This window comes from Oryctolagus cuniculus, chromosome 1, assembly GCF_964237555.1.
Source record: "Oryctolagus cuniculus chromosome 1, mOryCun1.1, whole genome shotgun sequence".
In the NCBI taxonomy this organism is placed as follows: domain Eukaryota; kingdom Metazoa; phylum Chordata; class Mammalia; order Lagomorpha; family Leporidae; genus Oryctolagus; species Oryctolagus cuniculus.
This window is the reverse complement of record NC_091432.1, coordinates 116,650,153-116,706,238: the sequence shown is the minus strand read 5'-3', so window position 1 is coordinate 116,706,238 and position 56,086 is coordinate 116,650,153. Positions and strand designations below refer to the sequence as shown.

Genomic DNA, 56,086 nt, shown 5'->3' with positions numbered 1-56,086 from the left:
ACTGTATCAAATTCCTTTTCATCTTAAATTTCTCCCTCACTGGTTTATGGGAAGAAATTAACTCTTGTTCCCTGTTTCATCTCCATTAGCTGGCACAACATCATAGTCTCTGATTTACAGCAAGCATTTAATTCATATTACATTTATATTTATAATGTGTTTCTATTCACTTTATTATGTGAAAACTCACAACCGACATTTGCTGCATTACTTAATTTGCCACTTGAGGTGCCTCCAATCATTTTAGAGTCCCTTGGTTTGAGTCCAGGCTCTGTTTCTGATACATGGCTTGTTAAAATGCACCCCAGGAGGTGGCAAGCTCAAATACTTGGGTCCCTGACACCTATGTGGGGCACCTGAACTGAGTTCTTGAATCTTGAATTTATCTCGGCCCAGCCCAAATTGTTTCAGGTATTTCAGGAGTTAACATGTAGGTCTCTCTCTCTCTCTCTGTCCCTCTCCCTCTCCCCCTCTCCCTCTCTGACTTCTTAAAAAATTAAATAAAAATAATTTTAAAAGTTATTACAAAACTCAGTTTCAGTTAAATTTTTATTTAATGCAAAGGAATATGTTGTATGATACAGGTGTATTCAATGTGGCTTTTCAAAAATGGTGATCACTTTGGAATTTATAGAGCAAATAGAGGGTTCTCCTTTGTTTTATTTTGCTTACCTCCTTTAAGGATGTGCTTTGTTCATGGTTACATTAGATCTGACTTTCTTTTCTTAGAATTCTCTTATTCTTCTTATCTGTCTTCTCCTTTAATGTTAATACCTTAAATATCAGCTAAAAATAAATCTCTAACTCATTTTACAAGACGTAGATGCTTCTGTCACCAGCTAACTTCGAGTATCTTTTTTCTGACTCACTTCTATTTCAAGATCCTAAAAATCTTCTTATGCTCTCTGCTATGGCCTGGGAAAGCAGTAGAAGATTGCTCAAGTCCTTGGGCTTCTGCACCCTCATGGGAGACCCAGAAGAAGCTCCTGGCTCCTGGCTTTGGATCAGCACAGCTCCGGCCATTGTGGCCATCTGGGGAGTGAACCATCAGATGGAAGACGTCTCTCTCTCTCTCTCTCTCTCTCTCTCTCTCTGCCTCTCCTCTCTCTGTGTAATCCTTTCAAATAAATAAATCTTTAAAAAAATGAAATCCTGTTTTTTGCAGCTAAATTGATGCAGCTGGAAACCATTATACTTAGTGAAATAAGCCAGTCCCCAAAAGACAGATACCATATGTTTCCCCTGATGTGAGGTAATGAATAGAGTACCTAAAGTATAATATATTACGATGAAACGGATTTTGTGAGATTCAATGATTGCTTGCTGCCTTTATCTCTGCTGTTTTTTTCTTCATTCTATTTGTTGGACTCTTTTACTTAATATAGAGGTAAACTCATGATCATTAAGTAAACTGAAAGTAGATCTTTGTAAAAATTGAGTGAGAATGGGAGAGGGAGAAGGAAGAAGGGTTGAAGGATGTGTAGTTGGGAGGATAGGGTGGGAGGTATCACTATGTTCCTAAATCTGTATCAATGAAATTCATGAAACTTGTATAATTTAAATAAAATTCAAAAAAGGAATTGACTTTTTTGTCTTCAATTATTCCAACTTATTAGTGATTTTTTTTATATTCTTCCCAGTGCACCACAGAGCAGTGTCTACTAGCAAGGACTGATTAAATGAATACACAGAAAATAATATGAGGATCCCTCAAAAATTTAAAAAATAGAGCCACCATATGATCCAGAAATTCCACTTTTTGAAAGTATTTCCAACAGAGTTGAAACCTGAATCACAAAGAGATGTGAAGGATCTTCAAAAAGCTCATAGAAAATGTGCACTATGGAAAACTATATAAAGACTGTAATTTTTTGCACCAAAATGAACTTAATTTTAAATTTATGATTGTGTTTCAATTTTTATTGCAGCACTATTCACAATAATCAAAGGTAAGGGCACCTGTGGAGAAAGGAAAAAAAAAAGAATGTGGCATATTCAGACAAACAGTCGTTTGTTTAAAAAAATGGTTTATTTATTTATTCAAAAGGCAGAGTCACAGAGAAGCAAAGGCAGAGAGAGAAAGAGAGAGAGAAGACTTCCATCTGCTGGTTCACTCCCCAGATGACCACAATGGCCAAAGCTGTGCCAATCCAAAGCCAAGTACCAGAAGTTTCTACTAGGACTCCCACGCAGGTGCAGGGCCCCAAGGACTTGGGCCATCTTCAGCTGTTTTCCCAGGCCATAGCAGAGAGCTGGATGAGAAGTGGAGCTGCTGAGACTTGAACTGGCACCCATATGGGATGCCTGCACTGCAGACAGCGCCTTTATCTGCTATGCCAAAGCGCAAGCCCCAAATTCAGCCTCTATTTTTTTTTAAGATTTATTTATTTGTTTGAAAGTCAGAGTTACACAGAGGGAGGAGAGGCAGAGAGAGAGAGAGGTCTTCCATCTGATGGTTCACTCCCCAATTGGCCTTAATGGCCAGAGCTGCACCAATCCGAAGGCAGGAGCCAGGGGCTTCTTTCAGGTCACCCATGTAGGTTCAGGGGCCCAAGGACTTGGGCCATCTTGAACTGCTTTTCCAGGCCATAGCAGAGAGCTGGAGCAGAAATGGAGCATGGGGACTAGAACCCGTGCCCATATGGGATATTGGGTCTTCAGGCCAGGGTGTTAATCTGCTGTGCCACAGCGCTGGCCTTTAAAAAGAAGGTAATGCTACTATTTGGGATATAGATAAATCTGGAAGATATTATGCTAAATGAAGTAGGCAGCTACAAATAGACAAATATTGCATTGTTTCTCATGTATGATACATTTAAAATAGTTAAACTCAGGGAAGTGGTCAATAGAACGGTGGTTAGCAGAAGAAAAAAGTAAGAAGATAGGGGAGTTTTTGATGGGTATAAACTTAGAATAAGTTCCAGATATCTGCTCTACAACATATTGCCTTTTGTTAAGAATATGATATTAGGCAATGCAAAATTAATAGGGTAGACCTTATTCATAGTAAGTGCTATTAACAAAAAGAAAACCCAAAGAGGTCTAAGAAAACTTTTGGATATGATGTATATGTTTATTACCTTGATCGTGGTGAGGGTAAAACAAATTTATACATTCTGGGACTAGGTAATCTGAAATCAGGAGCCTAAAACTCAATCCAGGGGCTCCCACAGGGATGGCAGGGCCCAAGTTCTTTTCTTTTCTTCCTTTTTTTATTTTTAAAGATTTATTTATTTATTTCAAAATCAGAGCTACATACAGAGAAGGATAGGAAGAGAGACAGAGAGATCTTCCATCTGCTGGTTGATTCCCCAATTGACTGCAACGGCCAGAGCTGTGCCGATCTGAATCAGGAGCCATGAGCTTCTTCCGGGTCTTCCCGTGTGGGTGCAGGGGTCCAAGGACTAGGCCATCTTCTAGTGCTCTCTCAGGCCATGGCAAAGAGTTTGATCAGAAGTGGAGCAGCCAGGACTTGAACCTATGACCATATGGGATGCCTGCACTGCAGGCGGTGGCTTTACCTATTATGCCACAGGGCAGGCCACAGGGCAGGCCCCAGGGGCTCAAGTTCTTGAGCCATCCATTACCTGCTACCACCTATGATATGCATTAGCAGGAATTGGACTCAGAATTGGACATGAGACTTGAACTCAGGCAGACTTATATGGAATGTGAGCATCCTAAGTGGTATCTTAACTGCTGCTCCAAATACACTCCTATGGGTAATTTTTGAACCACAACTTCAATAAAGCTGGAAAAAATGAGACGAGAATAATAAAGTCCTCTTTGTATTATCTTATAAGTAGATATAATATTCAACATAGTAATCTTTTTTTTTTAAAGATTGATTTTATTTATTTGAAAGAGCTACATAGAGAGGTAGAGACAGAGAGAGAAGTCTTCTATCCACTGATTCACTCCGCAGATGGCCGCAATGGATGGAGCTGTGCTGATTCAAAGCCAGGAGCCAGGGATTCTTTCAGGTCTCCCACGTGGGTGCAGAGGCCCAAGGACTTGAGCTATCTCCCACTGCTATCCTAGGCCATAGCAGAGAGCTGGATGGGAAGAGGAGCAGCCGGGACTAGAACAGGCACCCATATGAGATGCAGTGCTTCAGGCCAGGGCTTTAACCCACTGCGCCACAGCACCAGCCCCAACATAGAAATCTTTTATAAAAATTAATTTGTAGAAAGATAAATATATCCATTTATATCTATATCTATTTATATATATATATATTTATCTATCTAGATATCTATCTATATATCTTATCTGTTGTATGATTCACAAGTGCCCACATTGGTATGTATGGGTGGAGTATAGCCAGGGCTAACTGGGGCTAAAGCCAGGATCTGGGAACTCATCCACAACTGCAATCTAGGTAGCAAGAACCTCATTATGGAAGTTGTCACTGCTGTCTCCCAGGGCTTGCATCAGCTGGAATCAGGAGTTGGAGTGGTAAATTGCACCCAATCTCTCTGATGTGGGATGGAGCATTCTAACAAAGTCAATCACAAAGCCAAATGCCCATTTCCATTGCCATTTCTTTAACATTTAGAAATATTATTGTAATTCCTACTACTCTAATAGTGGAGGAAGTTTAGTAACTGGTTTCACAAATGGGGTGATGGTTGGAAATTTGAAACGACAATTTGTAAAAATATGGGAGACAGAAAATATTTCAATCCAATAAAATCAGCAGAGGATCCATCCTTGTAGCATCTAGCTATGGGATGATGATAAGGGGCAGCCCAGGATCAGACTGGGCCTGATCTGCACGTGGTCATGTTTAGGAAACTACAGTTCCCACACTCTTGGTCTCACAGCTTTTCACTTTGTTCTTAAGAACTTGAGATCACCTTTGAGTACACGACTAGTGCTGGGGGAGAAGGATGTTGTTTAACCTCCTAGTTGGGGAGCGCCTAGGGAGTCAGGACCCAGAAGGATACACACTCCCTGGAATCACAGAAAAGGAAATCTCTAGTGTAGAGGTACAATTTGAGAAGAATGTGGAGTCTCTAAGGGGAGATGTGAACACTTTATCAGATGTAAATAAAGAGATGTCCCAGTTTCCTGTGAGAGGCTCTGTCCCTGGGTACTTACCAGTCACCAAAGCTCTCCACACACAAAATAAACCCTTTGTGCTGTATCACTAGGTTGTTCATCTGATACTAAAGATGATATTTTACTCTGTTGCAAATAGAGTGGACTCCTTGGCAGAAAGCAAATGAAATGGAAGCTTGTACCTTCTCTCTGGAGGTGACCCAGCACTGTTTGGAGGTGGAAGTCTGTGCTGTGATGCCCTCCACAATTGAGACAGCTAAGGAGTCATGAGAGGACTCTTCACACCCATTTTCTGGGAACTATGTTTACCCAAAACACGTGCAGAAGAGAGAAATTAAGGACCTGAGTTGGTTTCTAAAGAAGAAAAATCTGTGAGTATCACAATCTAACAGTTCTTTGAAGAATTCTGTCACCCTCTAATCTCTTAGCAAATGCAGGCAAGGAGTCTCTGAGCACCATCACTCTCTCCTCTGAGTCTGGAGGTCTTCTGCTTGCAGGATATGGAAGAGGAGGGGAAGATAGACTACTTATAGAGAGAATGCTAGCCATCCTACAGTGAAATAGGTCCTTGGTCTCCTGAAGCTTTGGTGAAAGCACTAAACACCAGGGCCTTCTTGCTGTTTGATCTTGGGCAAAGTCTAATGCTCATGCTAAAATGTTACCCAGATATTTCTAAAATGGGGACAACATTCACTTCTGTGAAGTTCAGACAGGTAAGGGAAGAGCACAGGCAATGATGCTAAGGGCAGAGATAGGAATCACACATGAGTGATATCCAAGAAGGAAGTTTTTGAGTTATCTTTTACTCTGTGACTACCATCATATGTGTACTGAGTGCCTGCTGTGTTGTCAAGTCACAATGATACACCCTAAAAAGGCAGAGCAGATCATGGTCTTCATGAATAAAACTATAGTCAACAAGCTGAGAAGACATTAACTAATTAATTACATAAATATCACTCCATCCCTGACTCTTATTTCATCAATTAGTGTTATCCCATCTCTAACTTCACTCAGAAATCTCAGCCAATCACAGACACCTTATCCAATCCTAACCTCTACCCAAGTTATAACTCTGAATTCCATGAATTTCTCTTTATCCCTCTCGTTAAACTTGACACTCCCTATCCTTAGTTTATTTCCTTAATTTTTCCTCATCCTTCATTGTACCCCTGATTGTAATCCCACGTCTAATATTTACTACGTTCTAATTTCTAATGCTGACTTACCCCTGTGAGTCTTCCTTTTATTGCACCCTAGTTATTCTTAGTTCTCTCAACACTTCCCACTCCACCTGTGAACATTATCCCTTCCCTTGTGCCTTACACACTACTTGAATTTCACTACATCCCTCACTCCATTAGCCTGATTTTAACATGGTACCCTCTATATTTTTGAGTATAATTCTATCAACAACCACATTCACCAGACTTACGCCATCCTTGGATCTCACTTCCTTCCTCACTTCTCTTGTGTCTCTCTCACAATACAGACCTTGACTCATCCTGGGAATCTGATCCATAGTATCTGATGTCTACCCATGCCTCTGAGTGAAATCTAGGATTTGGTTGAGGGTCAGAGACATGTGACACAAGGTAGGGTTTTTAAAAAGTTAACATTTGGTATTTTAGCAACATGAAATAGCTGTGCATATCGAAAGAGTAAACCTATTTGAAATGTTCTGGGACAGGTCATTTGGCCAAGCAGTTAAGATGCTGTTTGTTATGCCTGCAACCCACATCAGAGTGCTTTGGTTCAAGTCCTGTCTCTGCTTTGAGTCCCAACTCCCTGCAAATGCATATCCTGAGAGACAGCAGATGATGGCTCAAGTGCCTGGGTCCCTGTCACCACGTAAAAGACCTGTACTGAGTCTGGTGCCATGGCTCAATAAGCTAACCCTCCAACTGCGGCGCCAGCACACCAGGTTCTAGTCCCGGTCGGGGCGCCGTATTCTGTCCCAGTTGCTCCTCTTCCAGTCCAGCCCTCTGTTGTGGCCTGGGAGAGTAGTGGAAGATGGCCCAAGTCCTTGGGCCCTGCACCCACATGGGAGACCAGGAGAAGCACCTGGCTCCTGGCTTCGGGTCAGAGTGGTGCTCTGGCCACAGCATGCCGCTGGAGCGGCCACTGCGGGGAGAACCTTTCTCTCTGTCTTCTCTCTCATTGTCCAATCTGCCTGTAAAAAAAAAAAAAAAAAAAAGAAGAAGAAGAAGAAAAAAAAGAAAGGAAGGAAGAAAGACCTGTATTAAATTCCTGGATCCTGACTTCAGTTTATTCAGCTTAGATCAGCTTCAGCCATTATGAGCATTTGGAGAGTGAGCTAGCAGATATACTCTCAATCTCTGTTTCTGTTTTTCCATTAAATAAAAACTAAGCAAATACATTAAAAATGTTTTGTCAAATTATCATGTACTTCATGTTTCCTTCCCTCTTGTATCTCAAAGCCAAAGATGAGCAACTCTGTGTAGGCCCCCCTTGCTCCAGTGTTTAGGCTGCCCAGAAAACCCCCTTGTCCCTGGAGAGTTTATCAGTCAGAAGATGTGGATGCACATCCTGGGGTCTGAAAGGGCTCTCCCAACTGTCCAAAGAATGCCTTTTCATGGGAGAGAAGTGAAACAGACAAGATCAGTTTTTCTCTAATTGGCTCTTCCTTCATCTCCATAGATCATTTTCTGTAGAAGAATGGAAGATGGAAATTACTCCTTGGTGACAGAGTTTATCCTGGAGGGTTTAACTGATAAACCAGAACTCCAACTACCCCTCTTCTTCCTGTTCCTTGGCATTTATTAGGTTACTGTGGTGGCCAATCTGGGCTTGGTTACATTAATTTCACTAAACTCACACCTTCACACTCCTATGTATTATTTTCTCTTCAATCTATCTTTCATAGATATCTGTTACTCTTCTGTATTTACTCCCAAAATGCTGATGAACTTTGTACTGGAGAAAAATGCTATCACTTACACAGGCTGCCTAACTCAGCTTTATTTCTTCTGCTTTTTTGTCATTTGCTGAATGTTATGTACTGACAGCAATGGCATACGATTGCTATGTTGCCATTTGCAAACCACTGCTCTATAATGTAATATTATCCCCTCGGACCTGTTCTCTGTTTGTGTGGGAGACCCAGAAGAAATTCCTGGTTCCTGGCTTCTGGCTTCCAATCAACTCAGCTCCAGCCATTGCAGCCATCTGGGGAGTGAACCAGTGGATGGAAGACCTCTCTCTTTCCTTGTCTCTATCTCTCTCTGTAACTCTCGTTCAAATAAATAAAATAAATGTTAAAAAAAGAAACTAATATTTCTAAACTAAGACTATGGTCATGCACGAAGGGGACACTTACCTGCTGATCCTGAGATCTCGTTCCATGTGAAGAAGCACTAATGCAATCAGCTGGCCATTCTGCAGCCCCTACCTGACTGGTGATAACTTCTTTTCCTCCCTTTTCTTTTAGAAAGCCAGGAAGCATGTGCCTTTCCACTAGGTTGGTGACCAGTCAGTAACTGTTTAATTATGAATAGAAGGCTGAAATGCTTCAAGATATGTTAGCCTCTTCACATTCAAGTTCATGTATTTGTACCAAATACGTCTAATTTCTCGCAAGTTCACCACTCAGAAGTGAAAATTGGTGTTATATGTTACATTCTTGAATTTCTACCAGAAATAAAATAACTAAAGGCATAAAAGAAGATAATAAAACATTAAAATACAAACATGTTGTAAAAGGTGACATAAATTTGAAATGTAACCACATGGAATTTACATAAAGAAATATATAATCAATGAAATTAAAAAGTGGCTAGGTGATTTTTTGACTTCTGTGTAGAAAACTCCTCTGGAGTCATGTGCAGGAGGTGGGTTGATAACTGCATGATTTAGCATTCCTGGATTGTGTCAGTGATGTGCATGAGTATATCAAAGAAGTCTCATTCAGATAGGCAGATTTGTGAAGTTGTGATTTAAGAATTGATTTAATGAATAACAGAATTATGATTCACAAAGACTTCTAGAGGCTTGAATCATAAACATATTTCATGAGATTAAAATGGAAATAATGGATATAGCAGTCTGTACTTCTACAAAAATGAAGAGAAGGGAAATTCAATGATGAATTGAATTGAGAAGGGAAATTCAATGATTCATCAATTAGAGGGAATTGATGAATAGAAAACTGATCTAGCTAAATAACATAGTATGTGGCACAGGATTAAAAATACACAATGTGAAATAAACCTAAATGATCCAGAATATAGGTGTTTGATATAAGTCCAGAAAGAGATCCAGAAAATAATTGAGGAGTTGTACTCTCAGAATACTAGCTATTGAGAATTACTTAGAATTTTAAAAACATGAATTCTTATACATAGAATAAAAAACCTAAATGAACAGCTATAAAACAGTAAAATTTTAATATTAGCTATCTACATAAAAAGATATGTAATTAATAGAAAATTCTTCAATAGCAAAAAGAGAATGAAGTATTGGCATATTCCATTTCCAGTGCTGTGGGGGAAAATTATAAATATTAATCTATAATTCTGTATTCAACTAAGCTTTCATTTGTGAATGATGGTTAAATAAGAACTGGGACTAGAACCCAGGGTGCCGGCACCGCAGGCGGAGGATTAGCCTATTGAGCCATGGCACCAGCCTACAAAAATATATTTTATACTTGATTATGGCTGACCCTTTTTGGAGATTATCAAATAGCATGATTTTCTTTGGAAATATATTTGAGAAAAAGGTACTGACAGAAGGAGGACAAACATATAGCACAATTTATATTGAACAAATAAATTTTGAGAATGCTTGAGGACTAACATGTGAATTAAGGGCTGTCATTGAGATGGGATGATGCTAATTGGAAAATCAAAATTCCTGGAGGGCAGGATGAGGAGTGTCTTTAAATTTTTGACAGAAGGGGATGTTTTTGTCTAAATTCCAAATCCTGAGATATTGAGGATATTGAGATGGGGTTGTTAGGGATGTATTATAGTGAAGAACAAATCATAAGAGGGTAGAACAGTGGAAAGAGGAGAGTAGAGAAAGAAAGAAAGGAAGAGTGAGACCATTAGGTTTAAGTGGTGGGTTAAGATGGCAAAAACATAGGCTAATCTTATCAACAACTTACACACGTTCAGTTAAGATCACTAATAACCTCCCTGGAGTCTTGTATTCCCTACCTTTGGAGACCATTAATTAGCTGTGATTATACATTAAAAAGCCTGGCAAAATGTAGCTTCAATCTGGGGAGATGAATTCATTTTTATTTTGTATTAGAATAATTAATTTTAAATTTATTTATTTTGAAAGAGCTACAAAGAGACAGACACAGAGAGAGAGAGAGAGAGAGAGAGATCTTCTAACTGCTGGTTCACTCTCCAGATGGCTGTACCAGCCAGGCTGGGGTCAGGTTGAAGCTAGCAGTCAGTCATATGGGTTTCCCATGTGGGTGGCAGGGGCCATCTTCCGCCATTCTTCTCCAGCTTATAGCAGGAAATTGGATCAGAAGTGGAGTATCCAGGACATGACCTGGTGCCCAGATTAGATACTGGTATTGCAGGTGGCGATTTTACTGACTACACCACTATGCTGGCCCCTTAGAATAATAATTTTTAAAATATCAAGGTGTTTTTTTTTTCTCTCAGGAGTCTATATTACCTTTCTACTTCCTACAAAGATCCTGGTTCTCGAACACCCTGTGATTTGCCTCGATCCACCATTTTCCTGTGGTGGAACAGAAATGATCTATTTCCACCACGCTGGCACGTCATTTCAGGCAACAGATCACACAACTTCTGTGTAGAAAACTCCTCTGGAGTCATGTGCAGGAGGTGGGTTGATAACTGCATGATTTAGCATTCCTGGATTGTGTCAGTGATGTGCATGAGTATATCAAAGAAGTCTCATTCAGATAGGCAGATTTGTGAAGTTGTGATTTAAGAATTGATTTAATGAATAACAGAATTATGATTCACAAAGACTTCTAGAGGCTTGAATCATAAACATATTTCATGAGATTAAAATGGAAATAATGGATATAGCAGTCTGTACTTCTACAAAAATGAAGAGAAGGGAAATTCAATGATGAACTGCAGAGAATTAAGGGCTTTTGATGACAATGAAGTCAAAAATACATAAACAATATAACTACTAAAAACAGTCACATTTTCATGTCTGCATTAGAAACAGTTTAGTATTTAGAATAAGAATTATTCTAGCCATCATTTCCACTATAACAATTGGACCATTCTACTTGAATGTAGTTTATTTTGTGAATATCACTTTCCAATAGGTCATTGGCATTTTATTTATAGGTCATTGGCATATATTCTGAGGAGGGCAGTCATGAAAAGGAAGGGACTTGAAATCTTACATCTATTGATTTGTTCATTCATTTGATCCTTCTTTTAACAAATATTTTTCAAATCTCCAGTACATGCCTAGAAACGTTTCTCATTTTGGTTGATTAACAGAGGAGCAAAAATCACAAAGTCCTTGCCCTCATTCGATTTAGGTTTTAATCTCAAAGACAGACAATAAACACATACATATACAATCTAAGAAACATTTTCAAATGAAAATAAAGCAAGAGAAGAGAATAGAGACTGGTCATAGATATTGGAGGACGAGTAGCTTACACATGGAAGAGCTGGGGTTAATTATTGAAGTTGTAGTAGTCTTTGCTAAAGGCACAAATAAGTTGGGTGGGAGAAAGCTCCACAATGGCACATCTTTCCTCCAATAAGGAGCACTCTTCCGAAAATCAGAACCATCCAAGTAACAACCAAAATCTTAGCTAGTTTGTGAGCTATTCAGCAAGAAGGATTTGGGTAGAGACTAAATTGTCTATCTGTGACGTTTCTGAGGAACTTACATACTGACTGGGATTTGGCCAAGTTAATCCATTTGCTCAGTTCCAACGCTGAGGCTTTTGTGATCCATTCTGTCTCTCGTAGTCATCACTACTGATCCTTTTTGCTCCCTTCCTCTTAAGCGCTGTCTTAGGCCTCCCCTCCTTTCCCACAGCACTCACTCTCTTTCATTCCTTTCTTCTTTCTTCTTAGACTTCCAAGGCCCTGTAAGTGTAATTGCTTCTATTATTTTCCTCTTTATTGTCTTTAGCTGATAATAAGGAATATTTTTAAATAAGTTTTTTTTGAATATGAATGTTATTGAGGCCTTAGTTGAGTGCAATGTATAATAGTTATTTAAAGGTTTGTTTTTTTTGTTGTTGTTGTTTTTTTTTTTTTTTTTTTTTTTTTGGCCAGGCAGAGTTAGACAGTGAGAGAGATAGAGACAGATAGATTTGAGAGTAATAAACAGTAAGAGATACAGAGAGAAAGGTCTTCCTTCCGTTGGTTCACCCCCCAAATGGCTGCTATGGCCAGTGCTGCACTGATCCGAAGCCAGCAGCCGGGTACTTCTTCCTGGTCTCCCATGTGGGTGCAGGGACCCAAGCGCTTGGGCCATCGTCCGCTGCCCTCCCAGGCCACAGCAGAGAGCTGGACTGGAAGAGGAGCAACCTGGACTAGTACCCAGCGCCTTAGCTGGCACTAGAACCCGGTGTGCTGGCACCGCAGGCAGAGGATTAGCCAAGTGAACCATGGTGCCGGCCAGTTATTTAAAGGTTTAAGCAACAGTAGTTTATGTCCAGTATAATGAAGTATAAATGTTTGTGTTTTGACATTCTTATCATTCACTTTACTAAAATAACCAAAAGTTTAGATCATCTGTATCAAATAGTACAATTTGCATTATGTCCTGTGTGCCTTAAAAGAGTTTTACTTTATTTTATTTGAAATATTTATTTATTTATTTGAAAGGCAGAATTACAGATTGAGGGAGAGACATCAATCTTCCATCTGCAGGGTCACTCCCTGTATGGCCAGGACTGTCACTGGGCCAAGCCGAAGCAGACAGCCTAGAACTCCAGCTCAGTCTCCCATGTTGGTGGCAGAGACCCAAATGCCCAAACAGCATCATTTTCTGCTTTCCCAGGTGTACTAGCAGGGAGCTGGATAGGAAGTGGAACAGCTTAATGTGCTGAACCACAATGCCAACCCCTGCCTTCATAATTTTAGTTAACCAGGTTACGGTCAATACTCTTCTCCAAGATGCTCCTCATTATTCAGATCAGCATTGCTGATAAGCATTTCCTTCGCACAAGTTATGACCAACTCTGTATCCTGTGATAATCTAATTTAGGAGATGTTTTCATTGAGCACTTCATGTGCTATATTATGAGCTGGTTACATTGTATTTATTTATATATAATCTTTATAACAAATGCCTGTAATTTGGCTCCTTTATCTTCAGATCACTAATGAAAACATTGTCCTCAGAGTTTAAAGGGACTGCTCAAGTTCACATAGTTTGCAAGAGCCAGGACTTGAACTCAAATCTAGGGCAGCTTGATTCCAAATCCCTGCCTTTTCCATTGCATCAGCCTCCTGGCTTGTTAGGCTTACAAACTAACTACTTTTGCCTTGAGAAAGGAGAACCCTGGTATTTAATTAACAATGGTTTATTAATGAGATATTGAGTCTCCTCTGAGTAATTTAAATCCAATGAAACTGTCTGTATCATTTCTTTCACTTTATAATCTCTACACAAAATTCCTGATTTGAACACTTACTGAGGTTCAAAATGTAGCTTTTTATAAACTTAAGACATCATTTTTAAAAGGATTTATTTGAAAGTCAAAGTTACAGAGAGAGAGAGAGAGAGAGAGAGAGAGAGAGCAGGGGCTGCACTGGGCAGAAGCCAGGAGTCAGGAGCTTCTTCCTGAGCTCCCATGTGGAAGTTTGGGCCCAAGCACTTGGGCCATTTTCTGCTGCTTGAACCAGCACCCACATGGGATGCTTGTTTTGCAGGTGGAGGCTTTACCTGCTATGCCACAATGCTGATCCCAAGACAACATCATGTCAAAGAAGAAAAAGAAATTTGATTTTAATACAGCAATAAATATTTATGTTCCACATAATTCATTCATATTTGAAAAGTTTTTGTACATATAAAATAAACTTGTAATGTCATGTTATTTGGCATATGGATATTAATGTTACCTTCACTGAATTATTTCTTTTACATAATAATATTCCTTTCTTCTCTTATTTTATATTTGTAATGAGTTACACATTGTGTGATGTCAATACAGCCATCCTTGCTCTAAAAATAGTATATATGTATAAGTCTGTAATTTTGTGTGTGTGTGTGTGTGTATTAAGCAAATAAGGCAAAATGTTAGAAACTGTTAAATTTATGCAAGAGCACAGCAGGTTAAACCACCACTTGCAACACCTTCATCCCATGTGAGAGTGACAGTTTACGACTCGGCCCCTCTTCTGATCCTGTTTCTTTCTTTTTTTTTTTTTTTTTAAGATTTACTTATGTATTTGAAAAGCAGAGTTACAGAAAGAGAGATAGAGATAGAGAGAGAGAGAGAGAGAGAGAGAGATAGAAAGAGAGAGAATCTTCCATCCCTGGTTTGTGGGGAGCAACTCGGACTAGACTAAGTTACTGGAATTAAGACTTATTCTATGCATCTGCTCTCCCACAATATGGCGCTGGGAGAGGAGTAAACAACTTTTACGCAGCTGCCTCCAGTTCGACCTGCAGGAGCTGATCCTGCTCCTGATTGGAGGAGAGCAGCGTACTCGGCGTGTGGGTAGCAGAGTTGGGATTGGTGGAAGAGGACTATAAAGGAGGAGAGAGACAACATGCACCAGGAACATCTAAGGGGAACATCCGTATAACATCTGAACAGCCCCCGGGAGAGCCGGCCGGCGGTGTGCCGCTCCCCCGTGGAAGTGGGGAAAGTGGCAGGGGGCACCGCCCTTCCACGGAGGTGGAAGGATCGGTAGCCAACCCGGGAAGGACCAGCAGCAAACCCGGGAAGGGCCGAGCAGACAAAAGAACAGCGCAGGGTCCTGTGTCGTTCCTCTGCGAAGAGGGGGAGCGACACTGGTTCACTTCCCAGATGGCTGCAATGGCCAAAGCTGGGCCTGGCTGAAGCTAGGAGCCTGTAACTAACTCCATCTGGGTCTTCCATGTGGCTGTCAGGGTCCAAGCACATGGGTCACCCTCTATTGCTTTCCCAGTCTCATTAGTAATGGAACTAGATCAAAAGTGGGGCAGTTAGTATTTTTACAAGCACTCATATGGGATGCTGGCATCTCAGGCAGCAGCTTAACCCACTGTACAACAATGCTGGTCCCTCCGATACGGTTTTTTGCTGTTGCATCCTGAGAGGCAGCAGATGATACTTCAAGTGCTTGGGCCCCTGCCACCCACCAGGGAGATGAAGATGAGTTCCGTGCTCCCAGTTTTTCCTGAACCAGTCTTGGCTATGCAGGCATTTGAGGAAGTGAATCGTCTTTGTCTCTTGTCTCTGTCTCTGTCTGTGTCCCTCTCTGTCTCTCTGTGAGTGTATGTGTGTGTGTCTGTCTCTCCTATCACTGTGCCCTTCAAGTATACCCTTCAAATGTTGTTAAATTTGTTCCATTATCATTTAAGTCTTCATTGTTTTTTCCTGTATTTTTTGAAATATTTATGATAAAAATTATATAATTATATATTTTATAATAAAAATTACCAAATCTTGATCCACTAAAAGGTTTTCCAGAATCCTCTCTCTTTTCCAGAGGGGATATTACATTGCATGGTAAGTCATAAAAATGTATGTTTTATGACAGTTATAATGAAATAAAATTGAACATCAAATTAATTCTGTGAGATTGGAAAGATATTTTCACCAGTATATTCTACCCTCTTTGGGGATAAGTTGATTATTTATGGTATCTTTGTCACTTATGGACCCAGGAGCCTCGATAACATTTTCATCTCAGAGGTGTAAGTGCTGAAGACTTGAATCTGCCATTCTTGGATTTATATGTGAATATATGTTGATATTAATAAGAATTGAGTTTGGTGATGAGAATTTCAAGTTCAGTGAATCCTTAAATCCATAATTTATTAGCATAAGTACTTGAATAGAAGAACTTCAATATGAGAAAATGAAACCATGGCTTGTAATGTTGACTCTGTACAGTAATAGGCTCTCTCTGAGACATGTGCAACTTACAGAATCAAAGATGTCTGCAAAAGACATCTTTATCATTGGCAGTAGCATACATGTTAAAATGTGATAATATTATATAGAAAAGGTTTACCAATGATGGTATTTTAAAAATTGAAAATGAAGAAGTAGAACCGAATCACAAAGTCTTCTAATAAAAAGTCTTAGTGTTTGGGTATGGTGTTGACAGAGAGATGATGAAGGACAGGTTGGCAATGAATTAGTACTTACATTTGTAAAGGTGTGAGTGCAGCACGGGTGAGAATATCGCACCCAAGTACAGCACGGCATAGATAATCCAGAAGCAATTGAAAAACAGGGGCTGAGCGCAAAGAATGTTTGCTGAGAGATGAAAGTGAGAGTTTGGGTCTGCTCTGTTGCATCTATTTTGACAGCTTCTTTAGCACTCTGCAGAAAAACCTGGACATGAATTTAGAAATAATGGAATATGCAGTATAGACTATTTGTTAGAAACCTCTAAGATATGCCATGTGAACCACTGAAAATGAACCATCCTGATCTGGCGTAACTAGTTAGCTCTGTGCTTAGAGAAAGAGGCAGAGAGGAAAAAAATAGGAGAGCCAGAAGCGTGGCAGCTTTTTTTAATACAAGATCATGAACAGCGAGGGGGAGAGAATACCATTTTTGTTCGCTGATTTCAAGGGAAAATGCCTTTGCTCACTTGTAAAGATTAGCACTGAGTAGCCTCTGATCAAGGGTCAGTTCCTTGTCACTTGGAAGAAAGTAGATGAGTAAAGCTGTGGAGAGAGAAGCTAAATGCCCCATCTCCACGCACCCCTGCTCACTCCCGTGCTGCGTTCTCGTCCGGTGGGTTACAAGCACAGTCTGTGAAACAGGCTTGGCTGACACTGGCGCTGGAGGCAAAGGGCAGGCTGTCCCAGTCTGTAGTTCCTGACAGTCTTCCTTAGCTATTGGCCACTACTCTGTGGATGTTCTTGTGATCAAAAAGACAATTTATCCGGTGTGCACAGAAATTTTCAAAACATGAAAAAAATGATAATAATTTAAAGTCTTTTTTACGTAAGCTGAAAAAGTCACCTCATATTCTATTTTCCATTCATGCTACACCCAAACACATTATGTAGCATCAAGCAACAGAAATTGTACAATGAGTCCCAAACTTTAACATTTAGTTACAAAGGACTTATTATGCAAGACATACTAAATAATCCACCAAATTTGAAAAGTTTAAATGGAAAATTTCCATTAAGAATTAAAATTATTAATTATGGAGAGAGGAACTGAATAAATATAGCCCCAGTAGTTTCAAGGGGAAATTCTGCAAATCGTTCATGGAAAAAAATAGTGCTAAGGCTTAAAAAATTTTGAGAATAAAAATAAGGAAAAGGTTTCAATCCTCTTACAATAATATACTAGGATAACTAAACCTGATAAAAGTAACACAAAAAAAAAAGTTGAATAACATCACCACTAAGAATATCAAATCAAAAATGCTAAACACAGTGTTGATCAATGAATTCAGCACTGAACTAATATAAGGCACCCATATTGAAAAGGACTTATCATTTGAATACAAGGCTTTTCAATATTAAGATACTATAATATAATATTAATAAATTTAAAGATAAAAGAAAAATCTAAAAATGTCTACAAGCGATGAAGAAGCCATTGACAAAAATCATATTTTATTCCTTCTCACTAATGTGCTCTATCAAATAGAAGATAGATAACACTATAAAGATGCCTCCTTAACTATATGCATGTGTGTGTGTGTGTAGAGAGAGAATGAGTGTATACATTATATTTTTGTATATATAGTATATTATAGTATATATTATATATACAGATAAGGAACAGAGTGGTTATTTCCTCCTCTACTTCTTATTTTGAACAACTTAAAACTTACAGAACTGTTTCAAAAATGAAACAATGATCATTCACATATTATTCAACTGAATTTACCAGTTATTACACTTTGCCACCTTGGTTTCAGCATTTTTGCTTATACTACACCAGATGCATGCACACATACACATGCTATATATATATGCTGTACCACGTGGGAGATGTCTATACATCGTGACACTTCATCTCTAAGATTTTCAACACCATCTAAGAGTGCAGATATTTTCCTTCAAAGCCACAATACAACTACCACACTTAGTAAGTTTAACATTGATTCAAATGTATTATTGAACATATAATCCACATTTAAATGTCATCAATGATCCCAATAATGTAGGTCATAGGTTCTTTTTCTTTTCTTCTTTTTTATTATTTTAAAGAATTTATTAATACATTGGATTCAGAGTCACAGTAAATGCATAATTACTACAGCACAGTTCTCATCAGTTCTAAAGTTAATGTGTTACTAATACAAAGAGACTAGATTCGGTGCAGTTCATAGACACAATTCTAAGACTATAATGATACTTTCATTCCTCTCTCCTTCTTTCCTCTCCTTCCATAATCCCTCTCCTTCCTTCTTTTCTTCCTCCCTCCCCCCTCTTCCACCCCTCATTTTTATTTACATCTAACTATCTGGACAATGACTATCAATTTTCTTTAGTATGCATTAACCTAGAATTTTTCCTCTGTCTTATAATATTTTTAAAGATTTAATTATTTATTTGAAAGTTAGAGTTACACACAAAAGAGAGAAGGAGAAGCAAAGAGAGAGAGGTCTTCCATCCGCTAGTTCATTTCCCAATTGACCATAACAACCAGAGCTGCACCAAACAGAAGCCAGGAGCCAGGAGCTTCTTCAAGGTCTCCCACGTAGGTGCAGGGACCCAAGGACTTGGACCATCTTCTGTTGCTTTCCCAGGCCACAGCAGAGAGCTGAATCTGAAGTAGAGCAGCCAGGACTTGAATGAGCATCCCTATGGGATGCTGGCACTGCAGGCAGTGGCTTTACCCACTACGCCACAAAGCCGGCCCAAATACTGGTATTTTTAAATAATCATGTTAATTATACAGATTACCTCTCAGTTTTTTCTCTTTTGTTAAAATAACTAATGTTTTTTTTAAGTTTCAGAATAATTTTAGATTTACAAAACAAAAGTTGTGAAGTTTTACAAAGGGTTCCCACATACTGCACCCCCAATTCCCATTGTTAGCATCTGCTTTAGCTTATTTGTTGCAATCTATAAGCCACGCCCAGTTTCCCTTATATTTTTTAATCCAGATTCCTTCTGTCTTTCCCATCCCACCAAGTCTCTGCTTATCAACATTCTGTGTTCATATTGAAGTTTTTTTTTTTTAATTAAGCTCCTACATATAAGGGAGAACATACAGTATTTGTCTTTCTATATCTGACATTTCATTCAACAGGGTGTCCTCTAGTCCCGTCCACTTTGCTGCAAATGATAAGATTTTATTCTTTTTATTGCTGACCAATATTCAGATTTGTATATTTATCACATTATCTTTATCCACTCAACTGATGATGGACACCTTTGTTGAGTCTATGTCTTGGTTACTGTGAAAAGTGCTGCAATAAACATGGAAGAGTAGGCATCTCTTTGATGCAATGATTTCGTGTATTTGGATATATATCTTATTTATCTACTTTTTTCCTCATGGTTAGATGTAGTTTGATATGATATGTTATGATATACTGTGATATGATATTTAATCTTTCTCTAGTGGATATAGGAGTATTCTGAGGAGAATGAGAGTGCTCTAGGTTGAGAGTAAGGCCCTCAATGAAGAAGTGAAGGTTACCAAAAATAAACCTTCAAACATCTTAATTTAATATGGAATTTATTTGAAACTAGCTACTCTTACAAACAGAAATGAAAGATAAATTCTGTTTTAAAAGTGCTAACCATTGAAAGTGTCATTTTTTACACAGACTCAGAAAATATTCTACTACTGAGAAATTTCTGTTGAGCTTCCTTGACATCCTTATTCCTAAGGCTATAGATAAGGGGGTTAATCATGGGAATCACTGTGGTGTAAAATACAGAGGCCACCTTCTCCTGGATTGTGTCGCTGGTAGATGGTTTAAAATACATGAAGATGATGGAGCCATAGAAAACCCCAACAGCTGCAAGATGGGAGCTGCATGTACTGAAGGCCTTGGACCTACCTTCAGCTGAACGAATTTGCAGAATGCTGGAAAGGATGAAGGTGTAAGAGATGAAGATGGGTAACACACATGCAAATACGTTAAATCCAACCAGAATCATCACTAAAAGCTCCTTAGTGTTGTCTCTTGAGCAAGATATATTCAGAAGAGGAAGGATGTCACAAAAGTAGTGATGGATGACATTAGTCCCACAGAAGGAACGGCTAGATATATAGCTGGTATGGACAAAAGCCCCCAAAGCTCCCATTGTATACACACTGGTGACCAGTAGAAAACAGATACGGGGGGACATGGTGACATTGTAGAGCAAGGGCTTACAGATGGCAACATAACGATCATATGCCATGGCTGTCAGCATGTAGGAGTATCAATGCCAAAGAAGCAAAAGAAAAAGAGCTGGGCCATGCACTCAGGAAAAGACAAGGAGTTCTTCTCTGAAACAAAGTTCATTAACATCTTGGGAATTATGACAGATGAATAACAGAGATCTATGAAGGACAAGTTACTGAGAAAATAGTACATAGGAGTGTGGAGCTGTGAACTGATCCTGATTAAAAAGACCAAGCCCAAGTTTCCCACAATGGAGACCATGTAAATCAGTAGAAAGAGTAGTAAGAGAGGGAGCTGGAGCCCTGGCTCATCTGTCAACCCCTCAAGGATAAAATAGGCTACTGAAGAATGATTTCCTGCATCCATTCATCTCCCAGTTGTGATAGTTAAATCATCTGGAGAAGTTCCCATTAGAAAAACATTGTCATCCTATAGGAATTGGTGGCTTAGGGTGATGAATGAAGTAATTTCCAACTGATCCAGAATTTGAATCATAAACCAAGTGACTCAAATATACTTTCGATTGAATCTTTATCAAGACGGTGTTAACTATTTTGGGTTCAGTGTTTATAACTCTCATGGAATTTAGAAGTGAAAATTATTTTGTTTCCAATAGATCAAGCTTTAGATTTTTACCATAAAAGAAAAATAACTCTTCTTATTTGATAACCTTCAAAGAGGATCTTACAGAGCTGCTATCTTCTTCTTTGGTTTTCTATCTGAACACTGCTCTCCTCTGACTTGGAACTTGAACACTTCCTCACTGATGTCCCTTCAGTTTCTCCCGACCTCAGTACCTTCAAGGAATTGATTTGGCTCTTGACTTCAATCACAGGAGATTTTGTCTCCCCAGCTTTGGTCCTTCCACTCCTCTCCGTTACTGGTTTTGAATTTGCTTTGAGAGGAATAAAGCTGTGCTCTAGATGGTAGAAAGAATGGAATACCAGAAAGGGAAGTCATTGTCCTGTACTGAAAGAATATGAGGAGAAGGAAAAGCAACAACAGAACAAGGTGCAACCATTATTGAGCCCCTATCAGTTTCCATGAACAATGTTAAGAACATTACATTTATGGCCTCATTACATCTCGTGTGATGCCATGATGATGATATATTTGCTATTCCTTTTTTTGTTTTTTAATCTTAATACAAGGAGAACAGACTTCATGTATTTATAGATATAATTCTGAGACGATAACCATATATCCCTTCCTCCTTCTCCCCCATCCTTTCTTTTTTCCCTTTGATTTTTGCAATAGCATAATTTCAATTTACTTTATAATTATAGGCTTAATGCACCACTTGCCATAATGTTACAGAAGTGATAATTAGAAAGACTACTGCACCACAGGAATATAGATAAGCAATAAAAACAAGAATCAAATCTTAAAATATCAGTTGCATTCTTATATGTTGTGTGGGTTTTTTTTTTATATTCTATATTAAGACTGAGATACAGAAAAGGTTAAGAAAACACATTCTCTGAGTTACAAATCTCAAAGCAAGATAATTTCCACTATCTTAAAAATGTTTATGTGAATATTCTTAGGGCATCCATTAAGATATAGAAATAGAACTCTTTTTTTTTTTTTTTTGACAGGCAGAGTGGACAGTGAGAGAGAGAGACAGAGAGAAAGGTCTTCCTTTGCCGTTGGTTCACCCTCCAATGGCCGCCGCGGCCGGCGCGCTGCGGCCAGCGCACCGCGCTGATCCGATGGCAGGAGCCAGGTGCTTTTCCTGTTCTCCCATGGGGTGCAGGGCCCAAGCACCTGGGCCATCCTCCACTGCACTCCCTGGCCACAGCAGAGAGCTGGCCTGGAAGAGGGGCAACCGGGAAAGAATCCGGTTCCCCGACCTGGACAAGAACCCGGTGTGCCGGCGCCGCTAGGCGGAGGACTAGCCTAGTGAGCCGCGGCGCCAGCCCGAAATAGAACTCTTAAATTTGACTGTTTAATCAAAAAAATAATGTCCCCTAAACATCAACATTTTTTATTGAACCTGAGCATTGAATAGTAACTTCTGCAGAGCTGTAGATATTATGCTACTCTTACTGTCACTTCAATATCATTTCCTCTATATTTTATTCTTGTTAGACAGAGTAGTTTTTATATACTTTTATAAGCACTGAAAACATATCTTGTGTCTAAGAAAGAGCATATTATCTCTTCAATAACCTTAAGGTGGAAAATAAACATAAGAGGAAGATATTAAGGTATATACATACACACATTTCTTCCTGTGAAAATAAATGAGCCTAAAATCTACATACACTACAACTGAGTATGCAAACCCTTACTTTGAGCTCTTTATTTATGGAGCAAGCAGTAAAATAAAACATTCTCTCTTTGCAGACAGTAAGAAAATTCATAAGAAAACAGGCTTCTTGTTCAAGATAGAATATACCAATACTAAGTGGATGAGGAGGTCAGTGAAATATTGTAGCAAGTTCACAGAATGCCTATCATGAATAATATTTTGTTTCCAGGTTCCTTGTATATTATCTAAATAGTCTTACCTAGAACATTTCCTAAATACAACTCTTCTTTGTCAAATCAAACCAGGATAACACATATTTCCTAGAAGTCCCATTTTTCTTTCTGTAAATTTTCCCTTATTCTTATGTCTACACTCATTTCTCCCGATAGTCCAACTTGTGTCTAACTATTTAAAATGTCTCTACCCAAGTAACTTCTCTTTCCACATGACCTCATTTGCTTTGATTTCTTCCCTTCTCCTAAAGACATTTTAATCCTTTAAGGACATATATAGTGCAATTTCTTATATTTGGGGTTTTTCTTTTCTTTTCTTTTTTTTTTACTGGTCATTGTGAGATGATAAACAGTTCAGTCTTTTATTTCAAATCAAAGTGGTTCATTTTCAGGCATGCATACTTTCTAGCTGTGTTAACCTGAAGGACTTACTTCTGTATAAACTCCAGTAACTTCACTAATGTAAGATGAATAATTCCTCCCATATGTCCTTATTTATCCCGGATGTTATTGGAAGTCAGTCTTCTGTTGCTGAGAATACAATATCGTAGAGACAAATTCATAAATTTTATGAGACAGTCTCATAAAACCTATATTCTAACAGGTGACATCAATAAACTAACAGATATATGTGGCATTTAGAATCAAATAGTGAGCAAAACTACAAGGAAAATAATGTAAAAGAAAGTGATTGATAATTAGCGATAGCAGTGGAAGGAGGACTGCATAGGGGGTGACCACTGAGGTGAGTTCTGAATGAACTGAGAGAGGAAGCCATGGAAGTACCAGGTTGAAAGATGGTTTCAGACAGACGGAGCACCAAGTTTATAGTCTGTGACATAAAGCATGCTTGGCACATTTTGAGCAGCATCCAATAGACCAAGATGGCTGTAGCAGACAGAGCAGGGAAGAGAATTATATAGGTGAAGGTTTTTGGTGGAACCAGGTGCCAGATGCTGGCCCATCCAGAAAATGGGACTGTTACTCTAGATGTGATGGGACAGCTTCATAGAGTTTGCAGAAAGTGGAATGTAAAGATTCAACCAGGCTCATTGTTCTGTAAGAATATTCATTAAAGAGTCACCTAGGAGTGCATTCAAGAAGTCACAGAGGAGGCAAAGTGTGCCAGTTGAGAAATGATGGCTTTTGTCATTCTGTCAATGACAGTAATATTGAAAAATGAATCAGGTTAATTTGGGATGGATGATACTTGTTGGATATGGGTGTATGAGATTAGGAATTTTGGGACCTAAGATATTGGATTGAGAAGTATCAATGGTATTATGAGGGTAGGTTGGGGATTTTTTCTGTTTGTTTTGTTTTACACATACATAATTTGATGCCTATATCATTACCAAGTGGGTATATTGAATAGGAAACTCAATGCATGACTCTGAAAGTCAGAGAAAAGGCATGACTGTGAAATGGTTTTCTGAGCCACCACTGTGTGGACTTATTTAGAGCCAGGAGGTCTGATGAGATCAACCAAGCATGATGTGTGCAAAGACTTAACATGAAAAGTTGTCAAAAATTTTAGGTATTGTCATTTTTACTGTTATTATCAGAAATTGTGTTAGATAGTATTTTGAAAATCTCCTTCCATTCTATTTTTGTATTCCTTTTCACTTCTTTATTAAAGTTAATTAATCTCCATTACCATATATCCAAGGCAGTAGTCCATCTGTGCATCTGTCATATGAATCAGAAGCGTCTAGCGCACAACCTAGGACCGAGTGGAGACCTTGCATCTATTCTCTTTCCTCCCTTTCTTCAGATTCTGTCTACACATTGACTCCTGCCCACTTCTCAATTCTACTTTTCCATAATATGCCAATAAAGCAACACATCCAGAGATACATAAAAACGTCTTATTTTTCCTTTCACTTCTTTTGCTTTTCTTGTGATTGTATTCACATGCTTTGCATATCTGTTTTTTTCAGAAAAATTTACATAATGAGCACCAGATTTAATTCAGTCATGCTTCCAACTTGATTCCCTTATGATAAATAGTCTTGCGTTGATTGGGTCATTAAAATTGACTTAACCTTTCTGTGTAGGGCAATGTATTAGATAAAATGATTCTTTAACATCTCCAAATACTGTATGAACCCTGGGGAACAGTGTCTCTCAAAAATATGGGTGTTTGAAGAAATTGGTTTGAAGACTGAGATTTTCAATCCTCAATAAATAATTATTAATGTTTTTATTAGAAATATTTGATTTAATTACATCTGGAATAGGTTTCTTCTCCAGAATTATAGCCAGGGGAGAAAGGAGCAGGCAGAAAGTTGATTATCTGGGATAAAAATGTCAGAGATAACATCAGGAGTTGCTTCCTTTCATTTTCAAGGTGGGTTTGAGAACAATTCTGAATTCACTGTTTGAAAAGCATAAAGTAGAGGAGGGCATAACTTTAAAAAATTGAAGATATATATATATATATCTTTATATATACATCAGTATTTATGTATACATGTATAGATATAAAGATAGATAGATAGATAGATAGATAGATAGATAGATAGATAGAGACAGAGCTATTATCTGCTGCTTCACTTTCTAAATACTCATCAGCTGAGGTTGAGCCAGCCTGAAACCAGGAGCAAGGAATGCAATCCAGGTTTCCCACATGGGAGACAAATATCCAATCACTGGAGCCATCACCTGCTCCCTCTCAGGATGTGCATTTAGGACTTAACTCTGGCACTGTAATATGATTTACATACATATTAACCATGAAACTAAATGCCTGATTCAAGAAGGGCATAATTTTTGGCCCTAAACATAGCAGTTTTTGATGTGGGCTAGGAGAGAAGAGCTTGAGACATTTATATGAATATGGATGGATGGATGGATGGATGGATGGGAAGGTGGGACTATCACTTCCACAAGTTTATTTCCCAAATGCCCAGAATGATAGAAGCTGAGATCTAGGAGTTCAATCCGAGTTTCCCACATAGGTTTCAGGGAATTAGTTACATGAGTCATCACTTCTGCTCCCAGGGCCTGAGTCAGGAGCCCCGGACATTCATTGACACCAGACAATCCAATGTGTGACACAGGCGACTAAACTGTTAGGACACATACTTATTCCAGGAGCTCGAGTCTTTCTTCATATATTAGGTAATTATTTACTTAGCAATGTTGTATAAGTAGGCCAATGTTAGTATTCTTTCAATAAAAGGAATTTCTGACCTGATCAAATATTGCAATAATATGCTATTCAGTACAACTGAGAATGCTCTATAAACTGAAAAGTTCAGTACAAATGAGAGTTGTGATTGTGAATGGCCTTTCCATGGGAGGATAGACAAGAGTTTGAGGTCAGAGATAGAGGAAAGGGAAGGCTAATTGTTCTGTCCACATAACAAGTGTGCCCACAACAGGTCTGTCATGGAGCAGACCCTGCCAGCTTGGTGTGTCTCACCCAGTGGGTATAAAACACCAGCTCCATCAGCATAGCTATTAAAAAGGTTTAACCACCTCCCAAAGTTAAATTACTACAATATTTCATCAAAGCTAGGTAGGAATTTGTGACTTACCTGAGTATTATCATCAAGGAAAATGCTGTTGAGTTAGAACTTTAGTTTTCTAAATTACATGCATGTGCGCGCACACACACACAGAGTCACTCACAAGATACTTTTATCCTCAAACACTAACAGCCCAGCATCTTTCACACTCAGCCACAACAGTGGAGCTGATTCTGTATGAGAATTCAAGGAATATCTTTGAACAATAGCAGTTTAAGAGACACAAACAGAGCATGAAAAAGTAATCTCAGTGACCACTATTGTTCAACTGTTAAGGGGAAGTTTTATTTATAGAGGAGGGGCTGAACCTCAGAACTCACTAGGATCTTGAGGAAGTTGGTAGATGCTAGGCACTATGGAACCAAGTGCCACAGATGGCACCCTACACATGAGTCTGGCACAATTTCAGGTCCATCTTGGGCTTGGGTCACTTCAGGATGGGTGAATGAGACAGACACTGGGCATCCAGCTTGCTAGATCATCTGCCTTTTGGGAACCCCCAGGATGCACACATCTGCAGGTTGCAGGCTTGTTCTCTGGGACTCCTGACTGTTGCATCACTTCTTCAGCTAAGTGCTGAAGAAAGCAAATGGTGGGAAAATGGTGAAGGAAAAACTATGAGAGCGCAAAAAGTGGAAATTTAAAAAAAAAAAAAAAAGAAAGAAAAGAAGGCTCTGTATGATCTTGGCAAGAGAGTCAAATATTAATCAGGACAACAAAACTTCTTCCTTCTTCAGTTTCGTTCTGTACTCCTCCTTTGACAACTCTTAACTTGTAGCCTGAAGGCAAAGAAGAAATATTTTAAATCTTTGGCTTCATTTTCTAAAATCATTAAAAAAGGTGGGTAAAAGAGAACTGAGAGATGAAAAATCAAATATTGACAGAAGAAATACTCAGTGCTTGGCCACTAGACATGATGCTAGCCATTGACCTTACAAAATGACCTTTTACAGGTTGAGTAAGGGCTACTCTATTTTAAATTTCCTGAAAGTTTTTTTGTTTTTAAGATTTATTTATTTCACTTGAAAGTCACAGTTACAGGCCAGCGCCATGGCTCGCTAGGCTAATCCTCCGCCTTGTGGCGCCAGCACACCGGGTTCTAGTCCTGGTCGGGGCACCAGATTCTGTCCCCGTTGCCCCTCTTCCAGGCCAGCTCTCTGCTGTGGCCCAGGAAGGCAGTGGAGGATGGCCCGAGTGCTTAGACCCTGCACCCCATGGGAGACCAGGATAAGCACCTTGCTCCTGCCTTCGGATCAGTGCAGTGCGCTGGTTGCAGCGCGCCAGCGGCGGCCATTGGAGGGTGAACCAACAGTAAAAGGAAGACCTTTCTCTCAGTCTCTCTCTCTCACTGTCCACTCTGCCTGTCAAAAAAATAATAATAAAAAGTCACAGTTACACAGAGAGAGAAGGAGAGGCAGAGTGAAAGAGAGGGAGAGGGAGAGGGAGAGGGAGAGGGAGAGGGAGAGGGAGAGGGAGAGGGAGAGGGAGAGGGAGATTGTCCATCTGCTGGTTCACTCCCCAGATGGCCACAACGGTTGGAGCTGTGCCAATCCGAAGCCAGGAGCTAGGGGTTTCTTCCGGGTCATCTTCTACTATGGCCTGGAAAAGCCATAGCAGAGAGCTGGTTTGGAATTGCAGCTGCCAGGACTTGAACTGGCACCCACTGGCACCCAGTTCACCTGCTACACCACAGGGCCGGCACCCTGATTGAGTTTTATGGAATGCTTTCTTTTTTTTCTTTTTCTTTCATTTTTTTTTTTTTGACAGGCAGAGTGGACAGTGAGAGAGAGAGAGAGACAGAGAGAAAGGTCTTCCTTTTTCCATTGGTTCACCCCACAGTGGCCACTGCTGCCAGCGCACTGTGCTGATCTGAAGCCAGGAGCCAGGTGCTTCTCCTGGTCTCCCATGTGGGTGCAGGGCCCTCCACTGCCCTCCCGGGCCACAGCAGAGAGCTAGACTGGAAGAGGGGCAACCAGGACAGAATCCGGTGCCCCAAGCAGGACTAGAACCCGGGGTACCGCGCCGCAGGTGGAAGATTAGCCTATTGAGCCACGGCGCCGGCTGGAATGCTTTCTTGTCAGAAGACTACCTGAATTATTCTTGTTTATATGATAAATTATATGATTGACTTTTGAATCATAAATGAATATTATTTCTGGTATAATCCTGTTTCTAATGATATATTAGCTTTTTAAGTTATTGTGGGATTCAATTAACCAAAATTTTATTATGACTTCTCTACATATTTTTCATGGGAGATATTAGCCTTTAATTTTATATTCCTCCAGTATTCTAGCCTAGTGCTTGTCTAGTGCTTGTTTTAAGATAACGTTGGTCTTACTTTATGAATTGTGAAGTACTCTTCTTGTTTTATATTACATAAGAATTTGTGTTTTGTAAGGAACAGTAGAGACTATGCTAAATATTTGTGGACATATCTGTATATGACAATTGGCTTTACACATGTTAATTTTGATTTTTTTAAATTTAACTTTCCTATATTTTGGTACACTGATTTTTAAGATAATAATTATCACTCCATAGAATATTTAAATGAGATATTTAGAATATTCCATAGAATATTTAGATGAGAAAAACATTACATTAGATAGAGTGCTTAACGTTGATTGTCAGAGTATTAAATCAATTCCTCTTTTATTTAAAATTTTCTAACTGTAAAATAATATATATCTATCCAACTATCTATCTATCTATCTTCCTTATGCTCATCACCTAAGACACGGACTTACATAACACATAATTTATTTAATTTTATTTTGATATTGCCTATTCACTTCAGAACTCTTAAGAAGTTTGACTTTAGAGCCGGCTCTCTGACATAGTGTTTTAAGCCTCCAGCTGCAGCAGCAGTATCCCATATGGGCACTGTTTTGGGACCAGATACTCCACTTCTAATCCTGCTCCCTGCTAATGGCCTGGGAAAACAGTGGAAGATGGACCAAGTCCTTGGGCCCCTGCACCCATGTAACAGACCCAGAAAAAAGCTCCTGGATCCCGGCTTTGGATCAGCCCAGCTCCAGCCATTGTGGCCATTGCAGTAGTGAACCAGCAAATGGAAGACCTCTCTCTACGTCTCTCCCTCTGTCTGTGGCTCTGTCTCCCTGATGAAAAGGTTGACCTCATAGAATTATATAAATAAGAAATTGGTGAAAAGATTTATGACATTTATTCTGGCTTCAGTTTCATTTGATGCATGCATTAGTGTTTCAGATATAATCAGTAAATTCCTAAGAAGAAAAGCTTGAATTTGAATGAGAAAGATTCCATCTTTAATTATAGTTCCATTGACATAAGATTTTGGGGGACATTACTTAACATAGACTCAGCTGCCACATCTGGAAGAAATTTGGATTAAAATACACTTTTTGGTTATGTAGTGGTTTAATATGAAAGCGTATATGAAAGTCTGAGGGAGAACTTTTGGTACGTTTTCAGAAACTAAATAATAGGATTTATTTTGTCCCTGTCCTCTATAGAATTGGTTATAATAGTAATAATCATACCATTACTCTATTTTACATATTACTTTTTGAGTTTAACATGCCTCATTTAACAAATTCTGTTAACTACTTTATTTATTTATAACAAAATAAGCTCTCTTGATAGGTAAAATCAGTAAGAGAATAAGAGCGATCTACTAGTTTGGAGCAAGTATTTTAAATAATCTTAGGAGCGAGTACTAAGGAGATTTCAAATAGGTAGATGAGCAATGATAGTGATGGATGATGGGTTCAAATGGATGTCTGAGAAGACAGATGGCATTATGGCTACAAGAGTTTGGCTCCAAGAGTTAATTAATTAAGACTTCATGTCAAGGAAGAGAGTGAAGATAATGCCAACTAATGGAGTCTGGAGATAAGTGTTGGGAGTGTAGTCCCTTGAAGTTCTGGTGCAGAAGAAAGAATTCTAGTTTATAAAGAGTTGGAGCTGAAAATGAAGATAAACACTTAAGTCTAGGTATACAGTACAGAGTGGCCCTATCTACAAAGAAGAGGATAACAGGAAGTTGCTTTTGTCATAAGAAAGAAGACAAGAATGCAATTACAGAAATTTACATCTTTTTGGTGGCTTCTAAAAACAAAAAGCTAACACTACAGGTTCTCTAGGCACAGGAATAAGACAGGAGAAACTCCTATCTTGGGGCAAATGTGTTAGAGACACAAGCCACAAATAATTACACATACATAATAAATTTTCCACTAATGACAGGTATTAAAAACAAAAAAAAATGTATGGCAAGATAAATGGAAAAGGTGTGATGGAGGGTGGATGTTTTGACAGTATGGTTGGAGCAGGGATTAGACAGAGGAGCTTGATAGGTCAGGGTCTTTAGAATGTGCCTATTACTGATTGATTTATGCTGTTGCTCTACTTCCCTGCCTACTTCTCTTTACTGGATTTTACCTAAATCAGAGCTCCATCCAAAAGTTTTTGTTGAATGAATAGAGAACATGACTACTACTACATTTTCTTTATTTAAAATTTTCATTTATTTATTTTCAATTTATTTGAAAGGCAGAGAGACAGATGGAGAAAGATCTTCCATCCAGTGGTTTACTCCCCAAATGTGCACAACATTCAGGGCTGGAGTAGGCCACGTGTAGTAGCCCAGAACTTCATCTGGGTCTCCCATGTGGGTGGCAGGGACACAAGTACTTCAGCTATCATCTGCTGCCTCTCAGGGTGTTTGTTAACAGGAAGCTGGATCAGAAGCTGAGTACCCAGGACTGAAACACACACTCTTACATAGGATGTGAGACTCCCAAGAGTTGACTTACCAGCTTGTACCAAACACCTTCCACATGTTTTCTCTATTTCACAAATTCCCATTAAATGACATATATTGTGACTATTAAAGTAGTTTCACATGAATGGTTATAAGAAAAACATGCTCTCAAAATTCTGGAGATTTTTAAAAGGTACAAAATAACTGAAAGATACAAGGAGACTGAGGTTCTGCTTCATCAACTGCAACAACAACAACAAAGCATCTGGGTTCCAGACCTTCAGCTGTGCAGTAAAAGAACTGTCAACTCTACTTTCAGTCCCGGTTGAGTCTATTTTGTCCTTACCCTTCCTGAGTCTACCTAATTTTTGCTTTTGGAAAATGATTTGCCAAAACTAATTCTGCCACTGTGGAATGGAGGCTGTCAAGTCTTATTCAAAGGATAGAGAAGTGAGAACCTGACTGCTTGAAATAAGAAGTTTTCTCATAGAAATTTATATTTGATGTGGGTCTTGAATGTTAGGAATGCTGTTGTCTAGCTAAAAGAGAATGTAAACTGAGAGAATAAAAGGAACAGAGCTTAAGATTAGAGAGTAGGAAGCAGCGTTCTCTTCAGAAGTTTGCATGGCTCACTAGTCCAATCCGAGACTCAGACACAATATTGTCATCAGTTCAGTCTGGCAGATCCCCTGGCTGAACTCTGATTCTGCAAAGAACCAAGTGAGGGGACACTCACCTCTGACTGCCCCTTCCCTCCCTGTCTGCACCCTTTCTTCCTACCACTCTTTCCTTCCCCATCATGTCTTTTTCTCCCCATCATGCTCTTCTCATCAGCCTTTTTTCTTCCTGTCTTCACCTTTTCTTCCTAATCTCCTTCCTTGTCGTCACTCCCTTGTTTCTCATCATTCCCTTCTGACTCTGTGTTTTTTCCCATCAAATTGTGCTCTAGATTTTAATGGCACGCTTCTTATGGCAAACTCAAGTGGAAAAGACAAAGGAATGTGAAGGAGAAGAAACTAAAGTCAAAGTCTTTCTGTGAGCAGAACCCACAAAACTGTAAAATAGTAGCTTTGACTTCACCATGACACTTGGCTGTACTAGAGATCACAAAGCCAAACAAAATTTTCTAATACTGAAAGAAAGATAAAAACAGAGTAAGTCACCTCTTCACGTATTCTACATATCTACTTTCTCCACATTCTGCCTTTCTCTCGCTCTTTTTCTGTTGCCACAGTATCCAGCTGGACTTGCTTCCAGGTCCAAGACCAACAGACACCTTTTGTAGGTGACATAGAACACTAGCTCCTCTGATTCATTCATTAGAGATCTTAGCTTCCTTGCATAAATCCTTTTCGTTTACATAACTTTGTTGTGTTTCAGAAGTCACAGGATACAACCTGAAGCCATTTGCTTGTCACTCTATTAAGTAATTGCATGCCATCAAATGAGGACTCATTCAATGCAGACATTTGAGGGGATAATTCCTTAATACTGCCAGTGAAGATTAGGAAGTGAAACACTAAGGAGAAAGAAACAAAAGAGAGAATGTAGGAGTAGGAATATACATAAGGAAAATGAAGAGACGGTTCAGTATATTTCCACAACTGGGGAGAAATAATCATTCTTCTGTACAAGTATTTATTAGTTATGTGATTGTAATTTATGTCTTTAAGTCTTACCTTCCTCACTGTCAAAGGAGGCAGTGGTAATATCTGTGCTCTCTATTGCAAAAAGGAAACATCTTTTGTAAGCGAAATGGCATATTAATGTGTTAAGTACTGATCCTCTCTCCATCACTTGTCAGAAAAGGATGCCGCCTCCCGTAGCACCTTTCTCAGAGAATATTTTACTTCCTTGTTTCTTAAGCTATAGATCAAAGGGTTCAGCATGGGAGTAACCAGGTTATTCAGTATCTGAACAGTTGCATTAAGCCAGGGATTAGGAGTGGGTTGCAGGTAGATAAGGACCACTGGCATGAAGGAGAGAAGGATGGCGGTGAGGTGGGCACTGCAGGTGGAGAAGGCACGGCGTCGGCCCTCTTTAGATCGAATTCGAAGAATTGAGGCAACAATGCAGCTGTAGGAGGTGAGGATGAGAAGGAAGCAGCTGAGGGGCATGAGGCCCACGCTGATGAACCCCACCATCTCCAGGGATGAGGTATCTGCACAAGCCAGCTTCAGCATCACTGGGATATCACAGAAGTAATAGTCCACATCATTGGGGCCACAGTAGGGCAATTGGAAGGTGAGAGTGGTTAGAAAGGTGGCCTGAACACAGCCAAACAATGAGGTCCCAGTGGCCAGGATGGCACACACTCTGTGACTCATGATGATCGTGTATCGCAGAGGGTAACATATGGCAACAAAGCGGTCGTAGGCCATCACTGTGTACAGGAAACACTCGGTGCAGCCCAGGAAATGGTAGAAGAAGAGCTGGGACACACAGCCTGCATAGGAGATGGTGCGGCTGTTCCCTGAGAGGTAGAACAACATCTTGGGGGAACTCACAGAAGGGAAAAATATATCGCATACAGACAGTTTGCACAGGAAGAAGTACATAGGAGTGTGAAGCCGAGTGGAGGAAACAATTGCTAGTAGGATGAGCAAGTTCCCCAGAAGGGTGAAGATGTAGAAGGACAAAAACAGGACAAACAGCATGGTCTCCAGACCCTCTGTGTGTGGGATGCCCAGCAGGATAAACTCGGCCACCATCGAGACATTCCTCATTTTTGTCAGAATGTTGGACTTCAAAAGAGAGCACAAGATTCCGTAATGTGAGGCCTTATGTCATACTGAGGAGCAATCTGTTGGATGTGTTGGTTTCATATTTTAGCAATCAACAGTCAACCTTCTGATGTAGGGACAGATCTATATAAAAACACAAGGACAATGCAAACTTAACTAGATTCTGGAAATTTGATTTTGACCAAACTGGATAAGGATATAAAAATCTATCTTTCATGCACATTATAATTAACACACATTTTTCTCAAGGGAATCTGACAGAAGGTGCTTCTGTCATCAAAGAGTATGAGAGAATCTCTATTTTATTTCTATGTTTCTAAAATTCCAGATGTGCCTCAACAGTAGGACCCATTTAGGAACTATGTGATAGCTGTAAGATAAATGAAAATCTGGAGAAAAAGTTTCAGTTTTTGGAGAAAGAATTCATGCATGGAATGGTGTGTTTGTGTACAACTGTGTATTTTGAGAGTGTGTATATGTCTGTAGACTAAGGAGAGAGTTGTGGAAGGGAACAAAGCCAGGCTCACTGCTCGACTGTACATATGCAATGGACCCAAAGGCGTATCACAAAGCTTTTGAGCAATGAACTGAAATTCAAAATATCAAATAGGTCTTCTACTAACATCTGAGTGGCGCATTTGAAGGACAAAAACAGTGCAGGCTTTGGGAATTGAATTGACATTGGAAATGTTACCCACAGAAGGTAATAAAAACTACTTGTCTGATGCTAACTGAATTGACAGTTTGTTAAAGTAAACACAAACACAGACACACACATACACACACACACGCACACACATGTAAATAAAATCAAATTTCTCCCAGTAATTTTAACAGGATCCAAGGTCTAATATCATAACATGAAACATGTCCAGATTAAAATCTGAAATTATTCAACAAGTAACAAGAACACACAAGAAATATAATCCATTCTCAAGAGAAAAGATTCAACAGATACTAACTCTAAGAGGAGCCAGATATTGGAAATTGCCAAAAATTTTGTATCATCTACTACAACTACGTTCCATGAGGTATAGCTAAGTCCATTTGAAATGAATGGAAATATGGTAGTTTTTGGCAGAGAAATGTAAAGTTACGAAACATGAAGGAGATAGAAATTTTAGTGCTGAAAAATGTTGTTCATGCTTAGAAAAGTAGATATATTTAATACCACCTCCTGGGCATTTCTTGTGATTCAGTCACTGGTAGCTCTGAGGGAGCAATTAAAGTTAAACACATTTACCATGCAAAATACTATATCCCCTTTTTAAGTCTGCTTTCTAAAGAATGGACACTAATCCTGATCTCAATGCTTCATGTTAAGGACTATCTTTATTTTCCTATTGCTTACATGTTTAAGTCTTTTCAGGTGGGACATCCTAACACCTTCACTCGGTTATATAAACGTTTCAAGTACTATGTAGATATGAACAATGAGCATCATTATTTAAGAAGTTAATAACTATTACACTTAGTGAAATAAGCCAGTTCCAAAAAGACAACTACCCTATGTTTCCCCTGATCTCTGGCAACTAATAGAGAACCTAAAATGTAATGTATAGGAGTGAAATTGACATTTTGAAATTCAGTGATTGTTTACAGCCCTTGTTTCTATTTTCAGGAATAGTCTTTTTTTTATTTCACACTATTTGATCAACACATTGCTTAGTATAGGGGTAAACTTATGAATGTAAACTGAAAATAGATCTTTGTAAAAATTAGGAGTGGGAATGGGAGAGAGAGGGGAAGAGGGTGGGAGCATGAGTGAGAGGGAGGGTAGGGTGGGAAGAATCACTGTGTAAATCCATATATATGAAATTTGTATACCTTAAATAAAATTTTAAAATAATTTAACGAATAATAAATTATTCCTTAATTGTGTCCATATTGTAAATGCATCTTAAAAGTATCATTAATAAACTATGCTCATTAAAAGAAAGATTATAAATTGGCTAAGTAGCAAGACACCCCATGTGGAAATGATTTAATACAAATAATAGTTCATATTGACTGAATATATGCAAGGTACTATAAAAAAATTTAGAGTCTCTTTTTTTTTAAACCAGGTCTCAGAAAAATCTTGCTAATTAGGAGAGGAAACTCAGGCAGAAAGTGATTTAATAACTTGATCATACATCTGCAAAAAGACTGAGCTATGATTCCAATCCAGTTCTGATTCCAGGAACAATAATTCTAACACTTCTTCTGTAAGAGCACCATAGCAATTTTGTTTGGAGAGGCAAAGACATCATACCCAGTTTCTAATACTTGAAAAGCTATTATGTGGATTTGTTGTGTGCTTTTCCATGGTTAATGAACAGTGAAAAGTTGTGGGAGATAATTTTTTAAGAAACAGTTTTATATCAGTATAGGAAAAAATTTCTATGAGGTAAATTACCTTGCGAAGATTTCACAATGATACAGATATCTTTAAAACAATAAAAAATCATGACTATAGCTATAGTAACCACAATAATGGCAATTTGATACCATTTTTAATATTTTTCTTAAAAAAGAGAGGTGTATAGCATAGAGAAGTCCAGAATGTTGCTGAAGGAAACTGCCTTAGGATGGTAGGAACTTGTTGGGATGCTTCTATATAAAGTTCATAGTTAAGGAACATATATAAAAAAATTAAGTTATATTGAAAAATATGTCTAGATATTGAATGCTTTATGTACACTAATTCTTTTAATTCTCACTACAGCTCCATGAGACAAGTAGTCTTACTTTCCATTTTACATTGGGCCGGCAGTGTGGCGCAGTGGGTTAACACCCTGGCCTGAAGTGCTGGCATCCCATTTGGGTGCCTGTTCGAGTCCCAGCTGTTCCTCTTCCAATCCAGCTCTCTGCTATGGCCTGAGAAAGCAGTAGAAGATGGCCCAAGTCCTTGGGCCCCTGCAACCACTTGGGAGACCCAGAAGAAGATCCTGGCTCCTGGCTTCGGATTGGCACAGCTCTGGCCATTGTGGCCAATAGGGGAGTGAACCAAAATGGAAGATCTCTCTTTCTCTCTCTCTGCCTCTCCTCTTTCTGTGTAACTCTGATTTTCAAATAATTAAACAAATCTTTAAAAAAATAAAATTGAAAAAGAGAGGTGTATAGCATACAGAAGTCCAGAATGTTGCTGAAGGAAACTGCCTTAGGATGGTAGGAGCTTGTTGGGAGCTTTTATATAAAGTTCATAGTTAAGGAACATATATAAAAAATTGAGTTATATTGAAAAGTATATCCAGATATTGAATGATTTATGTACACTAATTCTTTTAGTTCTTACTACAGCTCCATATTTTCCATTTTACATTAGAAAACTAAGGCATTGTGGCTTAGAGGGCTTATCTGCCACTTTGGATGCCTATAACCACAGCATAGTGTTCGGGGTCAAGTCCCATCTCAGCATCCAATTAGGCTCCTGTTAACATGCTTGAGAGGCAGCAGATGATGGCCCAGGTACTTAGGTTCCTGTCACCTATGTGGGAGACCTGGATGGAGTTGCTGGTTCCTGGCTTTGACCTGGCCCAGCTTTGGTTCTTGTAGGCATTTGGAGAGTGAATCAAAGGAGGTTAGATTCTGTCACTCTCTCTCTCCCACTCTCTGTCACTCTACCTTTCAAATAACTCATAAAAATCAATCAATAAATAAAAAGTTTATAAAAGGAAACTAAGGCACAAAAATTTAAGTCAACTGATCGAATTCTTATACATCTTAGTGGTTGGAATTGGGTCCCAAACATAGAAAAGTAGGAGTGCTTTTCTGGTTAGTTATTAATTCTAACTCTTAGTACTTATAAATAATGTTGCATCAATTAATTTTTATAATGCCTTATTCTTACAATGGACTTTTGTGCTATTGTAATTCTCACAAAATCCTTATAGAATTATACTTACTGCCTCCATATTTCAGATGTGTATGCTGAAACTTAGTGTATTAAAAACTCCTTAAACAATATAGTGAAAAAGAAGTCATACCCAAATCTCCTGACTCCAAACTCAGCTTTCTTTACACTTCACTTTCACAGCTACCAAAAATTCTTCACACATGAAGGAATTATTCCTATGTGAGGGGAAAAATCACTTTCTCCAGATTTGGGGAAGTCTTTCTGGCACCATCACAGCCAAATAACTGTCTTTATTTTCTGTTTACTGAACAGTTTATGGCACCAAATTGTAACTCAAGAAAGGGAAGCAAATCTCCCAAGATCATATTACATTGGATTCAATAGGTCCCAGAGCCACAGAGTAATTTCACAGCATGAAGGTGATTCCCAAGAGCATATCTCAGAGTATGGTGTAATGTGAAGGAAAATTTCCATCATACCTGCTTCATTCAGAAGTAGAAGCGTCGACCCTTGTTTAATTTCAAATTTAGAGTTCTGACATTCATCAAGCTTGTAGACCAACATGGCTAGACCAAAACTTCACACCAAGTGATAGATTCCACTTCTTTAAAGGGAAGATGAAATTGTATTCCTTTAAGTCCATGTATGAGTATTTTTAGTAACATAAAAGCATTCATATAAAAATAGCTTTTCACAGACTACTTGTGCCTGTGTTGGTAGAGGACTGGAATAATAAATGATCATTTTCCTAAAGAAATCAAAGAGGAAAAGAGGTAAGCATGACCTTTAGAACTCCAATAGCAAACATGAAAGAATGGAATGTAAGTCAAGGTGGAAAGATAATTTTTACAAGATTCAGTAGATCCATAGGAAAATACTCCAAAAGCTTAGATTTAGATTAAGTGCTTAATTTAGGTATTGTGGTTGGTGGTAGATTTCCAAGTCATTCTGCATAAAGAAAGACCCTTTTAGATGCTGGACTCATACCCTGGTTCTCCTTTACTTGGGTTAATAAAGAATCTCTGAATAACAAAAAGAAGACTGAGACTGATTGGACATGATCATCTTAGGAGATACTATTTCATTCTGGATGCAATTTATAGTAGTTAAATGCAATATCTATTGCACAGTTCAGAAAAAAAACACATGTCAATTATTATTACATTAACCCATCTTTCCCAAATGCCTCCCGTTCTTTAATAATAAAAAATAAATAGCTAACATCATTGACAAAAGAAGGAGAAGAGACAACTTCTGGTGTTCACCCTTTTTCTACTTTTCACATTTCATAACCTGTAATACCTCACATTTAACAACATATCCAATAATTTCAAATATAATAGATCGATAATAATTTTAATATACAATCACTAGTACAACCTTTTAATAGAAAATGCTATCAATTATATTTTTCATATATGAATTAGAGGTCAATTAGTTTATTCTCAAAAGACTCAATATGTATTCCAAAAATTTTTGAAGTTCACAGAGATTTCATTACATAATAAAAATTTGCGATGAATATGATTGACCTAACACAATTCCTTTGTTGGAATGGGAAAATTGAAAAAATGTTCAAAATCTCACATCCACTAGTGCATTTTAGTTCACTTTTATCAGAATATTAAAGTTACCATCTCATCACATAAAATTTTGGGGGGCCCCTTCAATTTGTTAAGATTTATTTATTTCCTTAAAAGGCAGAGAGACACAGAGAAAGGGAGAGACATAGAGAGACAGATCTTTCATTTGCTTGTTCACTCCCTAAATGGCCATGACAGCTAGAGCTGGGCCAGGTAGAAGCCAGGAGCCAAGTACTCCATCTCGTATTCCATACAAGTGACAGGTACCAAGCACTCGGGCTTTCATCCCCTACCTTTCCAATGAAATTGTCCAGAAGGCAGGTGGGAATTGTAATAGCCAGGACTGTCACTCTGATATGCAATGCTGGTATCATAAATATCAGCTTAACCCATTGCACCACAATGCTGGTCCCATTCTTCATTGCTTTTGGATACCACTGAGTTATCAGTAAACAAAGAAATTACATATGTTAGTCTGCGTAACTTTCAGAGTTGTAACAGACTTCATGGAATCCATGATGATTTCTGCATCACAAGAAGTAAGAAAACACAAGCCCAGTATCAGGAAACACATTTTCAAAACATTTTATGTTAGTTAATCCTCTTCATATATCAAAACCCCCTTCAAAATTCACTTACAGTTCATCTCTTTCTCATAACAGCAAGTAATTAACCCTCAAAAGTCCAATGGAGACTTCTGATTCCTTGTCCAGCTCATAGAAAATTCAAGTAATTACTCTATCCTAACAACAGGTAAAAACTTAAATAAACTGAAAAATTAACAGCTTTTCTTTGATCCACCAGAGAGGTAAGATTACAGAGCAAATTGTTGCTCCTGAGATTAGAGATACAGACATGTGAATACACAGAATGTCAACTTACTGGAGCAGAAATCTGTAAGTAGAAACTTCCATAGGAACCAGTGCAAGAGTAGAAAAAGTAAGTAGTAATTGATAAATTGGTGAAAGCTCAGTGTGGACAAGTCTAAGAATAAAAACTCAAGAACCAGTTTTAGAAGGGTTCCCACACCTGTGAGTTTTGCTTTCAGGGTTTTCCTTAGCTTCAGAGAAAAATCTTCTCAGACTTCCATTAATTGGAGAGAAAAAGGAACCGATTAAAAACTACACCACAGCATTCTATTCTTAGTAAGTCTGTTCTCAGCAGATATTATTGAACCAGAACCCAACTTGCCACAGTTTACCAGAACCTAACTGACTTGGAGGAAAGAAAATACCCAATTCCAGTTGGCTTTAGACTTCTGTAATAGAAAGGAAAAAATCTCAGTTCTCATTGCCTTGATCCATTCCGTCCTTCCTGGGCAGAATCTCACTACAGATTCAGACTTAATCATAGGAATATGGAATGGTTCCCTTCCCCCTACATCAATGATTATTAATAGCCTGTTCCCAAAATGTTTCTTTTTTTCTATATCATTATGTCCAGCTATCAAGTAAATAAAATACCAGTCATATCAAAAATTATATTTAAAAAAGAGCCAGAATCAGTCCAGACTCAGATATGGCAGGGATGCCATTTGTTTATTTATTTTGACTATTACTCATTTTTATTGGCAGTGATTATATACAATCATGGGGTGCAGTGCAAAATTTCAGTACCTGTATATAATGTGTACTGATCAAATCATGGTGATCTATGTTTTATCTCTTCGACTTATATTGTGATTGAAGCATTGGAACTCCTCTCCATTTGCTCATAAAACACTCCGTAGGACATTTTGTGGGATAGGTAGCTTGCAAATATTTTTTCCCATTCTGTTGGGATGTCTCTTCATTTTATTGACCATTTCCTTTATGGTGCAGAAGCTTCTGAGTTTTATATAATTTCATGTATCTAGTTTGGTTTATTTGCCTGTACATTAGGGGTCTTATCCAAGAAGTCATCACCTACACCAATGTCTTGACGTGTTTCTCCTGCATTTTCTTTCAGTAACTTTATAGTCTCAAGTCTTAAATTCATGTCTTTGATCCATCTTGAGTTGATAGTATAGGTCTAATTTCATTCTTCTACAAATATACATGCAGTTTTGCCAGAACCATTTATTGAAGAGATTATCTTATTCCCATTTATTTTCTGGGCACTTTTGTCAACAATCAGTTGGCTGTATTTACACAGATCTGGGCTCTGTATTCTGTTCCATTGATCTATGTGTTGGTTTTTATGCCAGGACCATGTTGTTTTAATTAGAATAGCTTTGTAGTATGGTTTCAACTCAAATATTACGTTTTTTTCTTTCTTTCACCTTTCTCTTTCTTTTTTCTTTTGTATTCCTTTGGGTCATTTTGGCTATTCTTGGTCTTTTGTGGTTCCATATGAATCTTAACATTGTTTTTTTCTGATTCTGGAAAAAATGCCATTGCTACCTTGATAGAGACTGCATTCTATGCATAGAAAGCTTTGGGTCTCATGGGTTTTTAAACAATATTATTTTTTTCAAACCATGCATATGGAATTGATCCACTTTTGTAAACGCTTTGTGACTTCTTTTATCTGCATTTTGTAATTTTCATTGCAGAGATCTTTCACTTGTTTCATTAAGTTTATTCCCAAATATTTTATTTTTGTGGATATTGAAGCAATCATCTCTTTCTTGACTTCTCTTTCAGTAACTTCATAACTGGTGGATAAAAATGTTACCATTTCTCAAACATCAATTTTTTGATATTTAACTTTCTTTATCTGTTTTAAAAGCTTTTAAGTATAGTATTTAGACTTTTTCATGTATTTAATTATGTCATCAGCAAATATGAATATTTAGACTTCCTTCTTTTCAATTTGGGTATTGTTTATTTCTTTCTCTTCCCTAATTGTATAATAATACTTTTAATACTTTATTGAATAAAAATGGTGAAATGGACATCTGACTTGGTCCCTATCTTAGGGGAAATGCTCTTAGTTTTTGCCAATTCATTATGATTTTGACTATGGGCTTGTTGTATGTAGCCTTTTTATTTTGAGGTATGATCTTTCTATTCCTAATTTGCTGAGAGTTCTTTTACCATGGTGGGATATTGAATGTTAATCAGAGCTTTTTATGCATCTATTGAGATTTTCATATGCTTTTAGTCCTTCATTCTATTTGATTTATGCTTATGGATTTGAAAATGCCAAATCATTTTTGCATTCCTTGGATAAATCCCATTTTATCTTGGTGGGACTTGGTTTGATAATATTTTATTAAAAATTTTTACTAGAATGTTCATCAAGAATATTGGTCTATAGTTGCGTTTTTGTATAGTGTCTTCATTTGGTTTTGGAATCGTGTATTTCTAGCTCATAAAATGAATCTGGCAGAGTGCTATCCTTTTCCTGTTTCTGTTCAGATTAGTTCTTCCATAAGTATTTTTTAGAATTCAGTTTTAAAGTCATCAGACACTGGACTTTTCTTTGATGTGAATTATTTTAATTTTTAAAAATGTATATAAAGGAATTTTAAAAATCATATATACAGTTTTAAAAACATGCTAATTCTTACCCTAATTTCCATTCCTCCCTCACTTCCACCTTTCCTCCTCCTTCCTTCCTCATTTTTCTTTTAATTTTTATAATTACATACTTTAATTTACTTTATAATCACAAGCTTAATAAATGATTACTGCTTTATTGTGAATCCTTTTTTGATTTTTCATATCTTCTTGATTTAATCTTGGCAAATCGCATATGTTCAGGAATTTATCCATTTCTTAAGGATGTTCGAACTCATTAGCACATAATTCTTCATAGTAGTATCTTATGATTCTTTGAAATGTCTTTTCCATCTCTAAATTTATTTCTTTAATTTTTCTTCTCCTCTTCTTTGTTAGTTTGTTTAAAGGTTTGTCTATTCAATCCTTCCAAAAAATGAACCTCGTATTTTGTTGATCACATAGTTGATTTAGTTGAAATTTCATTTATTTCTGCTCTGTATATTTTACTGCATCCTGATAATTTGGGATTTGATTTGATCATGTTTTCTAAGTCTGTGAGTATGTAGTTAAATTTATTTAAAATATTACTTTTAAATGAATAACATTTTATGAAAGTCCCTCTTGTTACTGTTTTTCCTATATTCCACAATTTTGACATGTTGTGATTGTGTTTTCATTCAAGAATTTTTTTTTATTTCTGTTTAAATTTCTTCAATAGTTCACTGGACATCCTAGAGCATGTTGTTCAGTTTCCATGAATTTGTAAAGTTTCTAGTGGTCTTTTACTTTCATTCCACTGTGGTCTTAGAAGACATATGGTACTATTTTGATTTTTAAAATGTAGCCAGATTTGGCAGGTGCCACGGCTCACTAGGCTAATCCTCCTCCTTGCGGCGCTGGCACACCGGGTTCTAGTCCCAGTCGGGGCGCTGGATTCTTTTCCGGTTGCCCCTCTTCCAGGCCAGCTCTCTGCTGTGGCCAGGGAGTGCAATGGAGGATGGCCCAAGTCCTTGGGCCCTGCACCCCATGGGAGACCAGGATAAGTACCTGGCTCCTGCCATCGGATCAGCGCAGTGCTGTGGCCGCGCGCCGGCCACGGTGTCCATTGGAGGGTGAACCAACGGCAAAGGAAAACCTTTGTCTCTGTCTCTCTCTCTCACTGTCCACTCTGCCTGTCAAAAATAATAAATAAGTAAATAAAAAATAAAAATAAGTAAAAAAAATATGTAGCCGGATTTGATTTGTGGACTACCATCTGTTTTAAAAACTTTTTCATGTGCTGATGAGAAGATATGTATTCGTAACTGTTGGCTCAAATGCCTCCTAAACACCTTGTTTATTTTATGACATGGTTCCACATGATGTGTCTGTGCTGATTCACTGTGTGAATGATGTGTCTATTGATGATATTTGTGTTTTGAAGCTCTCAACTATCATTGTATTAGAGTTTATCTCTGCTTTTACTTTTTTTTTAACTGAATACAAAGACTTTATTAAGAAGGCTTTGAACTCAAAAAATAAAACTCTGAATACACTTTTAATCCTTAAATCTGATCAGCAAATATATAATCAGTAATTTAGCTGTGTAAGATTAAACGTCCATTATTTATTTAAAATAAAATATATTTTAGTTCTCAAAATTTATTCCTAAAGTACATATTTCCCTATAAATTTCCTACATATATACAAGAGGTAAAAAGTAAAAAAAAATTAATTTTTTTTAAAAATGACAACAGAAACCACAGCAGGAAAGGGAGGGTTAATTAAAAGATAAAAGGGGGGTCAGAAACCCCGAGTGGGCGCCCTAGCCTTGCGGCCCCCCGGGAGGAGCGGAATAAAAAGTGTACGCGAGGCTTTTCCTGCGGTTTATTGTCAGGGGCTCTCAGCTCTGCTGCTGGCCGCGCCCCGCGCTCCCGCCGGGCCTCCGCGCCGCGTCCACTCCTGGTAGTGAGTTAAAGCTCCTGACGGTGCGCGGCCCGACCCGGACCAGCCCTGGCCCCGGCCCCCGCCCGGCCCGGCCCGGCCCGCGCTAGGAAAAGATATGGATGGCCTGCGTGGCCGGCGTGGGGCACGCGGGCACTCGGGCGCGCTGGTGCCGCAGGTGCGCACGGCCCAGTCCCTGCAGAAGAGGTTGTGGCCGCAGGGCACCAACGTCGCCACGCCCTCGCCCTGGGCGCACACCTCGCAATCGCCCGCCGCAGCGGCGGGAGCCGGGGCCGCGGCCCCCGAGGACGAGGACGCGGACGCAGAGGAAGCCGGGCCGGCGCGGCAGGCTTGCGGCTGTTGTCGCAGGCGCCAGAGCCCGTCGTAGGGGCTGGCGGGGCCTGGGGCCGGCCCGGGAGCGCCCCCGCGGCTGCTCGTGTAGAACGGCTGGGAGGCGCCTTGGCCTAGAGGCTGGCCGCCGTCCCCAGCAGGTCCAGGCACAAGTCCAGGCGGTTGGCTTGGAAGTCGCTGTCGGCGCCCGCGTCCGGGAGCGCGCGCGTACGCAGCGTGATGTGCGCCTCGATCTCCTCGCACGAGCGGTCCACGTTCTCGGGCATGCCCGTGACAGTCAACACGGGCCCCTGTCGCACCCCGGCGTCACGATGTACGTGTGCGTCTGCTGTTGGATGCGCTTGATGGTGGCGCCCTTGGGCCCCACCACCAGCCCCACCACGCGGTAGGGCACGCGCACTTGGATGGTGGTCTGTCCCGGCAGGTGGGGCGGGCCCCGGGACAGCGCCATGCAGTCAGCCGGCCTTGCTGCGCGTGGCGCGGATCAGCGAGAAGTGCTCGGCGGCCGACAGGATCTCGCGCTTGGCAGTGTCCACGTCCTCCTTGCGGCCGGTCACGGTGAACCTGGGCTCCTCGCCGCGCACTGGCGTCTTGATGTACCTGTTGGGCTTGGCGTGCAGGGCCTTGAACTTACACCCTGCGGGGCGAGGGAAGACTGCAGGGGGGGGGGGGGTGTCGCAGGGGTGCCGGCCACTGCCCAGCCCCCGCGGGCCGCTCCTGGCCGTGGCCCCAGCTTCTTCTTCTGTGCCCCGAGCTGTGGTCAGCCTGCCATGCAAGGCCTCTGCTGTCCCTGCCTTACCTCCGCCCCCTCCAAACGCGGGGTCCAGTGCCCAAGGAGGGGAGGGACTAGGCTCCAGGGCCAGGCCTGGGGCCCAGCTGAGAGCCCCCGAGCCACCTGCGCCCTACCCGGGTTCCAGCCCAGCAGCTTCCTGCTAATGCAGGCCTCCAAGGCAGCAAAAGCAGGCGCCAGGGACCACTGGGGTGCCCAGGACCCTCCTCCGTAGCCGGGCGCGGGAGCACAGCCCTGCCCACACCCCTGCTCAGGTTCCCATGGTGCAGACCCCACAAGTCGCTCAGCCAGGGCGGCCCCAGGCCCATGCTCGGCACCCCCCACGCCAGATCAGGGTGCCCCGGCTCCCGCCCAGCTCCCCTCGGCCCGGCCCTCCCCACCTACTGCCGCTGGGGGAGGCAGACTGAGCTGGGACTGGGTGTACAGAGCCCCCTGGGGAGGGTAACACTGTTGCTAATGGGGGGGGGGGGGACCAAATCAGCTGCCTCAGCACTTCTGACAGCCAGTCCCAGGGACTGGGGCCAGGCAGGAGGCTGGGGTGTGGCAGCCAAGGATCTGGGGGTGGCAGGTGCAGAATCCACCCCAGGAGGAGGCAGCGGCCCCCAGCTGGGCTCTGCACATCGCCAGTGGATCTCCTGGGAGGCAGCGAGGGTGCACCTGGCAGCCAACCACACCCCAGCCGCCGCTTCCTCCCAGCCTGGGGCTGCCCAGAGCCAGCCTGGCGAGGGTCCCGGTGGGGGTCTTCATCTACCTTGTCCCTGCTATGTGCGATGATCTCCCCGCCCCCCCCCCAACTCAGACCCCTCCGCATTCCCCTGTGCTGTGCTGCAGCCTGGTGCTGCCTCCTACAGGAAGCCCATCTTGACTGCAGAGCTGAGTCCACACTTCTCCAAGCTCCTCCTCACTCTCCTGCGCTGTGCTCTGGGGAGTTCCTGGACGGGCTCTCCTGTGCCTCAGTTTCTTCACCCATAGACAGGGAGCGGCCCCACAGGCTGGGGAGGGCCACTCACCCCACTGCAGCCCCAAGTGCTGGCTCTAGGCAGACCCTGCAGCGGGAGGTGGCACCAAGCCCTGGCTCCCATGGACCCCCAGGTCACAGGTGTCAGGGCGGGGGCGCCCCCTCCCCGGAATGGCTGCGGGACCTCAGGAGAGTGGGGGGTGTGCAGCCATTGCCCCTCGGCTGGGCGCTCCCGTCTCTGCCCCTGCTTGGGCTCTGACCTCAGAAGTCCACGTGGTGGGGGAGGGCAGGAGAGAGGCAGAGGCCCAGGAGCAGGTGGGTGGCCCACAGGTGCCGTCCCCAGAGGGACCCACGTAGGGGAGGGGCGCCAGACTGGGGTCCACTGTGTGGGCAAGACGAGGTCCTCCGCCCCCGACAGCAGCACAGTCACCCCCATCCACTCCATCACTCACTCACTCATCTCTTCCACCTGTCCATCTGTCCAGCTCTCTCCCCCTCCCTGCCTGGATCTTTCCTGAGAGCCAGCTGGGAGACGGCCCCTGGAGTGGCGCTGCAGTGCCCCCCCCCCCCCCCGGTGACCAAGCAAGCACTGGCCCTGGTCCCTGTTTCCGGGGGCCTGCAGGGTGTGGGAAGGGAGTGGCCGTGCAGTCACACCCACAGCACAGGAGCCTCGCAGTCCAGCTGGGGGACGCCCCTGCAGCCTTTCAGGGTTCAGATCCCAGCCCTGCTTCCCCAGGCTCTGGCCCTGTCCATCACATCCCAGGTTCCTCCTCCCCACCAGGACCCGGGAGCCAGAGGCCCAGCACACAGGAGCTGGGGGCCAGCACAACGGGGTGGGGCCCAGCACACAGTAGGGCTGCACTCCGGGAGGGGACGCCTGCCCCCCCCAGGACAGCTCCCAGGCCTCAGGAGAACACACAGGGCTGGTGAACCGCCAGGCCACGCCCCAGCACCCCAGAACCACTCTGGGCTGGAAGACGGAGGTGCAGGGGCCAGCTAGGGGTGCCAAGGACGGGGCTGGCACTGGGTCTGTGCAGCGTCAGTCGGGCGCGGGGCCCAGGCCAGGGTCTCTCTCCCACCCTCCCTGCACACACGGGGGAAGCTCAGGGGGACCCCAGGGTGGGGCGCAGGGTGCACGTCCCCAAGAAGACAGCAGGCAGGGCTGTGGCACATGGAAGCTGCCTGCCAGTTCTACAGCCGAGCCCCTACCATAGGCACCGGGGGCCAGCGGTGAGCCGTGACCCGGCCCCCCGAGACGGAGCCCACCTGTCCAGCCGCTCTCTGCCAGCCCCCACCACCAGGCAGTGCCGGGACCGCTGCCCTCACAGAGGTCTGGATGACCCCTGTGTCCCCATGCTGCCCTGGGACACAGGGTGGAGTCGCACCACAATCCAGGCCTGCCACTCCCACTGGAGAAGACAGGGCCCCCAGCCGCGCCACGCCTGCTCCGCCCTGTGACCAGGCAGAGGACACAGGGGCCAGTCAGGGCCCGAGAAGCCAGGGCGCTGGCGGCCGCTGCCCCTCCCACCAGAGCATCCCTGGGGCCTCACTTGGTGGCATGCAGGACAGCAACAGGTGACCTGGCCACTCTGGCCAACCACGCCTCTCTCTGCCTCCTGCTTCTGATCATTTTGTCCCCTCCTCCCTCTCTCTCCCTTTTTTTCTTTTACAACTTTCATACTGGGATGTATAACTAGGATTAGTATGCTAAGGTTTGTGGTGGCTAGAGTAGATGGGAAATGTGAACAGATGGGCAATGTTAGCAGAGAGATGCAAATTCGTAGAAAGAGTGAAACTGAAATGTTAAAAATAAAAATATCATTGTGCAAATAAACAGTGCCTATGATAGTGTATTCATAGATTGCACACAGCTGAGGTAAGAATCTCTGAGACTGAGTATATCTCAATAAAGACCTCCAAACTGAAAGCCACCAGGAATATAAAACAAATGCACAGAACAGAATATCCCAGAACTGTGGGACAATTTTGGAAGCTGCACAATGGAAATGCTAGGGAGAGAAGAATGAGATAAAGGAGCAGAGAAATGTTAAAATAGTAATGACTGAGAATTTCACAGAAATAATGTCATCCATGAAACCACAGATCTTGGAACTCAGTAAACTCTAAGCCAGATAAATTGTAAAAACAAACATCAAAACACATTAGTAAATGATTCACTGACATATCATAATCCAAAGTACTGAAAAATTAAATGCAAAGAAAAATTATGGGGGCAGGTGTTCATCTTAGACATTAAGTTACCAAGTTTTGGGTGTGAGGCTGCATTGTAGCATAATGATTAAAGCTGCCCTCTATGTGCCAGCACCCCATATGGGTGCCAGTGCCTGTTCCAGCTGCTCCACTTCAGATCCAGCTCCCTGTCAATAGTCTGGGAAAAGCCGCAGGAGCTGACCCAAGCGTTTGGGCCTCTGACTACCATGTGGGAGACTTAGATGAAGCTCCTGGCTCTTTGCTTCAGCCAGGCCCAGCACGGGCTGTTGTGGCCATCTGGAGAATGAAACAGCAGATGGAAGAAAGCAAATGTCTGTGAACACAAACTTTACACGCTTAACAAAAAATAACTCAAAATGGGTTATAAACCTGTATGCTAAGTGCAAAGCACGCCCAAACACCTTGATTTTGGTGTTTTCTTTTTAGATAAAACAACAAATTCATGATCCATGGAAGAATTAATTGATGAGCTGGATGTTTTAATCAAAACATTTCTGCCCTGCAAAAGATTGTGTTAAGGGTTTGACACTGTGGTGAAGTGGATTAAGCATTCCCCTGCGGCACCAGCATCCCATCTGGGCACCTATTTGAGCACCAGCTGCTCCACTTCCAATCCAGCTCCTTGCTGATGGCCTGGAAAAGCAGTGGAAGATGGATCACGTGCTCAGGCCCCTCCATCCTTGTGGGAGACCTGGAGGAAGCTCCTGGCTCCCAGCTTCAGATCAGTGCAGCTCTGGTCGTTGATGACATTTGAGAAGTGAACCAGTGGGTGGAAGACCTCTCCCTGTACCTCCCTCTGTCTGTAACTCTGCCTCTCAGTAAATAAATAAATAAAAATATTTAAAAAGAAAGTGTCAGGAGAATCAAACTACAAGCTACAGTCTTGGAGGAAATATTTGCAAAAGATAATATCTGATATCTGATAATGGACTGTTATCCAAAATATACCTAAAATTCTTAAATCTCAACAATAAGAAAATAAATGACACAGTTAAAAAGTGGACCAAAGAACTTAACATAAGACTCAGTAGAGGAAACATGCAGACATAAAGTAGCATGTGAACGATTCTGTTCATCTTATGTCATCAGAGAAATGCAAATAAAAACAGCAATAGGAAACCATTACATAGCTACTTGAGTAGTTACAATCCATAACATTAGCCAAAACGAAAGATAGGATGTGCAGCAACAGGAACTCTCATTGATTGCTGGTTGGGTGGTAAAACAGTACAACTACTTCGGAAGGCAGTTTGTCCCAAAACTAAAATATACTCACCATATGATCCAGCAATTGCACTCTTGATATTTACCCAAAGGAGTCAAAAACTGATGTCTATACCAAAACCTACACATGGACGTTTATAGCAGCTTTTTCCATAACTGCCAAAACTTGGAAACAAATGAAGAGATAAACAAACCATTTTACATGCCAACTGTGGGGTATTATTCAATACTAAAGATAAAATAAGCACTTTTGAATCTTATTCAACACTAAAGACGAAATGAACCATGAAGCCACAAAAAATGCAGGAAACTTAAATGTGTATAACTAAGTGAAATGAAGTAAATTGAAAAGGCTACATACAATATGATTCCAAATCTATGACATTATGGAAAAGGGAACATTATAAGGAAGTAAATAGATAAGTAATTGCCAAGGGTTAGAGAGGAGGAAGAGATGAAGTAGTGGAACATGGGATTTTTCAAGCAGTGAGATTATTCTTCATGGTACTAATGACGGATCTACCTCTTTGGACATTCCCTTAAGCCATGGAATGTACAACATCAAGAGTGAACCCTAATGTAAACTCCAGGCATTGGTGACAATGATGTATCAATGCTGTTTCATCAACTGTTACAAGTGTACCAGTCTTGTGGGGAGACTACCCATGTGCAGGGATAGAGGGTACATGGGAAATCATTGTACCTTCCACTGAATTGTGCTATGAGTCTGAAACTGATATAAAAAAGTAAAACCTCTTAAACACAAAAAGCAATTAGAGTTATTCTCAAGTGTCATATAATCAGTAAAATTAATGCTTCTCTCTCTTTTTTAAAATGAATTATTCATTTGAAAGTCAGTTACAGAGAGAGAGGAGACACAGAGAAAAATCTTCCATATACGGGTTCACTCCCTAGATGGCCACAAACAGGAGTCAAAAGCTTTTTCCTGGTCTCCCATGTCGTTAGCAGGGGCCCAAGAACTTGGGTCATCTCCCGCTGCTTTTCCAGCAGGAAACTGGATCAGAAGTGGAGCAGCTGGAGCATAAACCAGTGCCTATATGAGGTGCCAGCATCACAGATGGCAGCCTTACCTGATATGCCATAAGACCAGCCCTTTCATGTTCCCCTTTGGGGTCTAATGCCTTGATGGTGATAGCAACTTCATTGTGTAAGCCCTGAACCATACTTGGCTTGCCATACACACTAATGCAGCTTTGCTTTGGAACTTTGTTCTTTCATTATTTTTGGTGTTCAAAACTCAGATTACAATGATTCACATTTGTTTTTCTAGAATATACTGAAGTTGCCTGTAAAAATTAAGCAAATGCTTAATTTGGCTTAACAAAGCCCAAAACTGAGAAGGATGAAGGAAATCACTAAATTTGAGTGATGATAATAAAATAATTCTTGGTATTTATAAAAAATTCCACCCAGGAAACCAAAACAGGAGATATGAGCATAGGTATAGTTGTAATATTCTCTGAATATACTCTTACCCTGTAAGTTGGCACGCCACATATCTGATCCCAGTTTCATTTTTCACTCTTCTTTATAAAGGTTCAGAGTATGACATCCTTGAGAGAATGATTTAGAATGCAACTGACAGGTGGTTTGGAAGAGGCTAGGACAGTGGAGGAGATACACAGTGCTTGCATAGAGAAGAAAGGCTACTTGCACAGGCTGTGTCATGGAAACTAAGCAGGAGAAGGGCCTCTACGTGACATTGACATTTGAATTTTGGAAGCCATTAGGAAGGATATTTAACTAACTTTGGCTTCAAACCCAGCCCAAATGACTGCATAGATGCTGCACCACTAGGTGGAGAAATGAGGTAGCTGGAGAAAACTCCATGGCAATGATAATTTGGACCTGCGGACAAATGACCTAGAGGTCATCAGCACTTTATTTGTCATGGGTCCAATAGTCTTGTAGTTTATGAGCAAGAGCATCAGTCTTTTCCTGCTCATCATGAAGTTTCTCAGTCAAGTAGGTAAACTTCTTAATCAGTTCTTCCAGGATGGACTTGAGATGCATTTTTTCACTTTTCAAAATTTTAATTATTTTTAACATAGTCAATTTGTAGATACAAGTCTAAGAACATAATGATATTCTCCCCTCCCAGCCTCTTACCCTCCTTCCTTCTGTCTTCCTTTTTTTTTTTAATTTTTGAGATAACATAATTCAAATTTACATTACAGTAAAATAAGAAGGGAAACAAGTAAAAGCAAAAAGACCCTAGTTTAGTAGGAATGTGGCAATAGCCATAAATAATAATTGAATATATACATGATATGAGGCGTAAAGAGAAGATTTAGAACGGAGATAAGAGAAGACTTAGACACAAGGAATCTCCTCCCACTTTCTTGAACACTCACAGAAGTGGTAGAGATCCTAAATAATGTCTAGCTCAAACATGATGTTAAGTGGCCATTTGGACTGGTTGTCATGGTCAGACATGGGCCATGCCCGATTACGAAGAAATAAGAAGCAATAGCGTTTGAAATCTGGGGCCAATTTGAGAGCAATAAGATTATTTAGGGAGGGCTGGTGCTGTGGTTCAGTGGGTTAATGCCCTGGCCTGAAGTGCCGGCATCCCATATGGGTGCCGGTTCGAGACCTGGCTGCTCCACTTCTGATCCAACTCTCTGCTATGGCCTGGGAAAGCAGTGGAAGTTGGCCCAAGTCCTTGGGCCCCTGCACCTGGAAGAGGCTTTGGATCTGCACAGCTCCAGCCATTGCAGCCAATTGGGGAGTGAACCAGCAGATGGAAGACCTCTCTCTCTCTCTCTGCCTCACTTTTCTCTGTGTAACTCTGACTTTCAAATAAAAATTAAATAAATCTTTAAAACAAAAGATTATTTAGGTGATGCTCCAAGAGGAGTGTCAGACAGACCGCAGGAGGAGGAAGCTCCCATAGCGACCTGAGGGGTCAGACTGGCAGGTAGCAGGTATCCCTGAGATCATGGCAGTCTGATGAGGAGAGTAAGGGAGCAGGGAGTGAGATCATCACTGGCATCCACTATCATTTGAGGTGTAAAGCCCAAAGGAGTTGTGGTGCCTGGTACCAGGACTTCAAGACAAAGCAGAGTGAAACCACAACCCGAGTAGAGGCCTCAGTGGGAGAATTAGCCATTTCCGATCTTAGCTCAGGATTTGGAGGTTGATGTGTGAACAGGAATCATAGAGCATTTGTTGATGAAGAAGGAGGTCTGGGGGTGGTTTTGTGGTTGGTAGGAGTACAGGATCCCAAACCAGCTCAGATTCCCAAGGGGAGAGCAAGGTTGGTGGGAAAGCCTGGGTCCAAGTCACAGCACCAATGATAGGCCACCACAAAACACACCAAACTCCAGAGTAAAAGGAAAGGTTTTATCTGGAGGTGGAGCGACAAGCTGGAGAGAGAGGGTGAGGGAGAGAGCCTGTGTGGAAAAACAGGTCTTATTATAGCCTTGCAGAGAAAAGGAAGTGGGAGCAGTGAATCCTGTTAGGGTTGGAGTTGACACTTGTGGTTGGGCCATTTGGTCACCTGACTCTTAGTAAGCCAGGCTGGACTTAGGAACTGAAACTTATTCTGGAAGACCAAAACTTATTGGACAAGATGGCAGCTGGGTTATAGTCTGAAATGGTGCCCAAGGTTTAAGATGCCGCCTCAGAGAAGATGGTGTTTGTTTCAGGAACAGAAATTATATGCTATTATTAAATTTTTCAATACATGTAAAGCTGTGCAAAAATATAAAGTTAATTTAACAGTATGAAAAAATCACAGTACATACTTAAAGTTGAATTCCACTGATGCAAGTACAGAACTAACAAATGTATATGAGGCTGAAGTGAAAGATAGTCAGGGAATGTAAAGTGGAATATTGAAAGTATCAAGTACATTTGTCATTCAATATTATTTGAATTAATACTCTGCATTCTGTTAGAACACATGTCAATTCAGTAAAGCCATATTAAAAGAATAAATATTGACTTATGATCACAAGTAGTGCCTTCTATGAAGAAAAGGAAGCAGTATGTGAGAGACATACCAGAGGGATGGTGTATAAAGTAAACTAGTTGAATTCTTTTTCAGTTACTATAGTCATTAAATGGATATTTTCCTGATTACATTCTGGCACATTTTACATTGGTTATCCAGCGTTACATTTGTAATACCAAATTAGCCAATAATTGGGTTTATTTTAGAGAAATCATTTAACTCAGCTTCAAGTGAATCCACCATGGACTGTCACTAGAGTTTTTGGTGACTCAGAACAATCAAGTCCATGACTGATGTGGAAATCCTTACCATTTCTGTTTGGTACAATTACTGCACTATATTAATCATTTTTAGATATCCTGGGAACACTAGCTCATTCTTCCCTCTAGTTACAGGCTTAGATGATTTAGAAATTAAATAATCAGAGGTCAGTGAATAAACATAAAGGTAAAGTAAGTTGTATAAACTAGAAATCAACCAGAGAAAGTTAACCACTTCCATGGAAGGAAGGAGGAAGGGAAGCAAGGAAGAGAGGAAGCAAGAAAAAATACTCACTAGTGGCAGAACCGATCTAAATCTGTGTTTCAAAGATGTTTCCCATACAGCATTATGGGAGAAGTTATTTAATGCACTGGGTATGGATCTAGACCGCTTTTTGGAGCCCTAGTCATCACTGAAGTATATTACTTGTTATGTTGACCCATTATATTTCAAATCTCTGTTTAACATATTTTGTCTCTTATTCTCTTTTCCAGAATAAAATATGGATTAGACTTGCTTAAAGAGCCTTTTGGTTGCCAGATGTAATGATTTAGGTAATGCAATAGGCACAAGTGTATCATATCTGCACCAGGATTTTCATCTGAAGGAGCACAGTGATAATATTTCTAAACCTTTGTATAGAGGCAGTTAAGGATGCCATTAGTTATCTTATATATTTTAAAAGAATTCTCCAAGCACAGTATAATGGAATTGAACAGAAGGCAAGCAAAAGGCTGCATACACCATTTGAAGAAGTTGATGGGTGATAATTGTGTAGGATGCTTACTGGTTTTCATGTAAATATTTTAAAAAGGTGAGTAAATATTAAATAATTTTCAAAAGTCTACCAGAAAGCAAACGGTTGTCTAAGTGCTGGAGATGTGGCACTGAGCCTTATTTCAGAGGAAACTTCATGGGCATTATAGTCCAGCGCAAAAGTGGACAAGAAGCAGGCAATTAAAAGCTAAAAAGATAAATGGCAAAGCAGTGGTATTAGGTTGGCAAATCACAATGCATGCACAACTGTAGATCAGATTTTATAGTTATGATTAGGTTTTTAATGTAAGAAATACAGGAAATAGTCTAAAAATTAAAGTGTGCAAGGGTATATGGTGGAGTTTTTTTTTTCTAAATTAGAACTGTGTAAAATGCTAACGATTGCAGGCATGCTGTTGATATTTTATGCTGTTTTTGCAGTGTATAGAAGAAAATAAATTATTGATCATTGTTTGAAGTCAATATTTTTATTATGTTGCAGATTTTATGTAAGTCATTTGCATGGAAAAATGGGAAAGACAAAGGGGTTGGTGTTAGTGGGTTCATGTACATGTCTCATTATTATCATTTCAACTAATCTGTGTCGCAATGATACATGGGATAGAAAACCAAAAGGAGAATGGCATTAATGCTCTGGGAGGGGCTGGTGCTGTGGCGCAGTAGGTTAATCATCCACCTGCAGCACTGC

The 56,086-nt window shown here is 40.5% G+C and overlaps 1 protein-coding gene and 1 pseudogene across 1 annotated transcript; both read right to left on the bottom strand.

Annotated features, from left to right (window-relative positions):
- Positions 1-19,971: 19,971 nt before the first annotated feature.
- LOC138846609 (olfactory receptor 8D1-like) lies at positions 19,972-20,912 on the bottom strand (annotated as a pseudogene).
- A 12,194-nt stretch (positions 20,913-33,106) lies between these two features.
- LOC100353645 (olfactory receptor 10D1B-like) lies at positions 33,107-34,039 on the bottom strand. The gene has a single exon (XM_008267120.2). It carries the CDS (start codon positions 34,037-34,039, stop codon positions 33,107-33,109), a length of 933 nt encoding a protein of 310 aa, XP_008265342.2.
- Positions 34,040-56,086: the final 22,047 nt, after the last annotated feature.

Bases quoted from the DNA above. Each gene is read 5' to 3' on its own strand.
- LOC100353645 (XM_008267120.2), bottom strand. From the start codon at position 34,039: ATGAGGAATGTCTCGATGGTGGCCGAGTTTATCCTGCTGGGCATCCCA.